Source organism: Amblyomma maculatum, chromosome 7 (genome assembly GCF_055883805.1).
Source record: "Amblyomma maculatum isolate TAMU_Amacu chromosome 7, ASM5588380v1, whole genome shotgun sequence".
Classification (NCBI taxonomy): domain Eukaryota; kingdom Metazoa; phylum Arthropoda; class Arachnida; order Ixodida; family Ixodidae; genus Amblyomma; species Amblyomma maculatum.
Window position 1 is genome coordinate 90,194,427 of NC_139350.1, and position 72,089 is coordinate 90,266,515.

The following is a 72,089-nucleotide window of genomic DNA, read 5'->3' on the forward strand; positions in this document are numbered from 1 at the left end:
ATCCAAGCTTGCCGGCAGTTTGACTAAGTAAAACACCGCCGTATTACTAACCGCTTCGACCGCTTGCCAAAAACAGCTGCTACGTCCTCGTGCGAAGATAGTCCATGATTGCAGAAGCCATCTCCTCCCTTCAACTTGACCAAATTTTTTCGCCGAGGTATAGAAGCAATGAAACCCGTTGCGTTCGCTCCTCAGCCAGCAGATCCTACTATAGCCTTAATCCAATCTGTCATTCGCCAGGAGTTCGCAAATGTGGGCCTCAACACGAACGTGGGCTTCAACTCTGGCCAGCCTTCACCACAGCCCTCGCTCCAACCTAAAGTTCCAGTCGTAGCTGCTGCGGCTCCTACCACGTCCTTTGCGTCGTTACCGCAACCCGGACGAATGGCGAACCTCGGATGACCGACCCATATGCTTCAACTGCTCACGTGTCGGCCAAATTTCTCGCCATTGCCGCAGCCGTTGGGTTCCACCACCTCGACCTCGCTACTATTCTGATCGCAGCGCCGACTATGTTCCACATCCAACCTATGTCTGTGATACGCACTCTCGTGAATTTGACTCGCCAGCTCCGTGCATGTCCAGCCGCTCACCGTCTCCTCAGACCCGGTGGTCTCGCTCTCCCAAATCTCTCCATGCCTCATCTCCCCACTTCTCTGGCTCTCATCCGGAAAAGTAACCAATGCAGCTCCCGGAGGTGACACTGCATTGACGACCCGGCCCGAAACTCTTCTGCTGACCCTCGTTCATCGACGCAACCTTCTAGATATCTATGTGGATGGTGGCCCAGTTATTGCCCTCATTGACACTGGTGCCCACATTTCAGTCTTCAGCTCATCCTTTCGCCGCCGTCTCAGAAAGGTTGTCACACCCGCGGCTTCATCCGCCTTGCCTGTCGGCGATGGAAGCGCGTCGCTGTCGTCGTGGGACTGGCACTGCAGGCGTGAGCATTTCCGCTCGCACTACTCCTGCTCTCTTCACTGTAATCGATCGCTGCCCTCACGACGTGATCCTCGGCATCGACGTTTTAACGGCCCATTCTGCCATATTGATTGCTCAACTGGGCTTCTTCGCTTAGACCTGCCCTTCTGCTTCGAAAACACCGATGTCAAGCCCCTACTCCGATCCGCCGAATTTGCTCGTCTACCCCCTGAAGCTGCTATTTATGTTCCGCTGGCCCCATTTCCCACAGTTCCCGACGGCGCATACGTCACCTGCCCAATTACCGCTGTTGTTCTCCGCGCAACGTCATACTCCCTGATACCGTCGTGACTGTCACTGCTAACCGCACCTATCTTCCCGTCTTTAACTTCAGCCGCTCGACCCAAGTTTTACCCCATGGCATCGCACTCGCTGATCTGTTTCCTTTGGCAGACTGCGAAGTTGCTGCCCTAACGACTCAGCTACTATCGGAACAGCATATACCGGCTTCAATCCATTCGAACCTCTTTTCAGGCATGATAGCCGAGGATCTGCCAGATGACCAAGCTAGCGCTCTCTCCGATCTTTTGCGGTCGTACACTGATATATTTGATATCGGGGACCGGCCATTGGGCCAAACATCCGTTGTGACCTATCGCATCAATGCGGGTGATGTCAGCCCCATTCACAAAAGGCCTTATCGTGTCTCCCTTACTGAGTGGCATGTTATACAGAAAGAAGTTGACAAGATGCTGGCGTAAAACAGCATTGAGCCTTCCTGCAGTCCCTGGGCGTCCTCTGCCGTATTAGTCAAAAAGAAAGACCAAAGTTGGAGTTTTTGTGTCGGCTATCGCCGGCTTAATCAAATAACAAAGAAAGATGTTTATTATCTCCCGCGAATTGACGACGCGCTTGACTGCTTGCATGGTGCCAGCTATATTTCTTCAATTCACATGCGTTCAGGCTACTGGCCAATTGCTGTCGACGAACGGGATCGCGAGAAAACCGCATATGTCACCCCCGACGGACTCTATCAATTCAAGGTGATGCCATTGGTCTCTGTAACGCTCCTGCGACATTTGACATTCGAGCGCATGATGGACTCGCTCTTCCGTGGCTTCAAATGGACAACATGTTTGTGTTTCTTAGATGATGTCGTTGGTTTCTCCCCCACGTTCGAAACCCACCTTGATCGACTTTCTACTATCCTGGCTGTTTTTCGCCGTGCCGATCTTCAACTGAACGCCAATAAATGCAGCTTCGGCCGGCGCCAAATCAAAGTCCTGGGTCATTTGGTTAATGCGAATAGTGTCCATCCCGACATTGACAAAGTTCGAGCCGTGCGCGAGTTCCCTACCCCACGTAGCTCAAGTGATGTTCGAAGCTTCCTTGGCTTTTGCTTCTACTTCCACCGCTTCATTCGGAACCTCGCAAACATCGCTTGTCCGCTTAACTCTCTTCTCCAGAAAAGCGTACTTTACACATAGGGTTGTGACCAAGCCTATGCCTTCACAACGTTTATTTCCTCCCTCACCCCTCCACATGTTCAGGCGCACTTCGATCCTTTTACACCTACCGAACTGCGCACCGGCGCTAGTGGCCAAGGTATTGGTGCCATCCTTGCCCAGTACTAGCATGGTTCCTCCCGCGCCATTGCTTATGCCAACCGCCTGCTTTCGTCCTCTGATCGTAATTATTCAATTACAGTGCAGGAATGCCTTGCACTTGTTTGGGCGCCGAAAAAAGTCCGTCCTCATTGTTTGGGCGGTCCTTCTGTGTAGTGACAGACCATCATGCTTTGTGCTGACTGTCCTCACTTAAGGACCCCTCTGGCCGCTTAGGTCGCTGGGCCTTGCGAATACAAGAGTGCGCATTTACTGTGGTATACAAGTCCGGCCACTTATACCAAGACGCTGACTGCTTGTCCCGCCATCCCGTAGATCCAACCGATTTGTCCGACCATACTGGTGACGAATCCGTTTTGTCCATCTCGGACTTTAATATCGGTTCCAAACAGCGTCCTGATCCTGGCCTGGAACCAATTATTGACCAGCTGTGCAACAACCCCGATCCTTCCGCCAGCACGTTTGTGCTCCATAACGATACATTACACAGACGCAATATGCGTCCAGGTGGCTTGGACCTTTTACTGGTCATTCCGGCTCATCTGCGCTCTAGTGTACTCGCCCAACTTCACGACGTCCCTAAAGCAGGACACTTGGGGGTATCACGAACGTATGACAGTGTGCGACTCAAATTTTTTTGGCATGATCTCTACCGCTCTGTCCGTCACTACGTCGCCGCTTGTGAGCTCTGTCAGCGCTGTAAGACACCCTTGCTCCAACCTAGTGGGGCCCTGCAACCAATTCCAATGCCGACTGAGCTGTTTTCTCGTGTGGGCCTCGATCGTCTTGGGCCTTTTCCGACGTCGACTTCTGGAAACAGATTGCGGTGGCGTCTGATTATATTACTCGATATGCTGTAATCGGGGCTATCCCTACCAGTTGCGCCTCCGACGTTGTCGACTTTCTTCTGCATGACGTCATCCTGATTCATGGCGCTCCATGTCAACTGTTCACAGATCGTGGCCGCTGTTTCCTTTCTCAAGTGGTTCATGACCTCCGCTTATGCGCTACTCATCCCCAATTCACCACAGCCTACCATCCGCAAACGAACGGTCTTACTGAGCCCCTTGATCGCATACTGACCAACATGCTGTCTATGTATGTGCCCGATCACCATCGGGACTGGGACGTCTCCTTACCTATCGTCACGTTTGCCTATAACTCCTCACGCCATAAAATTGCCGGATACTCTGCCTTTTATCTACTCTACGGCCGTGACCCTTTACTCCCCTTCGACACCTTGCTGCCTCTTGACGACTCTTCCTGTAGCTACGCTTCGAATGCCATCGCCCGCGCTGATGTCGCCCACCACATATCTCGAGAGCGGCTTGGAGCGTCTCAGCGCTCTCAAAAGCGTCGTTATGACCATCACTGTTACGTCAACTACCCTCCTGCTTCCCTCGTACTTCTTTGGCTCCCGGCCCGCCATGTAGGGATGTGCGAGAAACTTCAGCATCGTTAAGCGGTATTCACACGGGGGAGCTTTTCGGGGAGGGGGTGCAGGGGCACCGCCAGCCGGTGGAGCCCCCTCCCTTGCTCCCGCATTCACACGGGCGGCGGAGTACGAGAGGGGTGTCACTGTTGCCAGACGACAGAGGCTCGGCGCTCGCCGAGGAGAGCGCGTCTGCGCTGCCTGCCTAGCCGCTTCATCACAGCCGGGTTCAATCAGTCGGCCTTGCGATAGCGTAGTCGCGCTGGATAATGAATGAGCAAGGGGAAGACTGGAATACAATGAAGTCTTGGAACTTAGCACCCAATTTTGCATGATTGTCATGTTCAACAGAAAAATAAGGGCGTAAAAACATGGTAAGCACCTGAGCCACAACGTAAACCGAGTGCTACACACATCCACACTTTCATAGAATACGACGCCCTGTTAGATATATGCCTATCCAGTTGTTTCCCAGGATCAATCTGGTGTTATGTTATTACAAATAGCTATATATTTTGAGTTAAGGGTAGTACAGCTCGTGTTTTCTTTGTAATAACTTTTGTAAATTTATTTTCCGGCCCCTGACTCAAGCATTCCAAAAGCTGATCCTGATGTAACATTTCTTTTTTTACTGCGTCACTTGCTATGAGCGCAGTCAGATTGTCAGCAAGCGCTACGAAACGCACTAAAAAGAGTTCGAAGTATAAATGATCAATATACAAAAGAAACGGGAGGGCATAAAATGCATCCATACGGCATGTCAGACATGTCAGTGGGTCTTCACCGGACAGGCGCTACAGTCCTGGTCCGCGCTTCGATGTCGTAGCGATGCATCACTACGAACGTAATGATAGCCTAACGCCTGTGACGGCAAAGCAGCCAAGTTTCTGCATTAAAAAGATTATGGTTGAGCAGTTGAAGCACTTTCGAAACATCGGTACATTGCAAGGGACATCAGTTTGACACAATGCATTTTTTAAAACTATTTTGTCGGAGTAATACTGTTTCATCAAGCCAAAATGACATTCGAAGAGGACCGAATACTTTGACAAAAGACGATTAATTCTTGGGCAGGTAATTCTTTCAGCGTCTTCTCGGCCTACCCAAGCATCTCTCGATCCTCTGCCCCACCGTCGGGTTTCCTGTCATCCTGGCCATCTCAGGCCCTCTCTATATCCCTGTGCAGCCTTCGTCATAATGTCGCTCTCACATTCCAGCGCGTCGTCGTTCGTCGACCTTTCTTCGCCGCTGGTTTTCGAACAAAAAGGGAATTAATTTGCAACACTGCTTAGAAGTCGCTGGCTCCTTGCGTATCGCGCAAGCAAGAGAGCTACAGGCAGCTAGCCACTAGAGTGTCACCTGCAGCATTTAATATTTGGCTGTTTTTCTTGTTTCACCGCGAGCGAATAAAAATAGTAGTCAAAGTTGACGAAGGCGCTGGTCGCGCCTTCGACCCGGTCAGGCAACTCTCCTGCCACCAGCAACCACCGAATCCCAACTACAGTCACGCGCTTCCCGTAGCGCGCGACCCGCGAAGTTCCCAGCCAAGTACAAAAGCTGGCACAAAAGCCCCCCCTCCTTTTTAGGGAAGCTTTTGTGCCAGCGGATAAAAAGCCCCACATCACCGAGGGGCTCCCGGGAAACCAGTTCCGGCGGTTGAAGGCGGCTCGTTTTCACAACATCCCGGTCGAGAGGGGTGGGATTCTCCCCCTTGTGAATACCCCTTTACCTGGGCTCTTACTGCGTCTTGCGGGAAGTCACCGATGTGACCTATGAGATTGCCCCTCTACAGGCCAAGTATCCTTCCACAACCCCTCATCCACAACTCTTACATGTCGCCCGTCTGAAACCATATCATTCAAGTTCTCCTGTGTAAGACTCACCGGGACGGTGCGTTTCCGGCGCGGGGAATACTGTTACGGAGCGCAGTATCGAGACGACGACGATGTGCTGGCGTGGTGTAGTGAAGAAGACGACGCTCAGGCTGAGCTGCGTTCGTTCTTTGTTGTGTGGTGTGCGTCTAACAGTGAACTAACGTTTACAGCTGTGTACTTTTCCTTAGCAATATATATATATATATATATATATATATATATATATATATATATATATATATATATATATATTGTCAGCGGGCGCTTGGAATGACAACGACGTTGAAGTGAATCGGCCCCGGACTTGTAGGACGTACCTAAACCTTGGACCATGTAATTCCACCTATACCGGCTCTGTTAACCTAGCCCCAGTCGCCAACACCGTGACAAATCTGGTGGAGGGGAGGTCTGATGTCCCGTATCCCTACGCTAAGCAGGAGTGCTGGTCATATATTCGAGGCCTGTTCACCGCACTAGCCGCAGGCAACGAGGCCTATCGCATGAGTTTTCTCCCTCGGGCATGACTACCGGCAGCCACGACATCGTCGCAATGCCTGGCGCGACCCCCACCTACATGACGTTTCGGAACCCCCGCGTCCCAAATACCTTTCACGGGGACACCTACGAAGACGTCGACGACTGGTTGCAGCACTACGAAAGGGTAGCTACATTCAACCTCTGGGATGACGCCGCACGGCTTCGAAATGTATACTTCAGCCTCGAGGATGGCGCTCGGACGCGGTTCGAGAACCATGAAGAGCATGCTGTCTTTTTGGAGTGAGTTCAAACGTCATCTTGCGGCAACTTACGGAAGCTCAGATCTCCACGAACGGGCCGAACGCGCTCTACAATCTCGGATCCAAATGCCTAACGAAACCGTCGCGGCGTATATCGAAGACATGACGCGCCTGTTTAAGCGTGCGGATCCTACGATGTCCGAAGACAAAAAGCTGCGCTACCAAACAACAGCTTTTCGCTGTCCTGGTGTGCAGCCCGCCGAAAACTGCCGCAGAATTCCTTGAGAAAACATCCACTATAGAGGAAGTGATTCAGCAGCGAGCTTCGGCACAGTATCGCACCATCCACGCCGCCTCCGTCTCTGCTGAGTTCCCATCGCATAGCATGAACACATCGGCGCTACGGGAGCTCATACGTTCGATTGTGCGCGACGAACTCCGACTGATGTATGGCACATCTCAACCAGCTCCTGCCTCCATTACGAGCGTTGTCCGCGACGAGGTGAAGCAAGCGCTCCGGCCTCCATCTCCAAGCGGTGAACATCGCCCTGCTCCTCCTCTTACACCACCTCAGTGTCACCGCCCCACAAACTCCCAGGTGCTGCAATACTCGGCGCCCTCGCCGCCGTCCCTGATTCCTGCGAACGTAGCTGTGCCGAAAACAGCAGCCCCCGTGATCCAGTACGTCACAGATTCCCGACCGCCTACACGGAAAGCAGACGAGTGGCGTACCCCCGACTGACGGCCGTTATGCTTTCACTGCGGAGAACCGGGTCATGGCTATCGGCGCTGTCCCTACCGTCGACTGGGTCTCGAAGGGTGTTCCGCTGATTCTCCGCGGCCTCGCTACGGCGAACGGCCTCGAGCCGTTGAAGATTTCGTCAATGATCAGCCGGGTTGTTCCGTCTCGTCTGTGACAATCTAGATCACCGTCACCCAGGGCTCGCCCGTCGCCATCTGCTACGAGTTCCTCATGGGTAGCCCAGGCCTGATCGCCCAGCCCCCGGAGGGAAAATTGAAACCAGTGACCTTCGGGGGTAGGCTCGCTGGACATCGCACGCGGGAGACCTCCCATTAATGCGGACACGGAAAGACTACGCATCGACATTGGAAAATTTCGCGGTTACCGATCATAACGCCACCACGACGTTACCACGACGCACCTGCAACCACGAAGAATTGCCGGTGGAACCGACGACGAAACGACGCACCCGAAACGACGACGAATTGCCGGTGGGACATATGACGCAACGACGCACCCGCAACGACGACGAATTGCCGGTGGAACGGACGCCGCAACAGCGCACCTGCAACGATGATGAATTGCAGGTGAAGCAGACCGCGTACACCGACGCAGAGCACTCAGACTCAGAAGCCTGACATTTGCGAGCAGCTTTCGTTGGACATACCCGTAGTACTGGATGGTCGCCATGTTCGAGCTCTGTTGGATACTGGCGCTGATTATTCTACTTTTTGCAGCCAGTTTGCCGCAGTTCTCAAGAAGGTTTTGACTCCGTGGGTTGGCACACAAGTTCGCACTGCGGGTGGTCATCTGATTACTCCTCTGGGCATGTGCACGGCCAGAGTTCTAATTCAAGAGTCAACATTTGTGGTAAGCTGCCTTGTTCTGAAAAGCTGTTCGCGTGACCTTATTCTGGGCGTAGATTTTCTGCGTGAATATGGCGTAATTATTGACCCCCGGAATTCTAAGGTCTCGTTTTCTACTGAGAAAGCAGTGGCCCTCAGCGGTGCAAAGCGACCACTCAATGTGGTTCGAGTTTATGAGGACAGTGTCACTCTGCCACCCCGAACCAGCACCTTCATTAATGTCAAATGCAATGCCCTTCACGATGGTGACGTAATAGCCGAAACTAACGTCTCGTTACTGTTGGCACAAGGAGTCTGCCTGGCCCGCAGTTTGATCCATCTTCAACGTGGTCAGTCCAAGGTACTTGTTACAATTGTTCGCACGAGTATCGGCACCTTTTTCGTGACACTACCGTAGCGTTCGCCGAACGCATCTCTGATGTCTCTGAGTGCTTGTCCACGGAAACCGTGCCACCGCCCACATCCCTCGACAATCTCGATGTTAGCTCAGAGCTATCGGTCAGCCAGCGTGACCAGCTGTTTTCATTGTTGCTCGAATTCAAAGAGTGGTTTGCATCGTTGTCAAAAGTGAATCAAACTCCCATCGCCAAGTACCAGATCGTGACGTTCGATGATGTGCGTCCTATCCGCCAGCACCCCTACCGCGTCTCTTCGACCGAGCGCGAAGTTATTAAGTCACAAGTTAAGGAAATGCTCGAAGATGAGGTTATTCAGTTTTCCAATAGCTCGTGCTCTTCCCCGGTCGTTCTAGTTAAAAAGAAAGACGGCACGTTACGTTTTTGCGTCGATTACCGCAAACTGAACGCCGTAACCAAGAAGGATGTCTACTCCTTGCCGCGGATTGACGACTCTCTCGATCGCCTTCGGCGTGCAAAGTATTTTTCGTCCATCAATTTAAAAAGCGGATACTGGCAGATTGAGGTCGATGAGCTAGATCGTGAGAAGACGACCTTCATCACACCCGACGGCCTATACGAATTTAAAGTTCTACCTTTCGGCCTGTGTTCCGCGCTGGCCACATTTCAGCGGATGATGGACACTGTCCTCGCCGGCCTTAAATGGCAGTGTTGCCTAGGCTACCTAGATGAAGTGGTGGTCTTTGCAGAATAATTTGCACAACATCGTAAGCGCCTGCGGTCAGTACTCGAAGCCCTTCAATCCGCTAACTTGACACTTAAGCCACAGAAATGCCACTTTGGCTACCGAGAGCTTAAATTTCTCGGCAATGTCGTCAGCGCCGCCGGTGTGAAGCCCGACCCTGACAAGATTGCTGCTGTTGCGGAATTTCCGATTCCACGTGACAAGAAAGCTGTTTGCCGATTTCTCGGCTTCTCGATTTCTCGGCCTCTATCACTCAGTAGCTCGCGAGGGGCGCCGTGTCAAAGAATGAAGTGGTGCAGAAGAAAATGGGCTACCTCTCGAGCTGTCGCCGCGGGAAGTGTAGCATTCTCGGCGTAACGGGTCAGGTGGTCGACGGCGACGATGACCCATCGATTACCAGCGGCACTGCATGGTAGCGGACCATAAAGGTCGATTCCCATGCGATCAAATGGGCGAGCTGGACACGGTAAAGGCTGGAGAGGGCCAGCGGGGTGGCGAGAAATTTTGCGTTGTTGACAGGCGGTACAAGAGCGAATGTAGTGCCGTACGAAATTGCACATTCCCCGTCAGTAGTACCTCTGACGAATTCGATCATAGGTTTTCAGAACGCCGGCATGAGCGCTTTGCGGGTCAGTGTGATGGTGGGCACGAACCTCGGAGCGGAGGTGGCGCGGAATGACAAGAAGCCACGTTCTGCCATCTGAGTTGTAGTTCCTTCGATAGAGAAGGCCGTCCCGAATGGTGAAATGGGAGGCCTGTCGGCGGAGTGCCCGAGGATGCGTAGCCGCCGAAGTAGTGCCAAGGACATCTAGCAGGTTAGAAACCTAAGGATCTTGTCGTTGCTCGAAAGGCATATCCTCAATGGTGAGTGCTGACAAGGAAGCTTGAGGAGGGGACGATGAGTTAGGCGAGTGCACCGGTAACCGAGAAATAGCGTCGGCGTCAGAGTGTTTGCGGCCAGAGCGGTACACTACACGGATGTCGTATTCCTGAAGCCTGAGAGCCCAGCGCCAGAGACGGCCAGACGGATCCTTGAGAGACGCGAGCCAGCAGAGAGCGTGATGATGTGTAACTACCTCGAAGGAGTGGCCGTATAAGTAAGGGCGGAACTTCGTTACAGCCCACACGATTGCTAAGCACTCCTTTTCGGTAACGGAGTAGTTGGACTCGGCTTTGGTAAGAGCACGGCTTGCGTAGGCGACAACGTATTCGGAGAAACCAGGCTTGCGCTGGGCGAGGACGGCGCCGAGGCCGACACCACTGGCATCGGTGTGAAGTTCTGTAGGTGCAGTAGGGTCGTAATGGCGAAGGATTGGCGGTGACGTCAGAACATTGCGCAGTGCCGCGAATGCATCATCGCAGGCTGGCGACCAAGAGGAGAGGTTAGGGGTGCCTTTCAAGAGCTGTGTAAGGGTGGCTATGATGATTGCGAAATTCCGAACAAAACGACGAAAGTACCAGCAGAGGCCCACGAAACTTCGCAGTTGTTTCAAAGTGGTCGGTTTCGGAAAGTCAGCGACGGCGCGCAGCTTCTCAGGATCAGGCAGAACTCCATCTTTGCACATAGCATGTCCGAGTATTGTGAGCTGACGGGCACCGAAGCGGCACTTTTTGAGGTTCAGTTGAAGACCGGCGCGGGTTAGGCAGGTGAAGACCTGGCGAAGTCGAGTCAGGTGGGTCGGGAAGTCGGTTGGAAAGAAGACGATATCATCGAGGTAGCATAAACAGATGTTCCATTTCAGGCCGCGCAGTACAGTGTCCATCATTCTTTCCAATGTGGCTGGGGCGTTACAGAGTCCGAATGGCATAACATTAAATTTGTATAGTCCGTCTGGAGTAATAAAGGCGGTCTTAGCACGATCCGCCTCTGCCATGGGCGCCTGCCAATACTCGGAGCGTAAATCGAGTGAGGAAAAGAATTCTGCGCCTTGCAAGCAGTCTATAGGGCATCGTCGATTCGTGGGAGGGGGTACACATCACGACGAGTAATTTTGTTGAGGCGGCGATAATCAACACAAAATCGTATGGAGCCATCCTACATTTTAACTAGGACCACAGAAGAAGACCATGGGCTACAGGATTCTCTAATTACTCCGCGTTGCAGCATATCATCGACTTGTTGGGCAATAACACGGCGCTCTGTCGGGGACACACGATATGGCCGCTGATGGAGAGGTGGATGGGCGCCAGTGTCGATGAGGTGGGAAACGGTCGTCGTGCGGCCCAAGGAAGATTGCGGGATGTCGAAGGAGGAGCGGAATTGGTGTAGAAGGTCAAGAAGTTGCTCGCGGTGGCGCGGCTCTAGAGCGCTGTCCACAGAATGGTCAAAAAGGTCCCGCTGTAGCGGATCGGAAGCCACACCAGTTGGGGTTAAGGCGTCAACTTGGCAAACAAGGAATGACTCATCATCAAAGGCGAACAGAAGGTCCACGGGGTCGATGCGGCCAAGGCACTCCCCTTCGATCAACATAGCGGGAGAGGCAAGAGGATTGGCTACCAGAAGTGTGCTAGCGCCGTTGTTTATGTCAAGGACGGCAAACGGCAGCGGTAAGTGGCGGCGGTGGCAGACAACGTTAGAGGGCACAAAGAGGACTGTCGCGGAGGTGGTGAAAGAGGCAGTGAGGGGAACCAGAACAGCGCTAACGGGTGGGATGGTTATGTCATGAGCTACGAGGAGTTTGGCCGCAAAACGAGGACGCGGCTAGTGGAGCAGGGCATCATACGGTGCATCACTCGATTCAATGAGCTCTACTTGAGGACTGGCGCAGTCATTGACAGCATGATGCTGGGACAGGAAATCCCAGCCGAGAATGACGTCATGAGAAGATGTGGGGAGAACGACGAATTCGATGATGTACAAGGCTGCAGCAATGACGACTCGAGCAGTGCAGATAGCTGTCGGCTGTATTCTTTGAGCGGATGCGGTACGAAGCGATAGTCCCTCGGGAGGCGTAGTCACCTTTCGGATGGAGCGGCAGAGTTTTTGGCTGATAACTGATACAGCGGCACCGGTGTCGACGAGCGCAAGAGTATGAACACCTTCAACGATGACAGGAATAACATTTGCGGGATTAAGACGAGGACTTTGAAATTCTCTCGAATACGCAGTTCGTGCCTCGCGAACTGCGGCGGTTAGTTTTCCGGCTGGGTAGCGGGTCGTCGGCGCATTGGCGAAATGGAGCGGCGACGTGGTGATGGCGAACGACGAGGGAGGAAGTCCGGAGGATCAGGGGGTGCTGTTGGGGGACCCGATGGGACTGGGAACTGGGGGGCCAAATAAGGTGGCGCAGGCCGTGCAGCAAAGGCCATATTTATTCGTCGCCGGCAGTAGCGTGCAGTGTGCCCAGGGATGCCGCAGTAGTAGCAAATATGCCTGTTGTCTGAAGTGCGCCATGGAGATCGTGTCTGAAGCAAGGGGGGAGCAAAAGCTGTTGTTACCGAACGCATGGGGGGCGGAGCATAGGAATATGCTGGCTCAGGAGGTGGATTTGAAGTGACTTCAGCATACGTGCGACGCAATACTTGAGGAGGAGCCGGCGCAAATGCTGGAGCGTAGCTCAGTGGCGCAACGCCGGACGACGAAATTGTGGGCGTGGGGAACGGCATTGAAGGTGCGACCGGAGCTGATTGAGGAACAGGATTAGGGACGACTTCAGACACATGCTGCTGGATTGCACGGCGAAGCTCCGGAACAAGGCCAGTTGGGGACGGCTCCTTAACATATGGCTGCAGGGACAGTTGTCGCGCGACCTCCTGGCGTACAAAAGCCTTGATGTCTTCCCGCGGCTAGTCCAGCGAGTGATGCATGAGGCTGGCGAATCAAAACACGCTCCTTCCGGTGCTCGTCGTAGCTTTGACAGAGCTCGTAGATTTCCTTGACCGTTGTGGGGCCTTTCGCTATGAGCATGTTGAAAGTGCCGTCATCAATTTCTGTGAGCACATGACGTATCTTAACGGCCTCGGTCATGGTCGCGTCAACGCGACGACACAGATCAACAATGTCCTCAATGTAACTGGCGAATGTTTCACCGGGCAGCTGCAGTTGCGACCGAAGACGCTGTTCCGCACGGAGTTTTCGGACGGCGGGGCGGCCAAAGACACCAGAAAATTTGGTCTTGAAATTCGCCCTTGTGGTAAAGTCCGACTCGTGGTTTCAAAATAGCGACGTCGCTCAAGTAAAAGATGACATTATTGAGCTTACGATTGTCGTCCCAGTTATTGTGACGGCTGACCCGTTCGTAAGTGGTCAGCCAATCGTCGACGTCGTCATCGCTGCTTCCACTGAAGGTAGCGGGGTCCCGTTGACGAAGCGCACCTGTGCAGGTGACGGGCGGAGGTAGGTTCAATGAAGTCGGCTCCGTCATTGAGGTAGTCAACGTTCTGCCGCGAAGTTCCAGGGCGAGATGGGTACAGGGAACCTCAGATTGACCTCCACCAAGTGAAATGTGCATTTAATAGATGGTTTGAACGTCTAGCGCTGCCAGTAATTCGGGCACAGCAGGGTCGAATTGCCAGCCGCAGGGCACAGCTTCAGCGCGAGAGATGGGCGCCGGAGACAAGCGATGGTGATGGCGATGCCGCAGCGTTTACTGTTCTTTGTCTTTTTCACAATATATATATATATATATATATATATATATATATATATATATATATATATATATATATATATATATATATATATGCTTCCTTTACCGAATACAACACACATTTGGTAACGCCTAGGTTTAAAGAAAAAATCGGGAAAGGCAGTTCGAAACGTCCTAAAACCCATTTAGCGGCACCAGTAGCGCTGCTAGATGTCAATGCAAAGAAAACGCCCGCGCCTGACCCGCGTGATCCAAACACTTCGGAGCGTTCGATTGCCATCTGACGCTCTAATCTCAATGGGCTGTCCGAGTTGGCACCTCCTTCCACCTGGGTCGTGCGCTGTAGTCTCGTCTTGTAATCCGCGTACCATTCCCTAGCCTGCCACAGCGATGCTCGCGAGTTTTTGCTGACAACGTGAACGCCGAATTGCTTGTGGAATGGCTCATTTAACGCTGTCGGTAACGCAGTAAAATTCTATTCTTGACAAGTACGCTCTCATTGAGTGTTATACACGACATATACGCACCTACACGAAGTAGAGCCGCTGCGGTTCTTGAATGGTTAGGCGCCCTGACAGTAAGCCGCAATAATTGGATTCGAAACTGGCCGCGGCTCTCGCGTTTCAATGCTGGTGAAATGTAAAAAGCACCCAGGTGTTGTACGATCCCAGTGCTGATTAAAGGTCCCCACATAATGCAAATTATTCCCGAGCTCTCCACTTCACGCTCCCCATCGCGTCCCTTAGGAGCTCTAAAATTTACGTCCCGCACACACCCATGACGCTCAATTTGATGGACACATCTCAAATCATTGTAACACGGTTGTCGGAAGTGTCATTAATTCGCGAGTAGGATAAGGAAACTTCGTGGTCTTTCTTTCTGCGTGCCATAAAATTGTCCAGAACAGGGATGACTACGTAAAATAATGCTATTGTTAGCTAGTGCAAGACCTAGCCCACTCCTCCCATAAATAACGCGACAGAAAGATTGTTCTTTCTGACACATGCAAACACAGCAACTGTTCCTCTTGTTTTCTCACCTACTATTTGCTGTATATATTGTGTCGCTCTGTAATAAAATAACTAGCTGAAGTCAGCCCTTTGTCGTCCTGTCTTACTGTCCATGGCTTAAAGGGATGCTGAAAAGTTTCCCAGAAAAATTCAGTGAAGAGATGCTCTTTACTATTTTCCACCCTCGGAATTCGAATTTCTCATCGAAATCAGGCAAAGGAAAGCGCAAACCTATTTTATTTTGGCGAAAATCCAGCAGCAACGGCGGGCCACCTCGCGCGCCGCGCTGCCTCCTGTGATTGGTTAGGCCTCTTGTGACGTGAACAAAGGTGTTTGGTCGGTGGGCCCCGGCGCGGTCGCGCCGCTGCATATTAAGCGCGGCACACGGTGGTTCGATGCTGCTGGTTTGCTTTTTATATGACGATGGAACACATGGACGATTACCCGGATGATCTTGGTGTCATGGCCTATATGTTCGAACCAATAGACTGATCCCACCGGCCAGTTTCACGATACTGCCGCTGTCGCGGTGCATGCTGGTACATGTAGTCAACCGGCTGCTCCAGTCGCCCGGACAGCCTGCGCGCCGTGTTTCCGAACAATTTTTAGTTCGTGTGTATGCCTTAGTGCATTGGCAAAATTTATGTCTCGTTCCTGGGCGCTGTAACAGCGCATAGCACATATATTACTCTAGTGTTATGTATTTATGCAATAGCTTATACAGCTCGTTCGGCCGAATAGCCGTCGGCGCTGTTGTAGTAGTAGAAGTAATAGTTGTTGGCACCGCATGTCGGAAATAAGGAGCACTGCGTAAAATCCTTACGCTGGTACTTTGTTCCTCTACTGATTGATAATTGATTGGTATTTGATAGGTGACGATGAGCTAATGGAATCAATGTGATTGATTAAATAAGAAAAAAAGAAATTGGGAAATGGATGGTTCTATAGTCTCAAAACGCCCAGATGAAAAGACAATTTGATGATGCTTAGAAAATTTAGTGTAATTTGCCACTTAATCAGTTGAAATAATTGAAAAATGAAAACTTGTGTGTTCTATTATCCGAATGAAAGGCCTGTGCTAGATGGTTCTGTTTATGAAAATTTATAATGTGTAATTAAATGAAAAAAAAATTAAAAATAAAAACAGGGCCTCAATGGTGTCAAAATTATTTGTACTTTAAAGCCAATGCTTGATCATGCCATTAGGAAAATTTAGTGTGTAATTGATCTATTAAGTAATTGAAATATTTAAAAAATGAAGAATTAGAAAAAGTGGGTTGACATGTGTCAAATACTCAAAATAAAAAGCCAACGCATGATGATACTAAAAAAGAAAATTTAAAGTGTGTAATTGGTTAATTAACTGAAATACTTGAAAGAAGTCAAAATTAAAAAAAAATTAGGGGGGTTCAAAGGTGTCAAAATGCCCAGGATAAAAAGTCAATGCTAGAGGGCGCTAAATGACAAAATTTAGAGTGCGTAATTGATCATAAATAACTGAACTGATTGAAAATCCTGTGTTATTAAAAAAGGTAGTTCAAAGGTGTCAAAATTAGTTTGACATCGTTAAGTGCACTTTTTCATTTCATACAATCATTGAGATATTTATTTGGTCACTTTTATGCTTTAATGTTTTCATTATCGTCATCAAGCATTTACTTTTATTTTGTGTATTTCACCCATCTTCATAATCTCAGTTTTTCCTCTATTTTGAATAAATGATTGGTCAGTTCCCCTTCTAAATTTTCTTGATTACTATGAATCATTCACTTTTCGTTTTATGAAATTTAGCACATTTGAACCCCATTTATTGTTTTTTTTTGTTTTTGTTACTTCAGATATTTGAGCAAGTACACACTTTCAATTTTCTTTATTAGATCATCAAACACTGGCTTTTGATTACGACCATTTTGTCAACATTGAAACCCCTTTTTCTAATTTCCCATTTTTTCAATTAGGTCACTAAATAATTGATTAATTACATAATCTAAAATTTCTGTTAGCATCATCATGCATCGGCTTTTAATCCTGAGCATTTTGACACCGTTGAACCCCTCATTATCATATTTGTTTTTTTTCTTTTCATCAATTAATTACAATAATTTCCTTATTTCGCCATCGCCTATCATACACCAATGCACGAACACCGTCGCAGGCGCCGGTGTTCGTGCAGTCGAAGGCTGCGCAGAACGCCGGCATGATGGGTCCACCGCGTCACTCGATACTGTACACGTTTCTGTACCTTACAACAAAAACGCACAAATACAGAAACGCAGTGCAGCTCCAAGCAGCTTATGCTGGCACACACGCAGAAAGAAGTACAGTCGCGGAGGCTGCGAAGAGACGGTCACCAGTTTTGACGTCATCACTCCGCGGTTTCCGGTTTCGGCTCGCATCGTCAGGGTCATCCGCAGCGCTCGACGGACGGCAGGAGGCGGAGCTACCGCGCAAATTTAAACGGCGATTACGTCGCTCCTAAGCAATGAATCTGCAAAAACATTTCACCCGCATGATTTATAAGGACCCCACATCCACACGTGAGCATCTTAATGAATTCGAAAAACTCTTCCGCTTCCCTTTAAGGGCGCGCTGTTTCTTCCTAATATAGATAATAGATAGACAGAATGGATTTAGTGAAATGAAAGGCAGAGGTTGGCCGGATTGATTACAATATGGCACGCTACTCTGCACTGGAGATAAGATGGCCTTGATGCAGGGTATCGCCGAAAATGCAGAGTGCAAGATTGGTGACTCAGCCTCCGGTGAAAGCCGAATATGGGGCCGGCGTTTATTTGATGATGGCGCAGCTGCCCACCTGTTTGTCCGGTGCATTGACGGTGAGTGCGACAATATTCTCTGCCGTAGCTGGGTCAGAGGCCTGAAAGAATCCAATAGGCTAGGGGAAGGAGTGATAGGAAGCGGCAAAAGAGAACCTAGGCGGGAGAAGGCAGGGAGCCTCGTGCACATATACTGTCTTTTTCATCGTTGCGGTGCACTTTGTGGAGGTAGCGATCGCGGTCCTGGTGTCTGTAACTTGTATTTCATAATGTATGGGGCGCGGAAAAGAGGCAGGAGCGTACTTGGACAAGAAGGATACCTCTAGGGGTGATGTGCATGCGGCTCGAAGTTGCCAATATTATGGAAGGGGGGCCTGCCTGCGGTAGCATCAAGTAGGTGAGCACGTTGAGATTCGAGGGCCACTAACGGAATCTCTGCGAGTGGGTTGTAGATGCAAAAGGCGAGAAGGCGTGTAGTAGCGGTACACATAGGCAGGCCCAGATCAAGTTTGTGGAGGGCGCGCAGGAGCTATAGGTCTGCACGAGTAAGGTGTTCGCAGGGCAGGCCGTTTCGAACTCGGTTTATAGCAAGCGCTGCTACCAGGTGTATCTTTTAGACGCACGTCTTTCAATGGTCGGCAATTCATCTTATAACTCGCGCGGTTTTGGGTAGTGCCCATCGAGTAGGTCGAAAAGCGTCGCCGGCCAACACTTCTTTGCCGACCGGTACGCCGAAGCAGCTAAAAATTAAAAAGCATTGCTGAATCTGCATTGGAGTAATGCGAAAGCACGGACGCTGCTGCTTCTGGTTGCTTTTAGTTGCTTTAAGTCGCTTAATTCACTTCTTGTTTACCCATTTTAGTCTTTGGCACTTTCAAATTGCGCGCCAATCCGTTCCTGTGCCCTTTTTTTGGCTCTACTTACGAATGCGTGATGTCACAGTCTTGACTTTGCAATAATTCACTTCTCGTTTTATTCTTTGGTACTTTCAAATTGCGCACCAATCCCTTCCTATGCCCTTTGTTGGCTCGACTTCCGGTTCCTTGACGTCACATCCTTGACATCACCTTAATTGACTGATTTATTTAACTATTTAGTATTTGATACATCTTCATGTCACCATAATTGACGGACTTAATTTACTCTTTTAGTATGTGATACATTTAAATTAGGCACTATGCCAATGGCTAATCAGACCATGTTTCTTTTACATTTTTGCCTCTAAATAATTACCTATTTACCTAAGTACCTTTTCGGACACAACATTGCGTCATTTTCTATAGATTGACACCACTCTAACCTCTACCACTCCTCAATTACTTACAACTGCTGCGCACATGATTTTGCTGACGCGGTCTACAGACGCGGCCGGCGAACACAGGCTACGCGGCCTGCGGACAGAAATCTATGAACATAGCGAAGTAATGCTTTGCATTAATAAATGTGGTGTTGGTCGAGAAGTCGACAGCGGCCACGACACGTAGGGTCTGCAGACGACACCTCTTTCCGGCCCTTGTGGCGCGGCTCGGCAAACATTGAAAGTAGCAGAGGAAGCCGGCTCTGTGTGTTGGTTCCTTTTAAAAGTTGCAAAACTAGGTGGAAGCGGGGGAGTCAAGTGTCGACTGCGGCTAGTGCAATCTATGAGCCGTCCTTGATTGCGCCGTCCTTGATTGCGATAGGGTGCAGCGGTGGCGTAGCGGTAGAACATCCGCCTCGCATGCAAGAGGACCGGGGTTCAAATCCCGGTGCCGCGCAACTCTCCACCGGATGAAAAAAAAAAAAATTATCCGCGTGTCGATGGAATTGCATAAACAGGTTTGGGGTGCGACCTGATGCCGGTGAACACCTCCGGCAACGCACTCCCACACGAGAACAGGAGTTGGCCACCCTGGTGCAGTAATTGGCTGCAACCTCTCATGATAAGCTCCACAAAACCCCGGCCCTCAGCATACTGTACTAATGGGCGACTTGAATGCTAAAGTAGGAAAAAAGCTGGCAGGAGACAAGGCAGTAGGGGACTATGGCATTGGTTCTAGGAATAGCAGGGGGGAGTTACTAGTTGAGTTTGCAGAGCGCAATAACTTACGAATCTTGAATACCTTCTTCAGGAAACGGAAGAACCGCAAATGGACATAGAAGAGTCCTAACGGGGAGACTAAAAATGAAATCGACTTCATAATGTGTTGAACTCCCGCTATTATGCAAGATGAAGAGGTAATCGGGAAAGTGCGATGCAGTGACCACAGGATGGTGAGGTCCCGAATTAGCCTAAATCTGAAGAAGGAACGCAACATATTAGTAAGAAAGAAACCCATCAACGAATTAGCGGTGAGGGGGAGGGCAGAAGAGTTCAGGATCTCGTTACAGAATAGGTATTCAGCTCTAACCGAGGATGGCGACATTACCCTAGAAGCAAGGAACAATAATTTCAGATATATCATTACTGAGTGCGCGGTAGAAATAGGCGGTAGGATAGTTAGAGAGGATACCGGTAAGCTGTCTAAGGAGACGAAATATTTGATTAAGAAACGCCAGAGTATAAAAGCTTCCAATCCAACAGACCAGATCGAATTGGCCGAGATATCACAGCTAATCAATAAGCGCAAGGTGGCCGATATAAGGAAGTATAGCATGGAGAAAATTGAGCATGCTGTAAAGAACGGGGGAAGCCTTAAAGCGGAAAAGAAGAAATTGGGCATAGGCAAACACCAGATGTATGCGATAAGGGACAAGGCGGGCAACGTCATCACGAATATGGACAAGATAGTCAAAGTAGCCGAAGAGTTCTATACTCATTTCTACAGTAGCCGAAGTAGTCAGGACAATAGTGAGATTGGCAGCAGAGAAATGCAGTCAGACGTTCCGCCAGTGATGAAGGGCGAGGTCAAGAAAGCACTAGAAACTATGAAAAGGGGGAAATCAGCTGGAGAGGATCAGATAACTACAGATTTGCTGAAGGACGGGGGGGATATCGTGCTAGAAAAACTGGCCACCCTGTATACGCAGTGCCTGGTGTCATCGACGGTACCGGAACCATGGAAGAATGCAAACATTATCCTCATTCATAAGAAAGGGGACTCTAAGGACCTTAAAAACTACAGACCAATAAGCTTACTGTCTGTTACGTATAAGGTATTTACTAAAGTAATCGCTAATAGAATCAGGACAACCTTAGACTGCAATCAAGCAAACGATCAAGCAGGATTTCGGAAATGGTACTCTACTGTCGATCATGTCCATACCATCAATCAGGTGATAGAAAAATGCTCGGAATATAACCAGCCCTTATACATAGCATTCATTGATTACGAAAAAGCATTTGACTCACTTGAAACCTCGGCGGTGATGCAGGCATTGCGAAATCAGGGGGTAAACGAGCCGTACGTGAAAGTGCTGGAAGATATATATAGTGGCTGCACAGTAACCATAGTTCTGCATAAAGAAAGTGACAAAATTCCGATAAAGAAAGGTGTTAGGCAAGGAGACACAATCTCCCCAGTACTATTCACAGCTTGCTTAGAGGAAGTATTTAGAGACTTGGAATGGGAGCAGTTAGGGATAAGGGTAGATGGAGAATACCTCAGCAATTGCGATTTGCTGATGACATTGCCTTGCTAAGCAACTCGGGGGATGAACTGCAAATAATGATTGATGACCTAGACAGGAAACGTAGAAAGGTAGGCTTGAAAATCAATATGCAGAAGACTAAGGTAATGTTCAACAGCCTCGGGAAGGAACAGCAGTTTACATTAGGTAGGGAAGTACTGGAAGTTGTAGGCGAATATGTCTATTTAGGACAGGTAGTAACCGCAGATCCGGACCATGAAAAGGAAATAACAAGAAGAATAAGATTGGTATGGAGCGCATTTGGCAAGCACTCGCAGATTATGACTAGCAGCTTACCGGTATCGCTCAAGAGGAAAGTATACAACAGTTGCATCTTGCCTGTACTCAAGATGCAACTATGTACTATGGGGCTGAAACGTGGAGGCTAACCAAGAGAGTTCTACTTAAGTTGAGGACAACCCAGAGGGCTATGGAACGAAAAATAGTAGGGGTAACATTAAGAGATAGAAAGCGTGCACAGTGGGTCAGAGAAATAACTCAAGTTACCGAGATTCTAGTGGAAATTAAGAAGAAGAAATGGACATGGGCAGGACATGTAGTGCGAAGAGAGGATAACCGATGGTCGCTGAGGGTAACAAACTGGATTCCAAGGGAAGGAAAGCGTAGCAGGAGGCGGCAGATGAGATTAAGAAGTTCGCAGGGGTCAAGTGGATGCAACTAGCACAGAACCGGGTTAAGTGGAGAAATAGGGGAGAGGCCTTCGCCCTGCAGTGTGTATAGTCAGGCTGATGATGATGATGATGATTGCGTCACGCTGTTTATGCAGTAGAGCTCATGATTTGAGAAGAGTTGCTGTTTGTTTTTGTTTTTTATTTAAGAGAAAGATAAGACACCGAAGTCATTTTAGGTATGAAAACGTTAATTCGCTTTCGCTCTTAGCGTGTTTTATTTAGACAACGGGCCGAATCCACGAAAGAGTTCGCTTTGGAACGCGTTCGCTTTCTCTCTTGCCACCTCGCTCCATTGGTCGCGTGTCGCCACCGCTGGCGGCGAGGCCATTTGACGAAGGCGGGACTACGGATTTTGTTGACGTCACGAGACATGCCAATCAAATGAAAGCGAACGCGTTCGGTCGCTGTGTGCGGAACTCGGTAAGTGGCGTTCGCTTCAGCGCGAGAATCATGCCGTACGGGCCCCCCGTCGCACCGCTGTTGTTCGCAGTGCTCAGCAAATGTGATCGGTGGCTTCGGCGGTCACGTGCACATGACGATCCTTTCGACATGCCTGACGATGCCTTCCGAAGGCACTTCAAACTGTCGAAGGGGCTTGTACGCCGGCTATGCAAAGAGCTAAAACCCCACCTTAGCCCAACGAGGAAAAGCGCGCTCACAACAGAGCGGAAAGTACTCTGCGCGCTGCGGTTTTTCGCTACCAGGCGGCAGCCGGCAGCGAGGCAACTATACGGCTCCCGCAGTTGTCGGAGAGCCGGACGATGTTGGCCGTCGCTCCGGTAATCGTGCGTGTCGGCTGGAGAAAAACAAGTGTCGTTTCTTTCGACTCCCAAGGAGAAGGCCCGCGCCAAGGCACGACAACAAAGAAGGGACCGCGCAGCAAAGCCGATTGGCTGTTTTTTGCCCCCAGCGTTCATCCCACCCTTCTCCCCCCCGATGCCTACGTCAAATTGACGTCACGGCAAAGCTAACGCAATCCAAAGCGAACACTTTCGTGGATTCGGCCCCTGTAAGTCTGGAACAAAACTTCTGCTAAGGAAAATGCGAGAGGAACAGGAGAGAAAAAAATGTATATACTAAGGAATGACCAAGCTAGCACAACACATTTTCCAACCAACTTTAACAGTCAAAACACGTTTCATAATGTCCCTCCATCACAATTTTCCCAGTTAGTGAGGAGTGAGTTATATCTTCTGCTATGCTAACGAATACCCTTGACAGGAGACACACAAAGACAAACACTTTCGCTGCACTGCTGCAGAATTAGTAGCTGCCCATGCTACTAATGCACAGGCTATGGTGCCTGTGCAGAGTGCTGCCCTTCTACCCCCCCCCCCCCCTCGTATAGCAAGGAAAGAACTCGAATGCCGCAGCTTTCAAGCTGTGCATATTTAATCCGTGGAATTTCACGAACACTGAGCCTAACATCCAGGAACACGACTCACGACGAACAGTTGCCAAAACGCACTCTGCACAGGCACCATAGCCTAGTCCTCGTCGCTGCTGGAGTCATCACCGGCATGAAAGGGGTCTTCTAGTAATGTCCTGAGGCGGTCAATTCCTTCTTGAATGTTGCTGAGGTGTTGGTACAACGTATTTTTGACATACCGCTGTCAGACTCTGTTCGATATGCATGGCAGCCGCTTCTTGCCGGTAGTTGAGGGCGTGGAAACGCAAGTTTTTTAAATCATCGATTATCCCGTTGACAAGCCCAATGTAGCAGATTGTGTCACTGACCCTCAATCCAAGGTTAAAAATGTAATATAACAGCCACTCACTCCAGGTTATCGGCTCGGTGTTTGCCAGGGGATCCACTCTGAAAAAGGTCTTCGTCTTTTTCTTCTGCTCGCTCTGATGTGACGTGCACGTTCGCACAGGGTGTAGAAAGGCCAAACGCAACAAAATTATACGCTCTTTCGGGTGAATGCCGAGAATAGAACTTAGCATTCATTGTAGAACCGAGTGTGAGGAGCCGCTCACAAGAAACGTCGTTCAGAATCCGGCAATAGGTCGGCTAGGTCGGCCACTGCTAAGAACAGAAAGTGACGTAAAAACTAGCGCAATGAAATCACGCCATTCGCCGCGAAATCAACCTAGAGTTGGCGCCACCGCCGTGTCGATAGCCTGGATCGGCAGCCGGCGGCGCTCGCATAAGCGAACGCATGCGAACGCGGTGTAGGTCTGGTTCCGAGTTAACGGAGGTTTTGTTGGCGATGGAATAGTGCCTTCTGCAATGCATTAGCGATTTACTGTTGAGTGCGTTTTCATATTGCAGAAAAATATCAGTCGATTTGGTTAACGCTGCAAAAGAATCGCGGATTTTAGAAAAAACAAGGCACGCAGCCAGCCGTCTTTAATATTTACTGGCGTCGGTTTGCACGTTTTTTACGTTGTACCTCTCTCATATGGGCCAGATCTTTTGTGTTCATCTCTTGCCTAATGACAGTATTGGTTTTGTTATCGCCTTTTAACCAGTGTGCGCGTGCCTTGCACTAGTGTAAGACAGGCAAATTTAGCATCAAGCCAGCGTAGATGCAACGTTCGTGCTGTGACCTTCTGTACTTCACATTTAATCGAGACCCTGGTTCGTTATGCTGTAGTTTATTCAAGGATTAGGCTGGTTAAGTGTAGGACTGACAGCGTACGTACTGCCTGGCGTGTGACCGTAGACTGAGCTCACATCAACTCTGAATAGCCAGCCACTGCAGGCACAAGTATTCATAAAAAATGAGATTATGCGGAAAGTGTAAGGAAACCTCATTGCACAGGAAAGCTGACTGTTCACGTGTAGAGCGCTGAGTGGAGTATATTGGACCCTGGACCCGTCCAGCACGTTGCGGACGCGCTGGACTAGAGCTCGAAGAATAGTGACGCAGGGTTGGGTTTGGGGAGCGAGCCAGTCATTGAGGGAGTTAGGACAAAGGGATTGCGTTGTGCTAATCGTATTTGTACGAGAGTCTTGGTCTGCGGGGTAATCCCAAGAGTGTGTGAAAGGCGTGAATATCCCTTTAGTAGGGCTACCTCCTAGAGCACTAGTGGACTTTAAGTAAAAACAAATGGGAGAGGAAAGATAGGCAAGGCTACATGTCTACGGTGCTTCGCGAGTGATTTGACTATGCCAATGCTTGCGCATGTCGAGCTCAAACTTAACAGAACTAGCCCCTATGGCGGCAGTCATAGATCACTTTAACACATCACTCTAAACGGATGATTATCGCTGACCTCAGTCAAGAGGACAGCCAATTCAACAGGCACAGCTGGTCAAAACAGCTCCATGTCAGTGCTCAATACGGCAACAACAAAAAACAGCGTTACCATGTTTATCCACTACAGAGATGAACGCTGGCGGAGAGGAAGCAGCGCTAGCACTGCCACCACAGCAGACGAGATGCCATAGAGGAAGGAACAAGATGCAATACATACGAACCACCAAGATTGCACAAGCTGTACAACCTATGGCAACGACGCCAACAGGATATGCACATTTGCAGGATACGAGGCTACGGGGGCTACAGTGGGACTTAGCGGAACAAAATCATGCACTGCGTTAGTTACGGTTTCGGTTTCAGTTCTACGGTTCTGCTATGTTCTGCCTACCCATCGGTGACCTACCAAAACGTTTAATCGGCAGCGTTCGTGTTCGGTTCCATACGCTAAAAAACTAAAACCAGTAACGAAGCGAAAACAACAAACCACATATTTTTCAGTTTTTGTTTAAATATATATTACGCTTTGTAACGCATAGAAAGCATATAACAGTTCTTTTTCAGTAGAAGTTTGATCCACACAGATATTGTTACGAGAAGAAAACACATATAGAAGCGGAGGTTCAAGCAAGTTGGTCATTATTCGAGCATTTACGGATAGTGGAGGGTTTGCGGCATCCGCGGGTACTCTAAGTACACTGCACTATAAATGTTATAAGGCTACAATTTGCAAACTGAAATTGTTGACAACCACCTGCTGGAAACAAAATGAGTTGAAAAACCGTAGTAGCGGACATTACTAAACAGAACTGCCCTAAAGATAAAAGTAAAGAAAAATAAAAGGAAGAAAAAAAAACGCTTCTCCGAAGGCAATGATGGCACAATGATGATGACAATTGTAGAAAACGTTCATTGGCCACTTCCAGACGACGCCACAATCCGTACAACCTTGTCATTTCGTTAAATGTAAAAAATCCACGGTCCTGCAGTTCTCTGGCGTAATTTAATAAATAATTCATAGGAAGGAAAGGGCAAAGTATCGGTCACACTTGTTTCTGTGGATACCTGACCCGAGCAGTAAGGGAAGGGAGAAGGTGGCAGTGAAAGTGGAAAGAGAGCAAGAGAAGCAATAGTGGAGGGCTACGGAATAATTTCGACTACCTGGGATCTTTAACGTGCACTGACATCACACAGAACACTGACACCTCTTCGTTTCGCCTCCATGGAAACGCAGGCGCCAGCGGTATGGATTGAACCCGGGCACTCCGGCATATCGTTGGCGCAGAACACTGGCCAAGATATGTCATCAGATTATGGTGGAGATGAAAAGACCTCGCCTCATATAGCAGAGATCTAACACTTCAATATCAAAGAAAAGAGGCTTTATAATTTCAATTTTCCTTTGATAACGGCATAAAAACAACTGAGGCGCTTTCTAGCTCAGAAACCTTATTAATTTCTGTGTAGTACCCCAGGTGACTACATGCCAACAAAATGTTGCTGATTTTCGTAATTGCACACTGTTCGTTTTTCTACTAGGAGTGCTTGTCATAACTTATTGTATTTCGCGCTTGCTCCAGTACGTTCTTAAAGAAAAACCACCCCTCCTTTCATTCATTCATTCATTCATTCATTCATTCATTCATTCATTCATTCATTCATTCATTCATTCATTCATTCATTCATTCATTCGTAAATTTTTATTCATGAGGATGAATTGAAGCCTAGATAGGACGGCGGTGAGTTAGGGGAGGCTGAGGGTGCCGGACTTCGACATGCAGTCTAGCAGGGCACTAAGCTTGCGCTTGGCGTCGGTATTGGGGGCTGTCCAGTCTTCGTAAGTCTGAATGTGGTGAGCGTATGTGTAACGGGTGCGGAGGCTCTGCGTGCCAGGACAGGTCCAGATCAAGTGCTGCAGGTCAACGGAGTCAGCAGGGCAGTTGGGGCAGCCGATCCTGGTTCGGCGCCATTGACTAAGGATGCCCGGTGTGTACGCTGCACTGGCTCGCGCCTTGTGAGTGCTAACGGGGTCAGGGCGGGAGAGGCGGGAAGGGATCGGAGGAGTAATATCGGGGACAAGGTCCTGCAAGAAACCCCTCCGTCATGTTAAAGGGCCACTGTCCAGGGAAGGCCCTTTTAAGCAAAGGAGCCCGGTGTTTCGATCAGGTACCGGAGATAGTCCGTGAAAAATGCTACAGTGATACGCGCGCTGCAAAGCATCGAAAATACAATTCAAAGCTCTCTCATGCTCTCCTTTGGGAAGCCAGCTTCCCCGTTTCCTGCGCTGGCCCGACGGGTCCCAGTAATGACGTACGTACCGCGAACGACGTCCATTGGTCCGTATCGCTGACTGACGGGAGAAGGATGGGTGTCTACCGCTCGCTGCGCGCTTTTCCCTCGCCACGGCCAGACTGAATCCAGCGGCGCGCGCTCCCTCGGCCGTTTTTTTTTCTTTTCTATTTTTTTTTTTTCGCGTTCGCAGAGTGTCACACCCCACCTCCCACCAAACGCCGAGGAGGAAGGGGAATTTGTCTTGCGGAGGCTAGACGACCTCGGGCAGGAGAGTGAAAAACCTTTGCGAGGGAACGGAAGGAGAGAAGCATGACACAGAATCGGGTGATTGCGGTGGCTGTAACTGCGTTATTACTCTTTTCAAAAAAAAAAAAAAAATTGCGGCCTTGAGTTCTAGAGGCGAAGTCTCACAGTCACCGGGGAAGAAAATATTTTCGACCGGAGGGTGGACAGTGGGCCTTTAAGCCGCGTGATGACAAAGTTCGGTATGATAAGGGAAACAGGTCGCACAAAGAGGGGTATACCTTCTGGTTTCGCCACTAGATGGCGCAACAGTGTTTGAAATTCCGTGGATGAAACGAGGATAGGGCCCACTAAAGCTTTCGTGGACGAGACTTGCGTTTTTGTGCCGGAACAGCACTGAGTGTGAAACTGAAAAGGAGGTTACTCCACGCAAAAAAAAAAAAAAAAAAAAAAATGTCTGATTACTGTCTGGCGAGTGAAGTTTATATTTGTTTCCGTTACGTCTTTTTTTGTCAACCTCCAGTCGTCATCGCGGTCGCTGCTCATGGTTTCCAGCATCGGACTACATAAAAAGGGGCGCATGCTCTGATCGAAAAATTGTCAATAAACGTTTCTTTAGCGTTTCTACCAAAACTGTTCTGGAATCGAACATTTTAGACATCAATCTTTCCATTGTGCCGAAAAAGATTTCGAGACAAATTCCAGTGCTCTGTTCCTTTAACCACTGCACCATCCCGGCACGACAAATCGGAGGTGAATTCAGTGTTCCTGTCGGGAAATGAGGCTATTCCACATGTCAGCTAAATACCTTTACCTCGGTTTCACCCTTTAATCGTCGCTCGAAAATCCTGCCGGAGAGCCAGTCATATGGGGGGCAACAGGCACTTGCTGGGTTGCGAGTCGTGGAAGGCTGTGCACATCAGGGTAGCGCGTACCGGTACTGACGTTTCAGAGGGGGGATAGTATTTTTGCAGGTCTTGGGTGTGCAGTCGTGAAGGATTTTTTTTTTTTCGCGAAAGCATATCTCCGCTAAGTAGAGCCCGTCTTCGCGTGGACTTCAATTTGACCTGCATTTGACGTTCAAGGAGCACGAGGGAAAAGTGTTGGTATGCTTTGAGAAAGGTGTCAGATACTGTGCCTTTCCTTTCCTATAAACCAATGCACAATGACGGCGCGGGCTAGCCATCGACCTTCAATGAGAAAAAGAATAAAGTGTTGCTATAAATATACTGAGCATTCCTTTCTCAAAAACATCCGACTGCTAATAGTATAACCTTGCGGGCCACCTTGGTGTCAAACCACAATGTTACCTCGGCTCTTTTACCTTTGGATAACATTTGATCTTTCAAGCTGGATGAATGGAAGGAAGGGGAGGCTGCAGCGTGTCCCTAATCACGTGAGTGACGTCATGTAGCGCCATTGCGCGATGGAAGTAGCTATGACGTGAATAGGCAGGTGTCAGTGGGCTTGGCAGCACGGGCGCGACGACATCGCTTCACCGCACACCGATGTTTTTTGCGCAGCTACTTGCCCTGGCCATCTATTCCTGCGGAGCAGACAACTGCTCTATCGGAGGTTATCCTGTACTTGGAGCTTACCTGCTGAACGGCCTGGCTGGACCACAGCAATGCCATCTGGATTCCTTGACTTCCATGCATGGTTCAACATCCGCTCACCGGTTCCTTCTACCACAGCGATGCCCGGCTGCTAACATCCCTGCGGCCCCTTCCCTACTGCGCATCCTCAGGTCATAGCCATGCACTTCCGGATTGTCGCCTCTATGTCACAAGCCCTACATAAGAACCGCGACACCGCCACCGCTTTCAGTGGGCTTGGCAGCACGGGCGCGATGACATCGCCTCACCGCACACCTATGTTTTTTGCGCAGGTAACAAACTGTTTTTCCTTATTATCTAAGCGCACGCGCTACCGCGGTCTTTTAGTGCTGCCAAGCCCACATGCAGCGTATGTCATCGTTGGTAACCGTGCACGTGTCACTCAAGCACTTCTGCAACTGTCCGGAGATGTTATGTTAAACCCAGGACCCCCATTACTCGTGCCTCTGCTAGCGATGACCAATATGCTTTATTAGACGCCCTGAATGAACTGAAAACCGGGCAGGCAAAGCTATTAGATGACGTCCGAAATATTCGTGAAAAGGAATCGGAAAATGATAAAACGGTACAAGATATAAAAGAAAGATTAACCAAAATTGAAGAAGAATACCTATCCCTTACGATAATTAAAGCAGATGTAGAAAGTGCTCAGACGCTCGCAGAGGCAAACGCTTGTCAGAATGAGCTTTTAACTGCCCGACCAAACGACGCCGAAGATAAGGCGCGGAGAAACAACCTGGTGTTATACGGGGTGGACGATGAGTGCGATGAAAGTTGGTCGAGTTCTGAGGAAAAGGTAATCGCCTTCACCAAAGAACATTTGAAACTTTCTACTGAAGCGAGGGACATAGAGCGTGTCCATAGGCCTTGGCGCTTTGCCCCAAATAAAACCAGACCAATTATAGTGAAGTTTGCCCATTTTAAGGACAAACAAACGCTACTTGCGATTACCAGAGAAAAGAAGCATCCTAATATTAATGTAGCCCAAGACTTTTCTCCAGCCACCCGCTTAGCCCGGAAAAACTTGATCGAATTCCAAAAGAAGCAAAGCTTTCGCAGTACTCTTCGCTACAACAGACTAGATGCCGGAAAGGACACATACGTTTACGATCCGGTCAGTAAACAAGTTGTTCTTCGTTCTCCATAGCAATTGGCGCACCATGACGACCAAATGAAATCCATCTCCATCCTTTCCACTAACATAAGGAGCGTGCTGCCGAAACGTGATATCTTTGCTAACCTTATTGATCCATCAGATTCTAATGTCATAGCACTAACTGAGACATGGCTGCATTCATCTATATATGATTCATAAATTTTTCCCTCCCAACCTGACTTCCACGTTTTTCGTGCCAACCGCGACAGCAGACGGGGCGGCGGTGTTCTTATTGCTACTCATCCTGATTTGAATTGCCACCGAATAACTATTCATAATTCTTTAGAAATCGTGTTCGTTTGCTGCAGAGCTGCACACCCCCCATATCATCCTTGGCGCATGCTATCGCCCACCTGATCACGACAGCTCGTTCGTGTCCCAATTCCATGACGCCCTTCACTCTGTACGATCCTTGTATCCGCATTCCCCAATGGTTATATTCGGCGATTCTAACTTCCCTGGTAATACTTGGCCTGACCATTTCACCCTCACCATTTCGAAGGATAATACTGAAAGCGACTTTATTAACACGTGCCTAACATTTTCGCTATCCCAGATCGTTGACTCAGCAACTAGGCATTCCCGTCATTCAGCTAACATCCTGGATCTCGTGCTTAAAAAAAATCCCGATAGAGTTACTCCTCTCGCATACCTAGACGAAGTTAGCTATCATAAAGTAATCCATAGAATATTCCTAACCAAACTTAACCGGGCAGCCAAAACCAATAAGAAACTCACATTATACGACAAAGGTAACTATCGAGATTTCAATGAAGAACTAACAAGGTTTGGGAATTTCTCTCTGTTGATTTTTATGAGCGATCTGTAGAGCAAAACTGCTCAATGTTTAAATCTAAAATGCATGAACTAATGAATACCTATATTCCAACCATAAGCATTAGCGAGCGTAGTTCCTCCCGTCGGTTTAATTCTACACTCAGGCGTCTTAAAAACAAGAAGAATCGTCAGTTCCGTGCAGCCAAACACACCAACAGTCCACAAGCATGGCAGATATACTGAGATACATCCAAACTATATAACTCAGAGGTTACTCAATCTAAACGCTCTTTTTATGAATGCACCTTGCCTAACTTAGCACTAATCCAAAGCAATTCTGGAAGGCAATTAATCCCAAAGATAACGATAAGCCTTTATCATTAATGGATAAGGAAGGACAGCCTGTCCCTAATGACAAGGTAGCGGAAATACTCAATCTAACCTTTTACTCCGTTTTCACAAGAGAGCCAGGCGATAACCTTCCACTTGTTTCCTCGTATAATCATCACATCATGCCAGATATCAACCTTTGCATCCCATGGAATCTTGAAACTAATCGAATCTTTAAAATTGACGTCATCAGCTGGCATCGATGGCATCAATGCTAAAGTGCTCAAAAACACAAATGAAATCACCAGTATTATTTTGTCCCATATTTTTCAGCAGTCATTGTCATCCAGCATCGTCCCTTTTGATTGGAAAGTGGGTAAGATTGTTCCAGTTCCTAAGCCAGGTTCTACTAACTACCGACCCATATCACTAACCAGCGTCTGTTCGAAAATAATGGAACACATTATGTACTCGCATATCACAAGTTTTCTTACATCTGTCAAGTTCTTTCACCCTAACCAGCACGGATTTCAAAAAGGACTTTCATGCGAAACCCAACTCGCACTATTTCTTCACGATATAAGTATTAACGTAGACCTTAACATACCAGTTGACGCCCTCTTCATCGACTTCGAGAAGGCTTTTGACAAAGTCCCTCACAAACGGTTACTACTGAAACTTTCGCAACTAAACCTTAACCCGCTCGTCTTCACCTGGATTCAGGCTTTTCTCACTAACCGTCAGCAATTTCTAGAGGCCACCACACAACTTCTACGCTAACGTACTCTCCGGTGTGCCGCAAGGCACAGTCCTCGGCACTCTCCTTTTCTTAATTTACATCAATGACTTACCTAAAAATATTTCATCAAAAATTCGCTTATTTGCGGACGATTGTGTGATTTACCGTTCTATTAACAGCTAGCTCTGCAGATAGCTATATTCTTCAGTCCTATTTACAAATTTTAGAAGAGTGGTGTCGTAGATGGCTCATGGTCTTAAACACTAACAAAACTGCGCTTGTTTCTTTCCACAGACGACAAAATTACCCTACCCCAAATTATCTTCTGAACGGTTCCAGCATCTCATCCCTCAACTGCATTAAATATCTTGGAGTTGATATCTCGGGTACTCTTAATTGGTCCACACACATTGAGCGCATAATTACCAATGCTGATGGAACTCTCGGCTATCTTCGTCGTAATTTACGCCTGGCTTCACCAGCGGTTAAATTACTGGCTTATAAAACATTAATTCGGCCAAAATTAGAGTATGCATCTGCCATCTGGGACACCGCTCAACTTAACTAAATCCATCGAACTTGCTCAAAACCGCACCGTTCGATTCATCTACTCAAATTACTTGTACTCCACCAATGTTACTTGTCTAAAAAATAATGCATGCCTACCTAACCTCCAACAACGCCGTATTGTTGCAAGACTTTGTTTGTACTATAAAATGTTTCACAATTTTCCTTATAACTGTCCTATTTAGCCTGCTCATCGTTCTTCAGCCCGCACAAGCCACCATAAGGCCGTTTACCCTCCACCTGCTTGCACCGTCACCCATCTTCACTCCTTCTTTGTTCAAACAGCTCGTGACTGGAACAATCTTCCCTCAAGTGCCATCCTTCATACAAGCCCGGACCATTTCAAGAAAGCTATGGAGACATTGTTTTATTAGCACCAGGTTGCTTGCCCACCCCTCATGTAAAGCCCTCACCCAAGGGCCCCTGAGGTATCTGAAATAAATAAATAAATAAATAAATAAATAAATAAATAAATAAATAAATAAATAAATAAATAAATAAATAAATAAATAAATAAATAAATAAATAAATAAATAAATAAATAAATAAATAAGAAGTAGGAACGAGGAACAAATGCGCCTAGACTCGGAGCCAGCCAGTGGTGATGATGTTATGATGCTGCACTTAGCGGGCCGTATACCGATGTGCCAGTTATAAATCGGGCTACGAAAGAGTTCCACTAACCGTAACAAAGGTGTGAAACTTTCGCTGAACACAATGTTTCATTATGCTAAACATCTGTTAATCTCTTTTTTTTTTCCTTGAGAGAACCGCGCTGCTCAGTCGAAATGCTCGATGCGCGGGAATGTGAGTGAGCGCCGATTCTGTGTGTTCCCAATTTTTTACTTTCTTCCTGTGGTTTAGCAAGGTGGCTGGTATGCAGCGAACGGTAGCATCCTGTTTTTGGACGTACTCGTCAAACGGATGGGCATCGCTTGGCCTTCAGAGTCTTCTGAAAACCATGCAGAGAGGCAGAAAAATACCTCGCAAATAAATCGGCTCGCACAACGGCCCACACCACAGCTCACAGGGGTTCAGTGGTTGCGACGCTAGTCAACTGTAAACAAAAAAAGAATCTGTTCTGATCCGGCCAGCCTTGGCAAGGAAATGAATGTGATAGATAAGAAGAGAAGATCGATCTTGAACGAAACGATTGACCACCGATTTTTGTCACCAAATTAAGGAGGAGAACAGTCGAGCACATGCGAAGAGCACAACTGACAGCAAATAAGATTAAACGCGTTGCTTCAGATATCAGAAAACCTCTTCCCGGATTTTCTAAAATACGGGGTGCATATGGCACATGTGCGAACAAGTAAGCAGCGAGACGAAGCTGTCAATCTGAAGGACCCGCTACTACGTGACAAAGTCACGTGGTAGCGAATTCTTCTGTGATCACGATTTGACAACGTGCTCTCGGGGCACCGCCCATACCAAGCGCTCCTCGCCGTTGTTGCATGATCTCCTGAAAAGCCCGTTTTCTCTTATGTGGTGCGCTCCTTTCGTCTTGGACGATTCCCTTAAGGTGTCTGTGATAGACTGTAACGTTGAGTCTGTTTTCTGCGCTAGCCTCAACTAGTCGTCTGTGAGCTCCGTTAGACATTCATGCCTCTTCCAAAATCATCCACTTCGGCTTCCGGAGCAGGCGCTTTGCTGAGGGCACCAAAATGGCTCATTGCAGCTCCTGGTCAGTGTTCTAGATCAAACGTATATTCTGTAACTTCAGATACCATTTCCCCGCACCTGACACCAGATCTCACTTTGAGAAGGCAGTCGTGAGAAAAGGTGGGCATTTGATTTCAAAAATTCCAACCTCACTCAACCTCACGCAGAGAGGTTGGGGTTTGCCCAGTTGACCTTCCCTAAATTCTTCAGAAGCTATCACCGACCTCACTCAACCTCACCTCAAACTCAGACTGTGAGTCTGAGGTTGATTGCTGGACCTAAAAAAAAGAAGTAAAAGGCTTTTTCATGTGAGGACGCTAATTATAAAACGCCATGGCGCAAATCCTGTGCCGTGACATGCCAGAATGATGACATAAACTTTAGATAGCATTAAATATGATGAGGCTTACTGGTTAAGTAAGCAAAGAAAGTGAGTATTTCTCGGACCTATTGATTCATTGCAGGCTGACCTAACGGCAGTATAATTAGTCAGTCTCAATTCTTCAAATATTTTCAAATAAAAACTGTTATAATTTATCTTTTGTTATGGTGGACTTTCGTACAGCCTATTTCCCGCTCTCATGCTTGTATGTCCTTGGAGGTGCGGGATACGAATACCTGAATGTACTTTGGCATCAAGTGAAACCTTGCCCATATTTGCGACTGTCCTGCAGTGTTCCTCCACCACAAGCAATTATGTCTTGATGGCAACCTTTTGCTGCGAATTAAAATTTAATCGTTCGACAAAATGATATAGCATTCTATAGCGTTTCTTCATTTTCACATCTCTGTTACAACACAAGAGAGATCTGTCATTTACGTGTTGGTCAATAGAAGCTGTAATACCATAACACTCGTTATTAAATTAACTTGCCGCTTGTGACTCATCACATGAAGCAGACGGAGCAAAACGTTACCATGGGCAGAGACGAGTCATTACGAAAAGCTAAAGCGTGTTTGCACTGTTAAATTAACGCTGCTTCCCATACTCCTGACGAGTGGGTTGGCCTTCATGGGACAAGTGTAGTGTTAAATTATTCGAAAGTTGGCGCTCTCTACTTATAGCAATGAATGATGAATTTACAGCCTCACAACGGTTATTTCATCATTAATGTCAATAAAGAATTAATACGTTGTATTAAAGATCATTCGCACGTTACGTTGAGATGCCGAGAGAAGCTCAACTGCCGGTTCCTTTGTTCCCACAGCATCTTGTCGCAATGAATGCATTCCAAGGTCACAGTGTTTTTCGTTACTTTTGCACGGCCAAAGTGACGTAAATGTCTTCGATGTAATGCGATAACTACGTGCGCATACATCATCATCAGCATATTTCAATTGTTTTCGATATCTCTACCATAACTACACTTAAAAGCATCGGCGTACAGGGCGCATGACACGTTTGAAGCAGAGTATATATACTGTACTGCAACCATGCGCCCTGTACGCCGAACGTAACAACGCGAAAGACCTCGAAGATGGGCGGACTTTAGCTGGAAAGGACGAAAACTCCATCATAAATGGCAAGTCGTCGGCCACACCCAGGTTACGTGTCTTCGCTTCAGAAAGACGCCCCCCCCCCTTCCTTTATTCCTCTCAAAACGTCCAGACGCGGGAAGAAGAGGTAGTCTCTGAAAATGGCGTTTTGTTTCTAAATACTGTGTTTCCGGTCGATTTCGTGCCGCTCACTGAAGCCGTTTGGGGGCAACTCCCAGGCGGACGTTCAAGTGTGCCTCGATACCTTCGCCTGCGCTGGCCATCGAGGCACCTTATAGGACGTTCCAGGAACGTGTGATATCGATGAGCACGCGAGTTTGAAGCACGAGCGTTTCAACGTGACGAGAGAATGGCACCCACTGAAAGAATTGTGCACGAATCCTTGTCCCACGTTACGCAAGTTTTTCGCCTGTCTTCGACGAGAAGGCCAGCGGATGGTGAGTATAGTGGCGCTAGCTACACGCACAAAGAGCTGAGTTCGAGCACTGACGGAGATGCCTGCGTGGTCGGCAAGCGACAGCAGTCCGCACAGCGGCCGCGGATTTCTGAGAAGCGAGACTGGCCTGTTTTATATTAAGGCGAAAGCCTTTATAGGCTCATGAATGTCCGCCCGCGCGTGTGTCCGCGAGATATCGCGAGATTCCAATTTACGCCCTTGCTGAATATTTCATTTGGCGATTCCTCGAACGCCGCATCACACAGCACACAGAACCAAACGCAGTAAAGGAGGAATCAGCTGGTTTCAACTTCATTTACAGGAAAGAAAAGGCGTAGGATCTGTCATACTTCTTTGCGGATATCTGAATCGCGCCGTTAGTGAAGGGAGGAAGGTGGGAGAGGAAGAAGAAAGAGAGGAAGGTGCCGCAGAGGAGGGATACAGAGTAATTTCGACAACATGAGAATCTTTAATGTACACTGACATCGCAAAGTACACGGACGCTGTATCGGTTTGCCTCTATTCGGTCCAAAAGGTGCAGGTTTGTGCATGATAATCCAGTAAACGTATGTAGTGCTGAAGGGTCAACACAAAGTTACGTTTGTGGGTTCTCCCAGAAACATAAAGAATTGTTTACCGGGTCCACTGTCGCGGGGCCATCAGGAGGAGTCAACGGTAATGTTGGGAGGAGCGGCCATGGTCAAAGGGCCGCTTGATGCGGGCAGATATTACCATTCATAGAAGGGATGTTATCCCGACAGCGATATTGAAGGTGCAGGCAAAGTTCGCCTTAATGGAGCATTTAGAAATACAGTCCCATCTGATTTGATGTACGTCGTGAGCAAAAGTGGTATACAACACTCAGCCGGTGACCGAGCATGGGAAAACTGAATCTCACTGCCATCTAACGACAGCGGCAAATGTACGGACAGCGACATGCATGCATGCTGATAAAATGGGAATCGCAAATATCGTTTCGATCCCAGATAGGTGTTGCTAAATGGCATTGCAATGCAGTTTTCCTGAGATTCGCCACCGGCGGATTGTTGTATATACCACTTTGCTCACGACTCCAGGTCCCATTCAGCCTGTCTGGTAATGACGAGTGCGTGGCCCCTCAGCTGATTACATTGCGTGCAATATCGCGCCATTTGGCGAGAGGGATAGATGCTCATGTAACATCTGATGAGCTTAGGCGAGTGCAGGAACAAACTTCTGAGATAGCCGTGCATTTATGCAGGCAGAAGAGGCCACCTGTGAAGCGATTGAGGAGAGCGCGAGATCTAGACAGGACACTGAACACCACGGCGTTATAAAGCAGATTTACGACTGTTCAGGAGGAAGCGACTGCATCAGCATCATCGGCACTGGGCGGGAAGTAACGCACTGAAAAATGCGCGAAAGAGCAAACAGAAGATACTTCACTGAAGAGTTTATGGGTACAGGGACGCACTAGAACGCATGGCGTGGTGATCCAAGATATGGACGCTTGTTTCACAAAGAGGACATAGATGGAAAGCAGTGCAAAAAGCTGGTTCTATCAGAGATGCGCCGAAGGAAAATGCTGACCGTAGTCCATGATATAGCGCGCAGCGGGCATTTTTCATAGAAAAAACAAAGCAACGTATTCGCAGTGCTTCCTGTTGGCCAACAGTGCCTGCAGACGTGAGGAAGCATTACCAGTCATCTCATACGTGTCAGACTTTCGCCAACCGGGAGGTGGGCGACCGAGTTCCAATAACTGCTTTGATACGGCCGCAACATCCATTTCAAGTTGTTTATTTTGACCACATGTCCTATTGAGCTGGCTTCTGCGCACGGACATCGGCATGTATCGTGTTAAATTGACATTTGCACGAGATGGCCGGAAGTAAGTCAGCTGCGAGTACTAACTGCCAAAGCCACCTGTCAGGCGCTGTTGGTTATTTTCGCGCGTTTCTGCGTACCAGAGTTGGTGTGCAGTTTTCAAGGTGCTAATTTTACGGCAGCGTTAACGAGAGAGTTGACAGAATGGTTTGAAGCATGGATACATTTCTCTACGCCAGAACATCTGCAGAGCAATGCGTTCATAGAGAGGTGGAATGGGGTGTTCAGGTCCATGTCGAGACACGTGATACACGATCATGCGACGGACAGGGATGGATCATACCTTCCCTACTTTGGGCGTACCGTCAACTGCCACACGAACCACAGCAATACCCCCTTCCGACCTCATGTACGGCAGGGTGGTACAGAGACCACCTAGCATACTGCAAAATATATGAACTAGGGCATGGGAGCTTCCGTCAGGGTAAATAAAGCTGCATCTGCGTATCTGGCCGAGCTCCGAGCGAGAATGGCTGAAGCAGCGCATGCCGCAGACCAACGAATTGAGCGAATACAACGGTAATATACTGACAGGTACAACAACCTCAAGGCTAGGCAGAAATCATTTGAGGTGGGTGAGCAAATAATGATCCTCGAAACAGATGGCCGGGTTGGGAAAATGTTTTCCAAGTGGATCCGTCCTGCCGAAGTGAAACGGCAGGTGAGCTCAGACAGCTATATTATCCAGTCCCGGAAGATGCAGAAAATTAGTGCACGCGAACCGCCTCGTATTACGCTGTGCGAATAACATAGGTATGGTCTTTGAATCAGATGAAGAGTTTGGAGCGATTGAAAAAACCCCGGGATTCAGTGAAAACGGGAGGACAGGGGCTGAGGAAAACACGGATTTGTCAAAACCGACAGTTAGTGGATCTAGATCACCTGTTGAAACGGTACAGCAGCGCATTTTCTGAAAAGCCGGAAAGGTGTATATTGGTGAGTACAAAATGGCCTTGCTTCAAGGAGCAAAGGCTACCAATTCGTAACATATCGTGTGCCGATAGCACTAAGAGGAGAGGTACAATGACAGGTTAAACAACTGATGCATTGGAGACTCGTGTATTCGGTAAAAAATATTTTTGCACACCCGGTTATGGTGCGTTGCTAAAAAAAGATGGTACGGTAAGAGTGTGCATTGACTACTGTCACTTGAATGCTGTCACTGAGGCTGATGGCTTTACGATGAAAAAAACCCGCGAGCGGCTTTACGAAGTAGCCAGGGCTTAATACATCTTCCTTCTAGATATGACGAGAGTTTACTGGTAAATTTCGGTCAAACCAGAGTCTCAGAAGAACACTGGCTAAGAAAAAAGCGGCATCCAGCTATCAAAGGACCCCCTCCAACCAGTAGCTGTCGAGCTATACCATGACGTCAGGACCGACTGCCTCGCACCTGCGAGTAGCGCTTTGAACCATTTTTTTTTTTCGAGCGAGTCCGTGCTGGCAAAGAGTTCCTAAATGCGTCGTAAGTTCCAGCAAGAATACAGACCTTTACTCAATTCGATCAATAGTCGCTTGCTCACCAGAGTACAACAGGTAAAACGACGAATTCTGATGGTGAATTTCAGCACTGTCGAGTTTTTACGAAACCTCTTCGTTCTGCGCTTCACTGCATCTCTTTTTCCGCTATGGAGCCCTACGAGGTGACACCGCTGGCGACACCGACGGGCGGACGTGGCTACAGTCTAACGCGACAACCGGAGGCGGCCATTTGGCAAATGTCTTGACCATAAGGAAAGGCAGGACGCACACAAACGCAGAATGACAACTTTATTTCGTGAAGAAAATCAAGGCATATATACGCGATCTCCGCTACTATCTAATCACAAAAAACAGTAAGCGAAGAAGTGACGTGCACTAAATCAACAAAAAATATCAAATTCTGTTGCAGAGATGATAAACTTAACCATGGCCGGCCCACTAAGTAAACCAAAACCAAAATCTTCCAGTCTAACGGATTGTCAGCACAACCATCAAATGGTAATGCACGAATACAACACAGTGATGCAAGACAAAACCCATAGTACATCATACTACCATCTTCAGGCTGGACAACGAAACATGGTATAAAAACCAGGTCACACAAGCAGCTTATACAAGCCTCGTCAGAAAAAATAAATGCAGTGAAAAAGGGTACCAAGTCAGGCTAAAACCAATTGTCTAACATTAATACCAACCACAACAACAAGTCGCGAAGCTATGACATCCGACCAACACGCAACCCACAACGCAGACTCATAAAAGAAGGCCAAAGCAGAGCCTAAACATGACCTTCCAAAAACTTAAATTCTTTTTCCGACAACGAAATAGAGGGCTTGCTGACGCAAAAGCTTGTGGTGCTGATGTAGAAGGTTTCAATTACTAGGCGCTCCCATTTGTCTTTCAACCTGGCCAGAAACTTCGTCATCTCAAAGTAAGGCACGCATTCCCGTTTGTTTTCTTTCTTGCAGTCAGCACAGTGCGCGGCCAAAAACCCTCTTTCATTTTTCTCCGCATTCAACTTGTGCTCTTTTGCTCTTTCATTAAAGTATCTGCCGGTTTGGCCTATGTAAACTTTTCCACAACTTAGGGGAATGCGGTAAACTACTCCAGGAGCACATTCTGTGAATTTCCTTTTATGTTTGATAGTGCAAGGAGGCTTCCTATTCTCTTTCATCATCGCACACACCTTCGAGAGTTTGCAAGGTGCGGAGAAAACGATGTTGACGCCGCCTTACTTCGTAATTCTCTTGACATTGTGCGAAAATTTATGAAAATACGGGATTAAGTGGATCTTCACTGACTGCTCTTCTTGATTACTTTTGCTGCCAGACTTCATTTTCTGTAGCAATTTCTCGCACACGCTCGAAATGATATGCGGAGGATATCCGGCAGCTCGCAAACGCTGAAGCTGATGCTGAAAACTTTCTTCAGCCATATGGACGCATGACTTTTCCAGGGCCGACGTGATGCACTACGAAATGATGCCTCTCTTGACCAGCTTTGAATGGGCACTGCTATATGGAAGCAGCGCTTTTTTCGACCTGGGTTTGAAGAACCAACATATACATTGTTCCCCTATTTGCATCACTAAGTCCAGGAACTGAAGCTGTCCCTCTAAAGGAAAATCGCTGGTGAACTGGAGCCCGCCGGAAACACTCGAAAAAGTGGACAGGACCATCGCGGCCGTATCTTGGATGATACGGCCGCGATGGTCCTGTCCACTTTTTCGAGTGTTCGAGTATATATATATATATATATATATATATATATATATATATATATATAAGGCCGTAAGAAAGAGCGCGCGCCCTCTTCGCTGCGGGAACAATGGGAACTTTTCTCCTTGAGCTACGTTCTCCGCCACCGCAAGGGGCGCGACCTGCTCACTGTTCGCTCCGCGTCTGCTTCAGCGGCGGCGGGTGGTTTTTGCCTGGTTTCGTGTTGTCGCTCGCGAGTTTCGTGGTGAGTGCAGCCCCGAAATTAAAGAGCACAGAGGGTAGATGCTGCAGCGGCATGTCGTCAACGTACTACACGTGAACGGATATAAAAAACTCTGTCGTTCAGCAAACGTTCGACAAGCATGGCATACATTGCGGCATGGTAGTTACTTTTGTTCATTTTAATCCGAATTTTTCGCAAGCCTGTAAACGAATGGGAACAAAAAGAAAACTGAATGAGCAGTGATCACATCGAAGCTTCTTCAAGGCTAACATGACAGCAACTCGTCTGCAACAGCAAAACCGTCTTTCAGCGCTAGATGCGAAACCATTCAGGTAGCACCGAAGATGAAAATAATTTCATAAAAATGTAATGTAAATTGCAAAATGCTTGCATGATATAAAGTATTAGTATAACAGTCAAAGTAAACGTTGTAGGGTAGAGTTTTAAGTGTTATTACAATTCATATACTTGGCAATGTGTGGTATTATAAACATTATTTTAATTTTGCAAATAAACATTGTTTTAATGAACTTTTTACATAATATTGTGCTTAATATGAAAACAAAAATGGTTGATATTCATGACACCACTTGTGCACGATGTGGTAAAAAAAGGCCAATAAATGATGAAGGTGATACTCGATGCAGTGACTTACAAATGAGTTCACCTGCTATAACGAAAGTATGCAAGAAACTTCTAAAGCGTTAAAGAAGGACACTCTCACTGAAGACTCATGTCAAGCCTCATATAGCGACCCATTGAGGCTCTCTTCGGGAAAGTAAGGTTAATGTGCGGAAGGGAATGACATATGCCAGATGCGAGGGCCGTAACAGCTAGCGGCACATGACTATACATGACTACATTGTCAAGACGGACGTTTCATCTGAGAGCAAAATCAAGGCACTGAAGGAAGTGATGGCATCTCCTACCATCCCATTTTCCACTGTCACATATTCCGGTTCACCTTACGTCGCTGGATATATCGTTTAGTTAATCAGCTTCGGGTCTGACGCTCGCGCTATTCTTCTTGAAACTAGCGAAAGAAGCAGCCCCATGCAGTACGCTCTTCTACGAGGACAATGTTCTAGTGGACTGCATTATCTGAAACCATGAGCTTGTTGGCCTATTGGCCAAACCTTTTTTTTTTTTTCGAAAAAGCTGCCGTGCACCTAATACACACAAATGTTCTCGAAGTACTTAAGATCGGTGATTCAGTCAGCATTTCAGAGCTCAACACTGAGTTGCCAGAAAGGAATTGACAACGTATATGTAATTAGGTCCGTTTCTTTGATATTTTAAAAATTTCTCAGAATTCTTCTTCTCAATTAATTATACCAGGAAAGTGACAGAGAAGACCGAAAGGCCAACTCCTTATGTGCACAAGCCGTGCAGGAAGATTTTGAGCCTGAATTTTCTAGACGCAGGTCGCTTTTTGATGAATTGATGAATATATAGTGCAATGTGTAACTTTGAACGAATTTTTTTTTATTGTTTGCTGCTCTTTTCGATTCTGCTTAACTGTTTATGCCCATTTCATTGATTAAAAGTAGTCGCGAGACTACATATACATCTCTTTCAACCGACTGATACGTTTTGAACGAAGCTAGAACAGCCCAGTCCACTAGACAAGTGAAATTTTTACTATATGGGTAAATTTTTGTTATTTACTCTGAATCTGAGACGCGCCATGAATTTTTGCCGGTGCCTTCTGATCTAAACGAAAACGGTAGCGGTTGACAGAATCTCCACCCAACTGCTCACCATGCACTCACGTCAGGTTGCGCTGCACCTGCTTAAAACATTCAAAGGCAGATTGCATAGCCTGGTAAATTTATTTTTGTACAAAACTTAGAGGTAAAAAATGTTGAAGTGTACCCGAAGCTTCATTCGACCGTGCACGGCCGCACTGACGAAGGAGCGCGCGCGTGAGCGGATTGTTGACTGTATTTTATTCCTCATACACGATAAATGTTCGATGTTGATGACGGACTTTGTATAAACCATAAGGGGCGAAATGTCAGGACCTGCCAGTTGCAACTGACGCGGGCGAAGCTAAAAGCGAGCGCGCGTTTCCCTTGCGCGTAAACGGCTGTAGCGGAGGAGCAGCAGTGGGGCTGTGGCGACCCCACCGAGGCGCGGCAGGCGGTTGAAACAGACCCCATTGGAGAGGCCGTAAGAGAAGAGAAGCGCTCTCTCCCTCGAGACCGGCCGTGGGTCAAGGTACGACACGCGTAAGCTACGACGTAAGCTGAGCGCAAGCGTAGCTTACGTCTTAGCTTACGCGAGTCGTGCCCTGACCAAAGCAGAGACCAACTATACAGTAATAGAAAGAAAATGTCTGGCGATTGTTTGGGCCATCACTAAAAAATTTCGTCCTTACTTATATGGTCGACCAATCGATGTCTTCACCCATCACCATGCTCTGCGCTGGTTGTCGTACCTCAAAGGTCCTTCCAGCCGCCTCGCCCGCGGGGCTCTCTGTTTTCAAGACTATGACATTCGTGTCCTTTATCGGTCTGACGCCCTTTCACGCTCCCCTGTGACCTCTGACCCTGGACCACATGCTGTCGCTGGCCTCACGCCTTTCTCCCTTGAAACTATGGATATGGCATCTGAGCAGCGCAAAGATGCCCGGATTCTTTCATTCATGAACTTTCCGGCCAACCAATCGCAGTGCCATCATTCTCGAGCTCTGTGACGTCAAGCCCATCACTTTACTATCCGTGACAACCTCCTTTACCGCAGAAACTACCTCCCTGATGGCTTAAAATGGCTGCTTGTTATTCCCCGACATCTCCGATCAGTCATTTGCGCGAGCTTTCACGATGACCCACAGTGCGCCCATGCTGGATTCCTGAAAACAAATACCCGCCATCGTTACTACTGGCAGGGCATGTATCTTTTGTTCGCCAGTACGTCCGCTCTTGTATCAACTGTCAGCGTCGCAAGAACCCACCACGCCCTCCAGCTCCCCTGCAGCATCTACCTTGTCCACTTCGGCCATTTGCAAGTGCTGGAATCGACCTTTACAAGCCTCTTCCCTGCTCTTCCGCCAGCAGCAGGTGGATCATTGTTGCCATCGACCAGCTGACCAGATAGGCTGAAACTGCTGCTTTACCAGCTGCAACTGCTCGTGACGTAGCTGGTTTCATCCTTGAGGACCTTATCCTGCGGCATGGTGCGCCACAGGAATTACTTAGTGACCGTGGTCGTGTGTTTTTGTCTGATGTAGAAGCCCTTCTTCAGGCGTGCAGTGTTATTCATCGTAAGACGTCTGCCTACCATTCCCAGACAAATGGAATGGTCGAGCGATTTAATCGGACCCTGGGAGAAATGTTGGCTACGTATGGTTCATCCAGCCACTCAAATTGGGACCGTGTGTTATCATTCCTAACTTTCGCCAACAATTCTGCTACGCAAACGACTACCGGTTTCTCACCTTATTTCCTTCTGTAAGGCCGGTAACCTTGTTGCACAATGGACACGATCCTACTCTACCGTCCTGAAGTCTCTGAATTGACACCCATTTCTCAAGCTGCTGCCTATGCCGAAGAGTGCAGTCAGATGGCCCGTCAAATCACAACTCGAAACCAGTTCCACCAGAAAAACTTCCACGCCGGTTCCTCATGTCTGCCGCCTGTTTATCGTCCAGAATAGTTGGTGGGGCTTTGGATGCCTTATTCTACTTCAGGCCAGTCGCCCAAGTTTCAGAGTCGATACCAGAGACCCTATCGTGTGCTTAAGCAAACTTCCCCGGGTAATTACCTTAACAAGCCCCTCACGCCGCCAACAGACCATCGCCGACGAGGACGTGAAATTGTGCACCTTGACCGCCTCGAACCGTACTATGATCCTGGCATCGTGGCCTCCGCTTAATCCGCTAGGATGGCGTCTTTTCACAGGGGGAGTATTGTAAGAGAGATGCCTCACCAGCGAAAAAGCAGAAAGAAGAAGAAAACGGAGACGTCGCGCGCCGACGACAGTGAAGTTGTGAAGACGACAAAAAGAACGAAGCTCGAGCTGTCGCTGCGAACGCTTTCTCACTCACCAGTGGTCAAGCGTCTGCATGCCCCGGGTTGTTTTCACGCAAAGAATTTTAGCAAACATTGGTGTGGACCTCGGTTCTATATGTCCTATTGGCTGCTCAACGTCCTTTGTGGATATAAATTATGATTCTATATTTCTATCTAATGACCTTCAAGTCTAATATCCAGTCTCCTATGTGATCACATGGAAAAGTTCCCTGATCACACTGTAATTGCCACTAATGCTTCTGTGACTGCGCAGAAAGCAGCGATTGGAATTTTTTCAGAGTTTCTTTCCTGAAGTTTATCGGTGCGTGTCCCGGATTACACACCGATATTTTTAGCAGAGTTTATGGCAATTTGACTAGCACTACTAAAAGTTCCCTGCAGTAAATTAAAAATAATTTCTCTATCAGACTCTCTTTCCGTTTTGTTGTCACTGGAGTAAGCACGGGACGCTCTGTTTTGCCGCTCACTAAAATATTTCATACCGGTGTGGGTGAAAGAAATACGGTTCATCTGGGTCCCCGGTCACAGCGGTATTTTCTAGAACGAAGCGGCAGCTTTCCTGGCTAAATGAGCTCTTTATGCATCTGTTTCATGTACCATCCCTAATATCACCATTTTTGGAATGTCACGTTTCCAGCGTTATCAATACCTAGCCGCTTCATGCAATGATCCCTTGCTATCTACAGCCGAATACCAGCATCTCATATACTCATGGAAAGTTCGTTCATGTGAATCACGGCAGTGTGAGGTAACGATGACTCTTATGAGATGCAGGATTCCTAGCCTAAATCTTTATTTATGTAGTGTTATAAAACGTTCTGCATTATAGTTCCGCCGTTGGCGAACGCCGTTTGGCGTACGCCAGCCAGAATGCCTTCCACCTTTCCCCCTCTCCCGGTCAGGCTATATAAGCCCGTTGTTCGGCCTGAATAAACGCCTTTCTACTTCGAGCGTCCGCCTGTGGCTCATGGAAGCACGGAACGCGCAATGCGCATCCTTGTGATGTAACAGTGGCGACGAGCCCATTGCGAACCCACGACGAGAACCAACCTGAAAGAACGGTCAAGACTGAGACGCTGGATGCAACCAGTTCAACCATGGCACATCACCAACTTCCCGAGTATGACGACCGCGATGACAACTGCAGCGCATATCTGACGAAGGTTGAAGCCTACTTCGAAGCAAGTAGAATCGAAGATCCAATGAAGAAAAGGGCGTTGCTCATCTCTGCGCTAAGCACATGCACAGTCCAAGTGCTTTCAGGTAAAGTTATACCGAAGAAGGCAAATGCGATGAAGTACGAAGAAGTAATCGAAGTGTTAAGTTCGTACTTTGACCCAAAACACCACGAAATAGCGGAGAGTTTCCGCTTTTTCAACCGTCGCCAGCTGGAAAATGAGTCTATTCATACCTTCATTGTCGAAATTCGCCAAATAGCGGATAGCTGCAAGTTCGGGAGCATGCTCGATAGAATGCTTCGCGACAAGATAGTATGCGGCGTCCGGTCAAGTGCCCTGGAAAAGCAGCTTTTGGCGAAAACAGACCTCACCCTGCAGGAAGCCGAAGCGATAGCGTTCAGCTCTGAGGCAGCAGAACAGGGTGCCAACGCGATTTCTTCGGACTTGACAGCTGTAATGAAGGTAAGCGCACGTCGACAGAGCTTCGACGAGCCGGTATTAGAGTGTGGACGGTGCGGAAGCACTAAACACAACGGAAACGCGTGTGGCTGGACGAACGCTCGATGCTACCGCTGCTGCAGGTGCGGGCACCTTGCTAGAAAATGTCTTAGCGACGTCAGCAAGGAACGCCGGAAAAACTATGCTCGGAGCAGGTCAAGCCAAGCTCTAAATGTAACAGAGGAGAGTTTGGATGACGCTGCCGACAGCATGCATATCTGGACTTTAGTTGCGTTTCGGAAAGCTCAATTGGAACCTCCGATTCGCCGAACGTTCACGTGGTGTGACAGCGATATAGAGATGATCGTCGATACTGGTTCGGCTGTGTGTGTTGTGCCTAGGCAAGTTTTTGAGCAGCACAAGAAACAGTGGCCACCATTGTCGCCGTGCCATATCAAACTTTCCTGTTACCTAGGAACCTTACCAGTGCTGGGGCAGTTGAATATGCTTGTTTCGTACAACAGGGCCAGAGTTGAGGGCTCATTAATTGTTGTTGACTGTTCAGGACCAAGTCTCTGCGGACGCGAATTGATATCAAAGTTCAGCAACGCAGGGTCGTCAGTCCTCAACGTCGGTGCTAAGCTGACGGAGAGCTTAGGGAAGAACTGCACATCAACGGTTGACAATGGGCTCTCGGAATTCCAAGATGCTTTCAGCAAAAATTGGGCCTGACAGACCAGTGCATCTGCTAATGAAAGAAGGAGCCACACCAAAATTCTGTAAGGCCCGTTCTCTTCCATTTGAATCGCGCGACAAGGTATCCAAAGAGATTGAAAGGCTTGAAACTATCGGAGTGTTGTCCCCAGTAACACGCGCAGAGTGGGCTACACCGATTGCACCGGTACTCAAAAAGGATGGCAGTGTTCGAATCTGTGCAGATTTAAAAGCAACTCTGAACGCTGCATGCTTCCTGGAACAGTACCCGCTACCTGTTATTGATGACATTTTTGCGTCTTTGAATTGCGGCGAACAATTCAGCACTCTTGACCTTCGTGACGCCTATAATCAGATCCCTCTCGATGACGATTCCAAGAAACTGTGCGTTATCAATTCGCATCGTGGGTTGTTCTGTTCCAACCGCTTGCCTTTCGGTATAGCTTCTGCGCTTGCCCTTTTCCAACGGAAAATCGACACGATATCACAAGGCATACTAGGTGTTCAGGCATACCTCGACGATATTGTGGTATCGGGAAAACACGGCGAGACTGAGACATTAAGACTTGTGCTCCAGCGTTTCCAAAAGCACGGGGTCAAAGTCAGACTGGACAAATGTAAATTTCGCCAGGCATCGATTTCCTACATGGGTCCACGAATTGATCGTGAGGGCTTACATCCGACAGAACAGCATAGTGAAGCAATCACGCAAGCTCCTAGTCCGCAAAATGTGCAGGAGCGGCGCGCATTTTTGGGCATGATCACATTTTACGCCAAGTGCATGCCAAATTTATCATCTGTCCTTGCACCGTTGTACGAGCTGCTAGAAAAGAACGCACGATGGGTGCGGGAACCTGAACAGGAGGCGGCATTTATGCAAGCTAAACAAGTCCTTCGTCGGGCAGGGTACTTGCCCATATAAATCCGGCTGCAGCCCTCAAGTTAGAGTGAGACGCTTCGCAACGCGGGATTGGAGCCGCGCTGTTCCACACGTATGGCAAGGTGAACAAGCCCATATGCTTCCGTTCGCGAACCTTAACAAAGGCTGAACGAAATTACTCGGAACTCGAACGCGAAGCCCTTGCATTTGGCGTAACAAAGTTCCGGGGTTTTCTTGTAGATCGAGAGGTCACACTTGTTACTGACCACCAGCCTTTCCTGGGATTGCTGAGAGCTGATCGACCGACCCCATCGTTCGCAGCCGCGCGCATACAACGTTGGGCTCTGTTCCTGGGTGGTTTCCGTTACAAGCTCCAGTACTCGCCGGGTAAGCAACTTCTGCATGCCCTGAGTCTACTGCCACAACGTACGACAGAGTTGCAATCAGAAGATCCCCCTGATTACATTCTTGCTCTAACAGGACTCGATGACGGAACGGTGTCCCTTGATGGACTGAAGCAATGAACTGCGAATGACTCGCAACTTAAAAGGGTTGCGGGATCAGCCCCACAAACCTTTGTGAGGCTTGCAGTGAGATTGAAAATATTGATCACTTCCTTCTCGCTAGCCGAAGGCTTTCACATCAGAGGAGGGTGCATTTAGAAACTTAAATTGCACGCTTCTACTCTACGTCCGTGCGAGTGCGAAAGGATTTGCGTTGCCTCACATTTGTCAGTACTTACATGACTACATCCCAGCTACGGGCAGATTCCCTTGCTAATTGTATTCCAAATTTACAAACTTCCAAATTTTTGCTTCGTATTTTTCTTTTAATCAATTTTGTGATCCTAAGTCTCATGTTCTTGTTTTCTTGTCAATTACTTTAATGCACTAATTCAGTTTGTGTAGGAGATTTGGGAGTCCATATTGAACCCTGGCCAATCCCCCTTCGTGGTTATGTGCCATATATCAAGGCAGAAGAAGAAGAAGAACGCTGGCCTTCGTAGCTGCTACGTGAGATAAATATATTGCTGTGCGAACCAGAGATAGGAGGCGGAGGTGCGAAAAAATATATGGTATAATAATAAGGACAGCTTTATTCAAGTCGTGGAAACGAGCCCGCATGCCTAGAGGTAAGATTAGGTAATGTGCTTTAATTACCCATTACAACACACACTTGATCACGCCTAGGTTTGGAGCAAAAATCGGGAAAGGCAGTTCGAAACGTCCCTAGACCCATTTAGCGGCACCAGTAGCGCTGCTAGATGTCAATGCAAAGAAAACACCCGCGCCTGACCCGCGTGATCCAAACACTTCGGAGCGTTCGATTGCCATCTGACGCTCTAATCTCAATGGGCTGTCCGAGTTGGCACCTCATTCCATCTGGGTCGTGCGCTGTAGTCTCGTCTTGTAATCCGCGTACCATTCCCTAGACGGCCACAGGCATGCTCGCCAGTTTTTGCTCACAACGTGAACGCCGAATTGCTTGTGGAATGGCTCATTTAACGCTGTCGGTAACGCAGTAAAATTCTAGTCTTGACAAGTACGCTCTCATTGAGTGTTATACACGACATATACGCACCTACACGAGGTAGAGCCGCTGCGGTTCTTGAATGGTTAGGCGCCCTGACAGTAAGCCGCAATAATTGGATTCGAAACTGGCCGCGGCTCTCGCGTTTCAATGCTGGTGAAATGTAAAAAGCACCCGGGTGTTGTACGATCCCAGTGCTCATTAAAGGTCCCCACATAATGCAAATTATTCCCGAGCTCTCCACTTCACGCTCCCCATCGCGTCCCTTAGGAGCTCTAAAATTTACGCCCCGCACGCACCCATGACGCTCAATTTGATGGACATATCTCAAATAATTGTAACACGGTTGTCGGAAGTGTCATTAATTCGCGGGTAGGATAAGGAAACTTCACGGTCTTTTTTTCTGCGCGCCATAGAATTGTCCTGAACAGGGATGACTACGTAAAATAATGCTATTGTTAGCCAGTGGAAGACCCAGCACGCTCTTCTAATAATTAACGCGACAGAAAGACTGTTCTTTCTGACGTATGCAAACCCAGCAACTGTCCCCCTTGTTTTCCCGACGATTATTGCTGTATATATTGTGCCGCTCTGTAATAAAATAACTAGATGAAGTCAGCCCTGTGCCGTCCTCTCTTACTGTCCATGGCTTAAAGGCGCGCTGTTTCTTCCTAATATAGATAACAAATAGATAGATAGTGCCCTTTTTTGGCTCTTCTTACGATGGCGTGATGTCACATCCTTGACTTTGCAATAATTCCCTTCTTGTTTTATTATTTGATACTTTCAAATTGCGCGCCATTTCCTTCCTATGCCTTCTTTCGGCTCTACTCCCGGTTGCGTGACGTCACATCCTTAATGTAACCGTTATTGACTTACTGAATTCACTATTTTAGTCTTAGGTACTTTTAAATTGCGCGCCAATCCCTTCATGCCCTTTTTTGGCTCGACTTCAGGTTCCTTGACGTCACATCCTTGACATCACTTTAATTGACCGATTTATTTAACTATTTAGTATTTGATACATCTTCACGTCACCCTAATTGACTGACTTAATTTACTATTTTAGTATTTGATACTTAAATGTGGCACCATGCCATTGGCTAATGAGACCATTTTTCTTTTACTTTTACATTTTTAGCCTCTAAATAATTACCTAATTAACTAAGTATCTTTTCGGACACAACATTGCGTCACCTTCTATCGATTGACATCGCTCAATAACCTCTACCACTTCTCAATTACTCACAACTGCTGCGGACATGATTTTGCTGACGCGGTCTACAGACGCGGCCTGCGAACGCGGTCTACGCGGTCTGCGGACAGAAATCTGTGGTGTTGGTCGAGAAGTCGACAGCGGCCGCGACATGTAGGGTCTGCAGGCGACAAGTCCTTCGGGCCCTTGTGGCGAGGGTCGGCAAACATCGAAAGTAGCAGAGGAAGCCGACTCTGTGTGTTGGTTTCCTTTAAATGTTGCAAAACTAGGTGAAAGCGGAGGAGTCAAGTGTCGAGGGCGGCTAGTGCAATCTATGAGCTGTCCTTGATTGCGCCACGCTGTATATGCAGTAGAGCTCATGATTTGAGAAGAGGTGCTGTTTTTTAATTTAATTTAAGAGAAAGATTAGACACCGAAGTCATTTTTGGTATGAAAACGTTAATTCGCTTTCGCTCTGAGTGTATTTTATTTAGAAAACTGTATGTCTGGAACAAAACGTCAGCTAAGAAAAATGCGAGAGGAACAAGAGCAAAAAAAAATGTTTATACTAAGGAATGACCAAGCTAGCCCAACACGTTTTCCAACCAACTTTAACAGTCTAAACACGTTACATAATGTCCCTCCATCACGATTTCCCCAGTTAGTGAGGAGTGAGTTATATGTTCTGCTATGCTAACAAATACTCTTGACAGGAGACACATAAAGACCAAAACTTTCGCAGCACTGCAGCAGAATTAGTAGCTGCCCTGCTACCCCCCCCCCCCCCCCCCCTCACACACACACACACCCTCGGATAGCAAGGAAAGAACTCGAATGCCGCAGCTTTCAAGCCGTGAATTTAATTGATGAAATTTCACGAACACTGAGCCTGACATCCAGAAACACGGCTCGCGACGAACAGTTCCCAAAATGACGCACTCTGCACAGGCACCATAGCCTAGTCCTCGTCGCTGCTGGAGTCGTCACCGGCATGAAAGGCGTCTTCAAGTAGTGTCCTCAGGCGGTCAATTTCTTCCTGAATGTTGCTCAGGTGTTGGTACAACGTATTTTTTACATCTCTTATTGCTGTCAGACTCTGTTCGATCTGTGTCGCAGCCGCTTCTTGTTGGTAGTTGAATGCATGGAAACGCAGGGATTCTAATTCTTCGATAATCCCGTTTAAAAACCCGATGTAGCGGATCGTGTCCCTGACCCTCACTCGAAGAGAAATTATGTAACATAAGAGCCACTCACTCCAACTTATCGGCTCGGTGTTTCGCAGGGAATCCATTCTTCGAAAGGTCTTTGTCTTTTTCTTTTGCTCGCTCTGATGTGATGTACACGTTCGCACAGGGTGTAGAAAGGCCAAACGCAACAAAATTATACACTCTTTCGGGTGAATGCCGAGAACAGAACTTAGCATTCGTTGTAGAACCAAGTGTGAGTAACCGCTAACAAAAAACGTCGTTCAGAATCCGGCAAGAGGTCGGCTGGGTCGACCACTGCTAAGAACAGAAAGTGACGTAAAAACGAGAGCAATGAAATCGCGCCATTCGCCGCGAAATCGACCTAAAGCTGGCGCCACCGTCGTTTCGATAGCCTGGATCGGCAGCCGGCGGCGCTCGCAGAAGCGAACAAATGCAGACGCGGTGTAGGTCTGGTTCCGAGTTAACGGAGGTTTTGTTGGCGATGGAAACGTGCCTTCTGCAATGCATTAGCAATTTACTGTTGAATGCGCTCTAATATTGCAGATAATTATCAGTCGATTTGGCCAACGCTGCAAAAGAAGCTCGGATTTTAGAAAAACAAGGCACGCAGCAAGCCGTCTTTAATATTTACTGTCGTCGTTTTGCACGCTTTTTACGTTGTACCTCCCTCCTATGGGCCAGATTTTTTTTGTGCATTTCTTGCCTAATGACGGTATTGTTTTTGTTATCGCATTCTAAACAGTGTGCGCCTGCCTTACATTAGTGTCAAACAGGCAAATTTAGTACCAAGCCAACGTAGATGCAACGCTCGTGCTCTGACCTTCAGTACTTCACATTTAATCGAGACCGTGGTTCGTTATGTGGTACTTGATTCGAGGATTAAGCTGGTTAAGTGTAGGACTGACAGCGTACTGCCCAGCGTGTGACCGTAGACTGAGTTCACATCAGCTCTGGATAGCCAGCCACTGCAGGCACAAGTATTCCTCAAAAATTAGATTATGCCGACAGTGTAAGAAACCTCGCTGCACAGTAAGAGCGCTGAGTGGAGTACATCGGACCCTGGATCCGTCCAGCACGTTGCGGAGGCGCTGGACTAGAGCTCGAAGAATAGTGACGCAGGGTTGGGCTTCGGGAGCGAGCCAGTCATTGAGGGAGGTAGGAAAAAGGAATTACCTTGTGCTAATCGTATGTGTACGAGATTCTTGGTTTGCGGGGCAATCCCAAAGAGTGTGTGAAAGACGTGAATGTTCCTGTAGTGGAGATACCTCCTAGAACACCAGTGGACTTGCACTAAAAACATAAGGACTAGGAAAGATGTGCAAGTTTCCACGTCTATCGTGCTTCGCGAGCGATTTGACTATGCTAATGCTTACGCATGTTGAGCCCAAACTTGACCGAACTAGCCCCTATGGCAGCAAGTATCGATCACTTTAACACATCACTCTAAACGGATGATTATCGCTTGTCGCTAACCACCGTCAAGAGGACAGCCAAATCAACACGTACAGCTGGTCAAAGCAGCTCCATGTCACTGCTCAACAGCGGCAAAAACAAAAAACAGCGTTACCATGTTTATCTACTACAGAGATGAACGCTGGTGGTGAGGAAGCAGCACTAGCACTACCACCACAGCAGACGAGATACCATAGAGGAAGGAACAAGATGCAATGCATACGAACCACCAAGATTGCACAAGCTGTACAACCTATGGCAACGATGCCAACGAGATATGCACATTTACAGGATTCGAGGCTACGGGGGCTACAGTGGCACTTAGCGGAACAAAATCATGCAGTGCGTCAGTTACGGTTTCGGTTTCAGTTCTACGGTTCTGCTATGTTTTTTCTACCCATCGGTGACCTACCTAAACGTTTTATCGGCAGCATTCGTGTTCGGTTACATACGCTAAAAAACTAAAACCAGAAGCGAAGCGAAAACAACAAACCATATATTTTTCAGTTTTTGTTTAACTATATATTACGCTTTGCAACGCATAAGAAAGCATATAACAGTTCTTTTTCAGTAGAGGTTTGATCCACGCAGATATTGTTACGAGAAGAAAACATATATAGAAACAGAGGTTCAAACAATTTGGTTATTATACGAGCATTTACGGATAGTGGAGGGTTTGCGGTATCCGCGATTACTCTAAGCACACCGTACTATAAGTGTTATAAGGTTACAAGTTGCAAACTGAAATTGTTGACAACCACATGCTGGAAACAAAATGAGTTGAAAAAACGCAGTAGCGGACATTACTAAATAGAACAACCTTAAAGATAAAAATAAAAAAAAATAAAAGAAAAACAACGCTTTCCCGAAGGCAATGATGGCACAATGATGATAATTGTAGAAAGCTTTTATTGGCCACTTCCAGATGGCGCCACAATCCGTACAACCTTGTCTTTTCCTTCAAATATACAAAATCCTACAGTTCTCTGGCATATTTTTAAGGAATAACAGCGCGGAGACAAAGGACAAGGAAGGTGTTGTCTTCTTCCTTGTCCTTTGTCTCCGCGCTGTTATTCCTTAAAAATATGTACCAACTAGCTCAACTTTCCGTGTTATTCTCTGGCATAATTTAATAAATAATTCACAGGAAGGGAAGGGCACAGTATCGGTCACACTTGTTTCTGGATACGCGAGCAGCAAGGAAAGGGAGAAAGTGGCAGGGAAAGTTGAAAGAGAGCAGGGGAAGCCATATTGGAGGGCTACGGAATAATGTCGACTACCTGGGATCTTTAACGTGCACTGACATCACACAGAACACGGACACATCTTCGTTTCGCCTCCATCGAAACACAGGGACACAGGCGCCAGCTGTAGGGATCAAACCCGGGTACTCCGGCATATAGTCAGCACAGAACACTGGCCAAAATATGTCATCAGATTAGGGTTGAGATGAAAAGACCTTGCCTCATATAGCACAGATCTAACACTTCAATATCAAGGAAAAGAGGCTTTATAATTTTAATTTTCCATTGTCAAAAGCGTAAACACAACTGAGGCGCTATCTAGCTCAGAAACCCTATTATTTTCAGTGTAACCCACGTGACTACATGTCAACAAAATGCCGCTGACTTTCGTAATTGCACGCTGGTCTTTTTTCTACTAGGAATGCTTGTCATAACTTATTATGTTTCGCGCTCACTCCAGTACGTTCTTAAAGAAAAACCACCCCTCATTTTATTCATTCATTCATTCATCCATAAATTTTTATTCATGAGGATGAATTGAGGCCTAGATGGGAAGGCGGTGAGTTAGGGGAGGTTGAGGGTGCCGGACTCCGACATGCAGTCTAGCAGGGCACTAAGCTTGCGCTTGGCGTCGGTATTGGGGGCTGTCCAGTCTTCGTAAGTCTGAATGTGGTGAGCGTATGTGTAACGGGTGCGGAGGCTCTGCGTGCCAGGACAGGTCCAGATCAAGTGCTGCAGGTCAACGGAGTCAGCAGGGCAGTTGGGGCAGCCGATCCTGGTTCGGCGCCATTGACTAAGGATGCCCGGTGTGTACGCTGCACTGGCTCGCGCCTTGTGAGTGCTAACGGGGTCAGGGCGGGAGAGGCGGGAAGGGATCGGAGGAGTAATATCGGGGACAAGGTCCTGCAAGAAACCCCTCCGTCATGTTAAAGGGCCACTGTCCAGGGAAGGCCCTTTTAAGCAAAGGAGCCCGGTGTTTCGATCAGGTACCGGAGATAGTCCGTGAAAAATGCTACAGTGATACGCGCGCTGCAAAGCATCGAAAATACAATTCAAAGCTCTCTCATGCTCTCCTTTGGGAAGCCAGCTTCCCCGTTTCCTGCGCTGGCCCGACGGGTCCCAGTAATGACGTACGTACCGCGAACGACGTCCATTGGTCCGTATCGCTGACTGACGGGAGAAGGATGGGTGTCTACCGCTCGCTGCGCGCTTTTCCCTCGCCACGGCCAGACTGAATCCAGCGGCGCGCGCTCCCTCGGCCGTTTTTTTTTCTTTTCTATTTTTTTTCGCGTTCGCAGAGTGTCACGCCCCACCTCCCACCAAACGCCGAGGAGGAAGGGGAATTTGTCTTGCGGAGGCTAGACGACCTCGGGCAGGAGAGTGAAAAACCTTTGCGAGGGAACGGAAGGAGAGAAGCATGACACAGAATCGGGTGATTGCGGTGGCTGTAACTGCGTTATTACTCTTTTCAAAAAAAAAAAAAAAAAATTGCGGCCTTGAGTTCTAGAGGCGAAGTCTCACAGTCACCGGGGAAGAAAATATTTTCGACCGGAGGGTGGACAGTGGGCCTTTAAGCCGCGTGATGACAAAGTTCGGTATGATAAGGGAAACAGGTCGCACAAAGAGGGGTATACCTTCTGGTTTCGCCACTAGATGGCGCAACAGTGTTTGAAATTCCGTGGATGAAACGAGGATAGGGCCCACTAAAGCTTTCGTGGACGAGACTTGCGTTTTTGTGCCGGAACAGCACTGAGTGTGACACTGAAAAGGAGGTTACTCCACGCAAAAAAAAAAAAAAAAAAAAAAAAATGTCTGATTACTGTCTGGCGAGTGAAGTTTATATTTGTTTCCGTTACGTCTTTTTTTGTCAACCTCCAGTCGTCATCGCGGTCGCTGCTCATGGTTTCCAGCATCGGACTACATAAAAAGGGGCGCATGCTCTGATCGAAAAATTGTCAATAAACGTTTCTTTAGCGTTTCTACCAAAACTGTTCTGGAATCGAACATTTTAGACATCAATCTTTCCATTGTGCCGAAAAAGATTTCGAGACAAATTCCAGTGCTCTGTTCCTTTAACCACTGCACCATCCCGGCACGACAAATCGGAGGTGAATTCAGTGTTCCTGTCGGGAAATGAGGCTATTCCACATGTCAGCTAAATACCTTTACCTCGGTTTCACCCTTTAATCGTCGCTCGAAAATCCTGCCGGAGAGCCAGTCATATGGGGGGCAACAGGCACTTGCTGGGTTGCGAGTCGTGGAAGGCTGTGCACATCAGGGTAGCGCGTACCGGTACTGACGTTTCAGAGGGGGGATAGTATTTTTGCAGGTCTTGGGTGTGCAGTCGTGAAGGATTTTTTTTTTTTTTCGCGAAAGCATATCTCCGCTAAGTAGAGCCCGTCTTCGCGTGGACTTCAATTTGACCTGCATTTGACGTTCAAGGAGCACGAGGGAAAAGTGTTGGTATGCTTTGAGAAAGGTGTCAGATACTGTGCCTTTCCTTTCCTATAAACCAATGCACAATGACGGCGCGGGCTAGCCATCGACCTTCAATGAGAAAAAGAATAAAGTGTTGCTATAAATATACTGAGCATTCCTTTCTCAAAAACATCCGACTGCTAATAGTATAACCTTGCGGGCCACCTTGGTGTCAAACCACAATGTTACCTCGGCTCTTTTACCTTTGGATGACATTTGATCTTTCAAGCTGGATGAATGGAAGGAAGGGGAGGCTGCAGCGTGTCCCTAATCACGTGAGTGACGTCATGTAGCGCCATTGCGCGATGGAAGTAGCTATGACGTGAATAGGCAGGTGTCAGTGGGCTTGGCAGCACGGGCGCGACGACATCGCTTCACCGCACACCGATGTTTTTTGCGCAGCTACTTGCCCTGGCCATCTATTCCTGCGGAGCAGACAACTGCTCTATCGGAGGTTATCCTGTACTTGGAGCTTACCTGCTGAACGGCCTGGCTGGACCACAGCAATGCCATCTGAATTCCTTGACTTCCATGCATGGTTCAACATCCGCTCACCGGTTCCTTCTACCACAGCGATGCCCGGCTGCTAACATCCCTGCGGCCCCTTCCCTACTGCGCATCCTCAGGTCATAGCCATGCACTTCCGGATTGTCGCCTCTATGTCACAAGCCCTACATAAGAACCGCGACACCGCCACCGCTTTCAGTGGGCTTGGCAGCACGGGCGCGATGACATCGCCTCACCGCACACCTATGTTTTTTGCGCAGGTAACAAACTGTTTTTCCTTATTATCTAAGCGCACGCGCTACCGCGGTCTTTTAGTGCTGCCAAGCCCACATGCAGCGTATGTCATCGTTGGTAACCGTGCACGTGTCACTCAAGCACTTCTGCAACTGTCCGGAGATGTTATGTTAAACCCAGGACCCCCATTACTCGTGCCTCTGCTAGCGATGACCAATATGCTTTATTAGACGCCCTGAATGAACAGAAAACCGGGCAGGCAAAGCTATTAGATGACGTCCGAAATATTCGTGAAAAGGAATCGGAAAATGATAAAACGGTACAAGATATAAAAGAAAGATTAACCAAAATTGAAGAAGAATACCAATCCCTTACGATAATTAAAGCAGATGTAGAAAGTGCTCAGACGCTCGCAGAGGCAAACGCTTGTCAGAATGAGCTTTTAACTGCCCGACCAAACGACGCCGAAGATAAGGCGCGGAGAAACAACCTGGTGTTATACGGGGTGGACGATGAGTGCGATGAAAGTTGGTCGAGTTCTGAGGAAAAGGTAATCGCCTTCACCAAAGAACATTTGAAACTTTCTACTGAAGCGAGGGACATAGAGCGTGTCCATAGGCCTTGGCGCTTTGCCCCAAATAAAACCAGACCAATTATAGTGAAGTTTGCCCATTTTAAGGACAAACAAACGCTACTTGCGATTACCAGAGAAAAGAAGCATCCTAATATTAATGTAGCCCAAGACTTTTCTCCAGCCACCCGCTTAGCCCGGAAAAACTTGATCGAATTCCAAAAGAAGCAAAGCTTTCGCAGTACTCTTCGCTACAACAGACTAGATGCCGGAAAGGACACATGCGTTTACGATCCGGTCAGTAAACAAGTTGTTCTTCGTTCTCCATAGCAATTGGCGCACCATGACGACCAAATGAAATCCATCTCCATCCTTTCCACTAACATAAGGAGCGTGCTGCCGAAACGTGATATCTTTGCTAACCTTATTGATCCATCAGATTCTAATGTCATAGCACTAACTGAGACATGGCTGCATTCATCTATATATGATTCATAAATTTTTCCCTCCCAACCTGACTTCCACGTTTTTCGTGCCAACCGCGACAGCAGACGGGGCGGCGGTGTTCTTATTGCTACTCATCCTGATTTGAATTGCCACCGAATAACTATTCATAATTCTTTAGAAATCGTGTTCGTTTGCTGCAGAGCTGCACACCCCCCATATCATCCTTGGCGCATGCTATCGCCCACCTGATCACGACAGCTCGTTCGTGTCCCAATTCCATGACGCCCTTCACTCTGTACGATCCTTGTATCCGCATTCCCCAATGGTTATATTCGGCGATTCTAACTTCCCTGGTAATACTTGGCCTGACCATTTCACCCTCACCATTTCGAAGGATAATACTGAAAGCGACTTTATTAACACGTGCCTAACATTTTCGCTATCCCAGATCGTTGACTCAGCAACTAGGCATTCCCGTCATTCAGCTAACATCCTGGATCTCGTGCTTAAAAAAAATCCCGATAGAGTTACTCCTCTCGCATACCTAGACGAAGTTAGCTATCATAAAGTAATCCATAGAATATTCCTAACCAAACTTAACCGGGCAGCCAAAACCAATAAGAAACTCACATTATACGACAAAGGTAACTATCGAGATTTCAATGAAGAACTAACAAGGTTTGGGAATTTCTCTCTGTTGATTTTTATGAGCGATCTGTAGAGCAAAACTGCTCAATGTTTAAATCTAAAATGCATGAACTAATGAATACCTATATTCCAACCATAAGCATTAGCGAGCGTAGTTCCTCCCGTCGGTTTAATTCTACACTCAGGCGTCTTAAAAACAAGAAGAATCGTCAGTTCCGTGCAGCCAAACACACCAACAGTCCACAAGCATGGCAGATATACTGAGATACATCCAAACTATATAACTCAGAGGTTACTCAATCTAAACGCTCTTTTTATGAATGCACCTTGCCTAACTTAGCACTAATCCAAAGCAATTCTGGAAGGCAATTAATCCCAAAGATAACGATAAGCCTTTATCATTAATGGATAAGGAAGGACAGCCTGTCCCTAATGACAAGGTAGCGGAAATACTCAATCTAACCTTTTACTCCGTTTTCACAAGAGAGCCAGGCGATAACCTTCCACTTGTTTCCTCGTATAATCATCACATCATGCCAGATATCAACCTTTGCATCCCATGGAATCTTGAAACTAATCGAATCTTTAAAATTGACGTCATCAGCTGGCATCGATGGCATCAATGCTAAAGTGCTCAAAAACACAAATGAAATCACCAGTATTATTTTGTCCCATATTTTTCAGCAGTCATTGTCATCCAGCATCGTCCCTTTTGATTGGAAAGTGGGTAAGATTGTTCCAGTTCCTAAGCCAGGTTCTACTAACTACCGACCCATATCACTAACCAGCGTCTGTTCGAAAATAATGGAACACATTATGTACTCGCATATCACAAGTTTTCTTACATCTGTCAAGTTCTTTCACCCTAACCAGCACGGATTTCAAAAAGGACTTTCATGCGAAACCCAACTCGCACTATTTCTTCACGATATAAGTATTAACGTAGACCTTAACATACCAGTTGACGCCCTCTTCATCGACTTCGAGAAGGCTTTTGACAAAGTCCCTCACAAACGGTTACTACTGAAACTTTCGCAACTAAACCTTAACCCGCTCGTCTTCACCTGGATTCAGGCTTTTCTCACTAACCGTCAGCAATTTCTAGAGGCCACCACACAACTTCTACGCTAACGTACTCTCCGGTGTGCCGCAAGGCACAGTCCTCGGCACTCTCCTTTTCTTAATTTACATCAATGACTTACCTAAAAATATTTCATCAAAAATTCGCTTATTTGCGGACGATTGTGTGATTTACCGTTCTATTAACAGCTAGCTCTGCAGATAGCTATATTCTTCAGTCCTATTTACAAATTTTAGAAGAGTGGTGTCGTAGATGGCTCATGGTCTTAAACACTAACAAAACTGCGCTTGTTTCTTTCCACAGACGACAAAATTACCCTACCCCAAATTATCTTCTGAACGGTTCCAGCATCTCATCCCTCAACTGCATTAAATATCTTGGAGTTGATATCTCGGGTACTCTTAATTGGTCCACACACATTGAGCGCATAATTACCAATGCTGATGGAACTCTCGGCTATCTTCGTCGTAATTTACGCCTGGCTTCACCAGCGGTTAAATTACTGGCTTATAAAACATTAATTCGGCCAAAATTAGAGTATGCATCTGCCATCTGGGACACCGCTCAACTTAACTAAATCCATCGAACTTGCTCAAAACCGCACCGTTCGATTCATCTACTCAAATTACTTGTACTCCACCAATGTTACTTGTCTAAAAAATAATGCATGCCTACCTAACCTCCAACAACGCCGTATTGTTGCAAGACTTTGTTTGTACTATAAAATGTTTCACAATTTTCCTTATAACTGTCCTATTTAGCCTGCTCATCGTTCTTCAGCCCGCACAAGCCACCATAAGGCCGTTTACCCTCCACCTGCTTGCACCGTCACCCATCTTCACTCCTTCTTTGTTCAAACAGCTCGTGACTGGAACAATCTTCCCTCAAGTGCCATCCTTCATACAAGCCCGGACCATTTCAAGAAAGCTATGGAGACATTGTTTTATTAGCACCAGGTTGCTTGCCCACCCCTCATGTAAAGCCCTCACCCAAGGGCCCCTGAGGTATCTGAAATAAATAAATAAATAAATAAATAAATAAATAAATAAATAAATAAATAAATAAATAAATAAATAAATAAATAAATAAATAAATAAATAAATAAATAAATAAATAAATAAATAAATAAATAAATAAGAAGTAGGAACGAGGAACAAATGCGCCTCGACTCGGAGCCAGCCAGTGGTGATGATGTTATGATGCTGCACTTAGCGGGCCGTATACCGATGTGCCAGTTATAAATCGGGCTACGAAAGAGTTCCACTAACCGTAACAAAGGTGTGAAACTTTCGCTGAACACAATGTTTCATTATGCTAAACATCTGTTAATCTCTTTTTTTTTTTCCTTGAGAGAACCGCGCTGCTCAGTCGAAATGCTCGATGCGCGGGAATGTGAGTGAGCGCCGATTCTGTGTGTTCCCAATTTTTTACTTTCTTCCTGTGGTTTAGCAAGGTGGCTGGTATGCAGCGAACGGTAGCATCCTGTTTTTGGACGTACTCGTCAAACGGATGGGCATCGCTTGGCCTTCAGAGTCTTCTGAAAACCATGCAGAGAGGCAGAAAAATACCTCGCAAATAAATCGGCTCGCACAACGGCCCACACCACAGCTCACAGGGGTTCAGTGGTTGCGACGCTAGTCAACTGTAAACAAAAAAAGAATCTGTTCTGATCCGGCCAGCCTTGGCAAGGAAATGAATGTGATAGATAAGAAGAGAAGATCGATCTTGAACGAAACGATTGACCACCGATTTTTGTCACCAAATTAAGGAGGAGAACAGTCGAGCACATGCGAAGAGCACAACTGACAGCAAATAAGATTAAACGCGTTGCTTCAGATATCAGAAAACCTCTTCCCGGATTTTCTAAAATACGGGGTGCATATGGCACATGTGCGAACAAGTAAGCAGCGAGACGAAGCTGTCAATCTGAAGGACCCGCTACTACGTGACAAAGTCACGTGGTAGCGAATTCTTCTGTGATCACGATTTGACAACGTGCTCTCGGGGCACCGCCCATACCAAGCGCTCCTCGCCGTTGTTGCATGATCTCCTGAAAAGCCCGTTTTCTCTTATGTGGTGCGCTCCTTTCGTCTTGGACGATTCCCTTAAGGTGTCTGTGATAGACTGTAACGTTGAGTCTGTTTTCTGCGCTAGCCTCAACTAGTCGTCTGTGAGCTCCGTTAGACATTCATGCCTCTTCCAAAATCATCCACTTCGGCTTCCGGAGCAGGCGCTTTGCTGAGGGCACCAAAATGGCTCATTGCAGCTCCTGGTCAGTGTTCTAGATCAAACGTATATTCTGTAACTTCAGATACCATTTCCCCGCACCTGACACCAGATCTCACTTTGAGAAGGCAGTCGTGAGAAAAGGTGGGCATTTGATTTCAAAAATTCCAACCTCACTCAACCTCACGCAGAGAGGTTGGGGTTTGCCCAGTTGACCTTCCCTAAATTCTTCAGAAGCTATCACCGACCTCACTCAACCTCACCTCAAACTCAGACTGTGAGTCTGAGGTTGATTGCTGGACCTAAAAAAAAGAAGTAAAAGGCTTTTTCATGTGAGGACGCTAATTATAAAACGCCATGGCGCAAATCCTGTGCCGTGACATGCCAGAATGATGACATAAACTTTAGATAGCATTAAATATGATGAGGCTTACTGGTTAAGTAAGCAAAGAAAGTGAGTATTTCTCGGACCTATTGATTCATTGCAGGCTGACCTAACGGCAGTATAATTAGTCAGTCTCAATTCTTCAAATATTTTCAAATAAAAACTGTTATAATTTATCTTTTGTTATGGTGGACTTTCGTACAGCCTATTTCCCGCTCTCATGCTTGTATGTCCTTGGAGGTGCGGGATACGAATACCTGAATGTACTTTGGCATCAAGTGAAACCTTGCCCATATTTGCGACTGTCCTGCAGTGTTCCTCCACCACAAGCAATTATGTCTTGATGGCAACCTTTTGCTGCGAATTAAAATTTAATCGTTCGACAAAATGATATAGCATTCTATAGCGTTTCTTCATTTTCACATCTCTGTTACAACACAAGAGAGATCTGTCATTTACGTGTTGGTCAATAGAAGCTGTAATACCATAACACTCGTTATTAAATTAACTTGCCGCTTGTGACTCATCACATGAAGCAGACGGAGCAAAACGTTACCATGGGCAGAGACGAGTCATTACGAAAAGCTAAAGCGTGTTTGCACTGTTAAATTAACGCTGCTTCCCATACTCCTGACGAGTGGGTTGGCCTTCATGGGACAAGTGTAGTGTTAAATTATTCGAAAGTTGGCGCTCTCTACTTATAGCAATGAATGATGAATTTACAGCCTCACAACGGTTATTTCATCATTAATGTCAATAAAGAATTAATACGTTGTATTAAAGATCATTCGCACGTTACGTTGAGATGCCGAGAGAAGCTCAACTGCCGGTTCCTTTGTTCCCACAGCATCTTGTCGCAATGAATGCATTCCAAGGTCACAGTGTTTTTCGTTACTTTTGCACGGCCAAAGTGACGTAAATGTCTTCGATGTAATGCGATAACTACGTGCGCATACATCATCATCAGCATATTTCAATTGTTTTCGATATCTCTACCATAACTACACTTAAAAGCATCGGCGTACAGGGCGCATGACACGTTTGAAGCAGAGTATATATACTGTACTGCAACCATGCGCCCTGTACGCCGAACGTAACAACGCGAAAGACCTCGAAGATGGGCGGACTTTAGCTGGAAAGGACGAAAACTCCATCATAAATGGCAAGTCGTCGGCCACACCCAGGTTACGTGTCTTCGCTTCAGAAAGACGCCCCCCCCCTTCCTTTATTCCTCTCAAAACGTCCAGACGCGGGAAGAAGAGGTAGTCTCTGAAAATGGCGTTTTGTTTCTAAATACTGTGTTTCCGGTCGATTTCGTGCCGCTCACTGAAGCCGTTTGGGGGCAACTCCCAGGCGGACGTTCAAGTGTGCCTCGATACCTTCGCCTGCGCTGGCCATCGAGGCACCTTATAGGACGTTCCAGGAACGTGTGATATCGATGAGCACGCGAGTTTGAAGCACGAGCGTTTCAACGTGACGAGAGAATGGCACCCACTGAAAGAATTGTGCACGAATCCTTGTCCCACGTTACGCAAGTTTTTCGCCTGTCTTCGACGAGAAGGCCAGCGGATGGTCAGTATAGTGGCGCTAGCTACACGCACAAAGAGCTGAGTTCGAGCACTGACGGAGATGCCTGCGTGGTCGGCAAGCGACAGCAGTCCGCACAGCGGCCGCGGATTTCTGAGAAGCGAGACTGGCCTGTTTTATATTAAGGCGAAAGCCTTTATAGGCTCATGAATGTCCGCCCGCGCGTGTGTCCGCGAGATATCGCGAGATTCCAATTTACGCCCTTGCTGAATATTTCATTTGGCGATTCCTCGAACGCCGCATCACACAGCACACAGAACCAAACGCAGTAAAGGAGGAATCAGCTGGTTTCAACTTCATTTACAGGAAAGAAAAGGCGTAGGATCTGTCATACTTCTTTGCGGATATCTGAATCGCGCCGTTAGTGAAGGGAGGAAGGTGGGAGAGAAAGAAGAAAGAGAGGAAGGTGCCGCAGAGGAGGGATACAGAGTAATTTCGACAACATGAGAATCTTTAATGTACAGTGACATCGCAAAGTACACGGACGCTGTATCGGTTTGCCTCTATTCGGTCCAAAAGGTGCAGGTTTGTGCATGATAATCCAGTAAACGTATGTAGTGCTGAAGGGTCAACACAAAGTTACGTTTGTGGGTTCTCCCAGAAACATAAAGAATTGTTTACCGGGTCCACTGTCGCGGGGCCATCAGGAGGAGTCAACGGTAATGTTGGGAGGAGCGGCCATGGTCAAAGGGCCGCTTGATGCGGGCAGATATTACCATTCATAGAAGGGATGTTATCCCGACAGCGATATTGAAGGTGCAGGCAAAGTTCGCCTTAATGGAGCATTTAGAAATACAGTCCCATCTGATTTGATGTACGTCGTGAGCAAAAGTGGTATACAACACTCAGCCGGTGACCGAGCATGGGAAAACTGAATCTCACTGCCATCTAACGACAGCGGCAAATGTACGGACAGCGACATGCATGCATGCTGATAAAATGGGAATCGCAAATATCGTTTCGATCCCAGATAGGTGTTGCTAAATGGCATTGCAATGCAGTTTTCCTGAGATTCGCCACCGGCGGATTGTTGTATATACCACTTTGCTCACGACTCCAGGTCCCATTCAGCCTGTCTGGTAATGACGAGTGCGTGGCCCCTCAGCTGATTACATTGCGTGCAATATCGCGCCATTTGGCGAGAGGGATAGATGCTCATGTAACATCTGATGAGCTTAGGCGAGTGCAGGAACAAACTTCTGAGATAGCCGTGCATTTATGCAGGCAGAAGAGGCCACCTGTGAAGCGATTGAGGAGAGCGCGAGATCTAGACAGGACACTGAACACCACGGCGTTATAAAGCAGATTTACGACTGTTCAGGAGGAAGCGACTGCATCAGCATCATCGGCACTGGGCGGGAAGTAACGCACTGAAAAATGCGCGAAAGAGCAAACAGAAGATACTTCACTGAAGAGTTTATGGGTACAGGGACGCACTAGAACGCATGGCGTGGTGATCCAAGATATGGACGCTTGTTTCACAAAGAGGACATAGATGGAAAGCAGTGCAAAAAGCTGGTTCTATCAGAGATGCGCCGAAGGAAAATGCTGACCGTAGTCCATGATATAGCGCGCAGCGGGCATTTTTCATAGAAAAAACAAAGCAACGTATTCGCAGTGCTTCCTGTTGGCCAACAGTGCCTGCAGACGTGAGGAAGCATTACCAGTCATCTCATACGTGTCAGACTTTCGCCAACCGGGAGGTGGGCGACCGAGTTCCAATAACTGCTTTGATACGGCCGCAACATCCATTTCAAGTTGTTTATTTTGACCACATGTCCTATTGAGCTGGCTTCTGCGCACGGACATCGGCATGTATCGTGTTAAATTGACATTTGCACGAGATGGCCGGAAGTAAGTCAGCTGCGAGTACTAACTGCCAAAGCCACCTGTCAGGCGCTGTTGGTTATTTTCGCGCGTTTCTGCGTACCAGAGTTGGTGTGCAGTTTTCAAGGTGCTAATTTTACGGCAGCGTTAACGAGAGAGTTGACAGAATGGTTTGAAGCATGGATACATTTCTCTACGCCAGAACATCTGCAGAGCAATGCGTTCATAGAGAGGTGGAATGGGGTGTTCAGGTCCATGTCGAGACACGTGATACACGATCATGCGACGGACAGGGATGGATCATACCTTCCCTACTTTGGGCGTACCGTCAACTGCCACACGAACCACAGCAATACCCCCTTCCGACCTCATGTACGGCAGGGTGGTACAGAGACCACCTAGCATACTGCAAAATATATGAACTAGGGCATGGGAGCTTCCGTCAGGGTAAATAAAGCTGCATCTGCGTATCTGGCCGAGCTCCGAGCGAGAATGGCTGAAGCAGCGCATGCCGCAGACCAACGAATTGAGCGAATACAACGGTAATATACTGACAGGTACAACAACCTCAAGGCTAGGCAGAAATCATTTGAGGTGGGTGAGCAAATAATGATCCTCGAAACAGATGGCCGGGTTGGGAAAATGTTTTCCAAGTGGATCCGTCCTGCCGAAGTGAAACGGCAGGTGAGCTCAGACAGCTATATTATCCAGTCCCGGAAGATGCAGAAAATTAGTGCACGCGAACCGCCTCGTATTACGCTGTGCGAATAACATAGGTATGGTCTTTGAATCAGATGAAGAGTTTGGAGCGATTGAAAAAACCCCGGGATTCAGTGAAAACGGGAGGACAGGGGCTGAGGAAAACACGGATTTGTCAAAACCGACAGTTAGTGGATCTAGATCACCTGTTGAAACGGTACAGCAGCGCATTTTCTGAAAAGCCGGAAAGGTGTATATTGGTGAGTACAAAATGGCCTTGCTTCAAGGAGCAAAGGCTACCAATTCGTAACATATCGTGTGCCGATAGCACTAAGAGGAGAGGTACAATGACAGGTTAAACAACTGATGCATTGGAGACTCGTGTATTCGGTAAAAAATATTTTTGCACACCCGGTTATGGTGCGTTGCTAAAAAAAGATGGTACGGTAAGAGTGTGCATTGACTACTGTCACTTGAATGCTGTCACTGAGGCTGATGGCTTTACGATGAAAAAAACCCGCGAGCGGCTTTACGAAGTAGCCAGGGCTTAATACATCTTCCTTCTAGATATGACGAGAGTTTACTGGTAAATTTCGGTCAAACCAGAGTCTCAGAAGAACACTGGCTAAGAAAAAAGCGGCATCCAGCTATCAAAGGACCCCCTCCAACCAGTAGCTGTCGAGCTATACCATGACGTCAGGACCGACTGCCTCGCACCTGCGAGTAGCGCTTTGAACCATTTTTTTTTTCGAGCGAGTCCGTGCTGGCAAAGAGTTCCTAAATGCGTCGTAAGTTCCAGCAAGAATACAGACCTTTACTCAATTCGATCAATAGTCGCTTGCTCACCAGAGTACAACAGGTAAAACGACGAATTCTGATGGTGAATTTCAGCACTGTCGAGTTTTTACGAAACCTCTTCGTTCTGCGCTTCACTGCATCTCTTTTTCCGCTATGGAGCCCTACGAGGTGACACCGCTGGCGACACCGACGGGCGGACGTGGCTACAGTCTAACGCGACAACCGGAGGCGGCCATTTGGCAAATGTCTTGACCATAAGGAAAGGCAGGACGCACACAAACGCAGAATGACAACTTTATTTCGTGAAGAAAATCAAGGCATATATACGCGATCTCCGCTACTATCTAATCACAAAAAACAGTAAGCGAAGAAGTGACGTGCACTAAATCAACAAAAAATATCAAATTCTGTTGCAGAGATGATAAACTTAACCATGGCCGGCCCACTAAGTAAACCAAAACCAAAATCTTCCAGTCTAACGGATTGTCAGCACAACCATCAAATGGTAATGCACGAATACAACACAGTGATGCAAGACAAAACCCATAGTACATCATACTACCATCTTCAGGCTGGACAACGAAACATGGTATAAAAACCAGGTCACACAAGCAGCTTATACAAGCCTCGTCAGAAAAAATAAATGCAGTGAAAAAGGGTACCAAGTCAGGCTAAAACCAATTGTCTAACATTAATACCAACCACAACAACAAGTCGCGAAGCTATGACATCCGACCAACACGCAACCCACAACGCAGACTCATAAAAGAAGGCCAAAGCAGAGCCTAAACATGACCTTCCAAAAACTTAAATTCTTTTTCCGACAACGAAATAGAGGGCTTGCTGACGCAAAAGCTTGTGGTGCTGATGTAGAAGGTTTCAATTACTAGGCGCTCCCATTTGTCTTTCAACCTGGCCAGAAACTTCGTCATCTCAAAGTAAGGCACGCATTCCCGTTTGTTTTCTTTCTTGCAGTCAGCACAGTGCGCGGCCAAAAACCCTCTTTCATTTTTCTCCGCATTCAACTTGTGCTCTTTTGCTCTTTCATTAAAGTATCTGCCGGTTTGGCCTATGTAAACTTTTCCACAACTTAGGGGAATGCGGTAAACTACTCCAGGAGCACATTCTGTGAATTTCCTTTTATGTTTGATAGTGCAAGGAGGCTTCCTATTCTCTTTCATCATCGCACACACCTTCGAGAGTTTGCAAGGTGCGGAGAAAACGATGTTGACGCCGCCTTACTTCGTAATTCTCTTGACATTGTGCGAAAATTTATGAAAATACGGGATTAAGTGGATCTTCACTGACTGCTCTTCTTGATTACTTTTGCTGCCAGACTTCATTTTCTGTAGCAATTTCTCGCACACGCTCGAAATGATATGCGGAGGATATCCGGCAGCTCGCAAACGCTGAAGCTGATGCTGAAAACTTTCTTCAGCCATATGGACGCATGACTTTTCCAGGGCCGACGTGATGCACTACGAAATGATGCCTCTCTTGACCAGCTTTGAATGGGCACTGCTATATGGAAGCAGCGCTTTTTTCGACCTGGGTTTGAAGAACCAACATATACATTGTTCCCCTATTTGCATCACTAAGTCCAGGAACTGAAGCTGTCCCTCTAAAGGAAAATCGCTGGTGAACTGGAGCCCGCCGGAAACACTCGAAAAAGTGGACAGGACCATCGCGGCCGTATCTTGGATGATACGGCCGCGATGGTCCTGTCCACTTTTTCGAGTGTTCGAGTATATATATATATATATATATATATATATATATATATATATATATATATATATATAAGGCCGTAAGAAAGAGCGCGCGCCCTCTTCGCTGCGGGAACAATGGGAACTTTTCTCCTTGAGCTACGTTCTCCGCCACCGCAAGGGGCGCGACCTGCTCACTGTTCGCTCCGCGTCTGCTTCAGCGGCGGCGGGTGGTTTTTGCCTGGTTTCGTGTTGTCGCTCGCGAGTTTCGTGGTGAGTGCAGCCCCGAAATTAAAGAGCACAGAAGGTAGATGCTGCAGCGGCATGTCGTCAACGTACTACACGTGAACGGATATAAAAAACACTGTCGTTCAGCAAACGTTCGACAAGCATGGCATACATTGCGGCATGGTAGTTACTTTTGTTCATTTTAATCCGAATTTTTCGCAAGCCTGTAAACGAATGGGAACAAAAAGAAAACTGAATGAGCAGTGATCACATCGAAGCTTCTTCAAGGCTAACATGACAGCAACTCGTCTGCAACAGAAAAACCGTCTTTCAGCGCTAGATGCGAAACCATTCAGGTAGCACCGAAGATGAAAATAATTTCATAAAAATGTAATGTAAATTGCAAAATGCTTGCATGATATAAAGTATTAGTATAACAGTCAAAGTAAACGTTGTAGGGTAGAGTTTTAAGTGTTATTACAATTCATATACTTGGCAATGTGTGGTATTATAAACATTATTTTAATTTTGCAAATAAACATTGTTTTAATGAACTTTTTACATAATATTGTGCTTAATATGAAAACAAAAATGGTTGATATTCATGACACCACTTGTGCACGATGTGGTAAAAAAAGGCCAATAAATGATGAAGGTGATACTCGATGCAGTGACTTACAAATGAGTTCACCTGCTATAACGAAAGTATGCAAGAAACTTCTAAAGCGTTAAAGAAGGACACTCTCACTGAAGACTCATGTCAAGCCTCATATAGCGACCCATTGAGGCTCTCTTCGGGAAAGTAAGGTTAATGTGCGGAAGGGAATGACATATGCCAGATGCGAGGGCCGTAACAGCTAGCGGCACATGACTATACATGACTACATTGTCAAGACGGACGTTTCATCTGAGAGCAAAATCAAGGCACTGAAGGAAGTGATGGCATCTCCTACCATCCCATTTTCCACTGTCACATATTCCGGTTCACCTTACGTCGCTGGATATATCG

The 72,089-nt window shown here is 47.3% G+C and overlaps 2 protein-coding genes across 2 annotated transcripts in view; both read left to right on the forward strand.

Annotated features, from left to right (window-relative positions):
* Positions 1-17,598: 17,598 nt before the first annotated feature.
* On the forward strand, positions 17,599-47,971 carry LOC146183929 (uncharacterized). The gene is made up of 3 exons (XM_084608439.1): positions 17,599-17,734; positions 46,831-47,459; positions 47,960-47,971. Exons 1-3 carry the CDS (start codon positions 17,599-17,601, stop codon positions 47,969-47,971), a joined length of 777 nt encoding a protein of 258 aa, XP_084464565.1.
* Positions 47,972-67,666: 19,695 nt separating this feature from the next.
* Positions 67,667-72,089, forward strand: part of LOC146183930 (uncharacterized) — a 9,629-nt gene continuing 5,206 nt past the window's right edge. Inside the window, exon 1 of the mRNA XM_084608440.1 lies at positions 67,667-67,676. Coding sequence (XP_084464566.1) covers positions 67,667-67,676 — 10 coding nt within the window. The remainder of the gene's footprint in view (positions 67,677-72,089) is intronic.

Excerpts from the sequence above, each read along its gene's own strand:
- LOC146183929 (XM_084608439.1), top strand. The coding sequence starts at position 17,599 with ATGGCCTTGATGCAGGGTATCGCCGAAAATGCAGAGTGCAAGATTGGT. Across the intron at positions 17,735-46,830 it reads GTTTGTCCGGTGCATTGACG|TGGCGACGAGCCCATTGCGA; the intron begins GTGAGTGCGACA and ends GTGATGTAACAG.